Below are 72,089 nucleotides of genomic sequence, written 5' to 3'. Positions count from 1 at the left end.
CCACCGCCACCGGAAGGGCCTGGTGGAGAGATAAGGGCCCCAGCGAGCAGACAGACTCATCAACACTGCCTCCCAATTAACTATAACATAACACTGTGTGTGTGTGTGTGTGTGTGTGTGTGTGTGTGTGTGTGTGTGTGTGTGTGTGTGTGTGTGTGTGTGTGTGTGTGTGTGTGTGTGTGTGTGTGTGTGTGTGTGTGTGTGTGTGTGTGTGTGTGTGTGTGTGTGGGCGCGGAAGGTATGTGTGCCCCCCCATCCCTAAACCCATCACCGTTCACCAAAGACCCCAGTCAAAACAAATCCAACTTTCGGCCTGCTAAAAAAACAAAAACCACAGCACTGATTTAAGCCCTGACAAACAACAGCAGGATATATCAGGACCACTTCAGATGGATAGATACAAGGCAGAAAGGAAATGAAAGAAGAGAGGGGATGGTGTTTTTGTTTTGTTTACAACAGTGGCTGACGTTTATTAAGAAGTGAAGGCAGGGCTATTGATTCATGAAGACAGAGATAATGTTTGGCACAAAATAACCCTGATATAGCATTACAACTTTATTGACATTAGAATCGATCAATATAAATCAATGTTTTCTTTTCAAACTGCTAATTAAATAGTATATATGCATAACACAGCCTAGCTCAAGGCATTCAGTGAATGTATAAGCTGAAAAACAGCTGACTGTGAAACATGTATGTTTTGCAGATTTTGCCTGAGGTAGCTGAAACTGTGAAACATGGGGAGAATGGAAAAGCATTAACTGCTAGGCAACAGTGGAACAGACTGATTTAAATCTCAGGCCCACTAATCAACTATATGTCATGGATTTTACTCCATAAGCTTTAATTAACATTTCCCTCATCTGTGGGTTACCTCCCAGATGCCGGTACATTTCCCTAGAGGCCCAGAGAGGTGCTACTGTTATTTGTTCAGTCTGTTTGGTCCTGGACTTCTCTCTCTGGTGGTTGATTATTATCTACACCACAGCTGTCCATCCCTTGGGTGTCCCCTCCATAAACCCTAACCAACAAACGCAGCACTCCCACACTCATTCAACAATGATTACGTGTGTGCGTGGGTGTACTTCGGCTAAAACACATACCAAAAAAATATACAGTGTGCAGCCATCTCCATCGTAAGGAAGATCACTTCTGCCATTGCCTTCTACATGGAACAAAAATATAAGTGCAACATGTCAAGTCTTGGTCCCATGTTTCATGAGCTGAAATAAAAGATCCCAGAAATGTTAATTTTTCTATCAAGTTGTGTGCACAAATTTGTTTACATCCCTGTTAGTGAGCGTTTCTCCTTTGCCAAGATAATCCGTACACCTGATAGGTGTGGCATATCAAGAAGCTGATTAAACAGCATGATCAATACACAGGTGCACCTTGTCCTGGGGACATTAAAAGGCCACTTTTAAATGTGCAGTTTTGTCACACAACGCAATGCTACAGATGTCTCAAGTTTTGAGGGAGTGTGCAATTGGCATGTTGACTGCAGCAATATCCACCAGAGCTGTTGCCAGAGAATTGAATGTTTATTTCTCGTTTTAGATCATTTGGCAGTACGTCCAACCGGCCTCACAACCGCAGACCACGTGTAACCACGCCAGCCCAGGACCCAGTGGGTGGGCCTGGCTGCCAAGTGTGTGAGCCTATACCCTCCAAGGCCCACCCATGGCTGCACCCCTGCCCAGTCATGGGAAATCCATAGATTAGGGGCTAATTAATTCATTTCAATTGACTGATTTCCTTATATGAACTGTAACTCAGTAAAATCTTTGAAATTGTTGCATGTTGCGTTTATGTTTTTGATCAGTATAGAAATACTGTAGGGGTTTGGGGATCTCCAGAGGTATCCTATTAAGGTCGCCATTAACTCTTCCTGCAAGATCTTTGTAGTTGCATGAGTCCTAAAAAAAAAAATCACAATTTATTTGTCACATACACCTGGTTAGCAGATGTTAATGCTAGTGTAGCGAAATTCTTGTGCTTCTAGTTCCGACCATGCAGTAATATCTAACAAGTAATATAGCCTAACAATTTCACAACTACCTTATACACACAAGTGTAAAGGAATGAATACGAATATGTACATAAAAATATATAAATGAGTGATGGCCGAACGGCATAGGCAAGATGCAGTAGATGTTATAGTGTACAGCATCTACATATGAGATGAGTAATGTAGGGTATGAAAACATATAAAGCGGCATTGTTTAAAGTGGCTAGTGATACATTACATCAAGATGGCAAGATGCAGCAGATGGTATAGAGTACAGTATATACATATGAGATGAGTAATGTAGGGTATGAAAACATTATATGAAGTGGCATTGTTTAAAGTGGCTAGTGATACATTACATCAAGAGGCAAGATGCAGTAGATGGTATAGCGTACAGTATATACATATGAGATGAGTAATATAGGGTATGAGAACATTATATAAAGTGGCATTGTTTAAAGTGGCTAGTGATACATTTAATTACATCAAGATGGCAAGATGCAGTAGATGGTATAGCGTACAGTATATACATATGAGATGAGTAATGTAGGGTATGTAAACATTATATAAAGTAGCTAGTGATAAATTGATTACATCCATTTTTCCATTATTAAAGTGGCTGGAGTTGAGTCAGTGTGTGGGCAGCAGCCACTCAATGTTAGTGATGGCTGTTTAACAGTCTGACGGCCTTGAGATAGAAGCTGTTTTTCAGTCTCTCGGTCCCCGCTTTGATGCACCTGTACTGACCTCGCCTTCTGGATGATAGCTGGGTGAACAGGCAGTGGCTCGGGTGGTTGTTGTCCTTGATGATCTTTTTGGCCTTCCTGTGACATCGGGTGGTGTAGGTGTCCTGGAGGGCAGGTAGTTTGCACCCGGTGATGGGTTGTGCAGACCTCACTGCCCTCTGGAGAGCCTTCCGGTTATGGGCGGAGCAGCTGCCGTACCAGGCAGTGATACAGCCCGACAGGACGCTCTCGATTGTGCATCTGTAAAAGTTAGTGAGTGCTTTTGGTGACAAGACGAATTTCTTCAGCCTCCTGAAGTTGAAGAGGCACTGCTGCGCCTTCTTCACCACGCTGTCTGTGTGGGTGGACCATTTCAGTTTATCTGTGATGTGTACGCCGAGGAACTTAAAACTCTCCATCCTCTCCACTACTGTCCCGTCAATGTAGATAGGGGGCTGCACCCTCTGCTGTTTCCTGAAGTCCACGATCATCTCCTTTGTTTTGTTGACATTGAGTGTAAGGTTATTTTCCTGACACCACACTCCGAGGGCCCTTACCTCCCCCCTGTAGGCCATCTCATCGTTGTTGGTAATCAAGCCTACCACTGTAGTGTCGTCTGCAAAGTTGATGATTGAGTTGGAGGCGTGCATGTGTAACCGATGTGAAATGGCTAGTTAGTTACCGGTGGTGCGCGCTAATAGCGTTTCAATTAGTGACGTCACTCGCTCTGCGACCTTAAGTAGTTGTTCCCCTTGCACTGCAAGGGCCGCGGCTTTTGTGGCGTGATGGGTAACGATGCTTCGTGGGGTGTCAGTTTTTGATGTGCACAGAGGGTCCCTGGTTCGAGCCCAGGTTGGGGCGAGGAGAGGGACGGAAGCTATACTGTTACATTGATGCTGTTGACCCGGATCATTGGTTGCTGTGGAAAAAGGAGGAGGTCAAAAGGGGGGTGAGTGTAACCGATTTGAAATGGCTAGTTAGTTAGCGGTGGTGCGCGCTAATAGCGTTTCAATTGGTGACGTCACTCGCTCTGCGACCTTAAGTATCAAATCAAATCAAATCAAATTTATTTATATAGCCCTTCGTACATCAGCTGATATCTCAAAGTGCTGTACAGAAACCCAGCCTAAAACCCCAAACAGCAAGCAATGCATGTGAAAGAAGCACGGTGGCTAGGAAAAACTCCCTAGGAAAAACTCCCTAGAAAGGCCAAAAACCTAGGAAGAAACCTAGAGAGGAACCAGGCTATGAGGGGTGGCCAGTCCTCTTCTGGCTGTGCAGGGTGGATATTATAACAGAACATAGTCAAGATGTTAAAATGTTCATAAATGACCAGCATGGTCAAATAATAATAATCATAGTAGTTGTCGAGGGTGCAACAAGCACGTCCGGTGAACAGGTCAGGGTTCCATAGCCGCAGGCAGAACAGTTGAAACTGGAGCAGCAGCACGGCCAGGTGGACTGGGGACAGCAAGGAGTCATCATACCAGGTAGTCCTGAGGCATGGTCCTAGGGCTCAGGTCCTCCGAGAGAAAGACAGAAAGAGAGAATTAGAGAGAGCATATTTAAATTCACACAGGACACCGGATAAGACAAGAGAAATACTCCAGATGTAACAGACTGACCCTAGCCCCCCGACACATAAACTACTGCAGCATAAATACTGGAGGCTGAGACAGGAGGGATCAGAAGACACTGTGGCCCCATCCGATGATACCCCCGGACAGGGCCAAACAGGCAGGATATAACCCCACCCACTTTGCCAAAGCACAGCCCCCACACCACTAGAGGATGTCTCCAACCACCAACTTACCGTCCTAAGACAAGGCCAAGTATAGCCCACAACGATCTCTGCCATGGCACAACCCAAGGGGGGGCTCCAACCCAGACAGGAAGACCATGTCAGTGACTCAACCCACTCAAGTGACGCACCCCTCCCATGGACGGCATGGAAGAACACCAGTAAGCCAGTGACTCAGCACCTGTAATAGGGTTAGAGGCAGAGAATCCCAGTGGAAAGAGGGGAACCGGCAAGGCAGAGACAACAAGGGCGGTTCGTTGCTCCAGCCTTTCCGTTCACCTTCACACTCCTGGGCCAGACTATACTTAATCATAGGACCTACTGAAGAGATAAGTCTTCAGTAAAGACTTAAAGGTTGAGACTGAGTCTGCGTCTTTCACATTGGTAGGCAGACCATTCCATAAAAATGGAGCTCTATAGGAGAAAGCCCTACCTCCAGCCGTTTGCTTAGAAATTCTAGGGACAATTAGGAGGCCTGTGTCTTGTGACCGTAGCGTACGTGTAGGTATGTACGGCAGGACCAAATCGGAAAGATAGGTAGGAGCAAGCCCATGTAATGTTTTGTAGGTTAGCAGTAAAACCTTGAAATCAGCCCTTGCCTTAACAGGAAGCCAGTGTAGGGAGGCTAGCACTGGAGTAATATGATCACATTTTTTGGTTCTAGTCAGGATTCTAGCAGCCGTATTTAGCACTAACTGAAGTTTGTTTAGTGCTTTATCCGGGTAGCCGGAAAGTAGAGCATTGCAGTAGTCCAGCCTAGAAGTAACAAAAGCATGGATGAATTTTTCTGCGTCATTTTTGGACAGAAAGTTTCTGATTTTTGCAATGTTACGTAGATGGAAAAAAGCTGTCCTTGAAACAGTCTTGATATGTTCTTCAAAAGAGAGATCAGGGTCCAGAGTAACGCCGAGGTCCTTCACAGTTTTATTTGAGACGACTGTACAACCATCCAGATTAATTGTCAGATTCAACAGAAGATCTCTTTGTTTCTTGGGACCTAGAACAAGCATCTCTGTTTTGTCCGAGTTTAAAAGTAGAAAGTTTGCAGCCATCCACTTCTTTATGTCTGAAACACAGGCTTCTAGCGAGGGCAATTTTGGGGCTTCACCATGTTTCATTGAAATGTACAGCTGTGTGTCGTCCGCATAGCAGTGAAATTTAACATTATGTTTTCGAATGACATCCCCAAGAGGTAAAATATATAGTGAAAACAATAGTGGTCCTAAAACGGAACCTTGAGGAACACCGAAATTTACAATTGATTTGTCAGAGGACAAACCATTCACAGACACAAACTGATATCTTTCCGACAGATAAGATCTAAACCAGGCCAGAACTTGTCCATGTAGACCAATTTGGGTTTCCAATCTCTCCAAAAGAATGTGGTGATCGATGGTATCAAAAGCGGCACTAAGATCTAGGAGCACGAGGACAGATGCAGAGCCTCGGTCTGACGTCATTAAAAGGTCATTTACCACCTTCACAAGTGCAGTCTCAGTGCTATGATGGGGTCTAAAACCAGACTGAAGCGTTTCGTATACATTGTTTGTCTTCAGGAAGGCAGTGAGTTGCTGTGCAACAGCTTTTTCTAAAATTTTTGAGAGGAATGGAAGATTCGATATAGGCCGATAGTTTTTTATAATTTCTGGATCAAGATTCGGCTTTTTCAAGAGAGGCTTTATTACTGCCACTTTTAGTGAGCTTGGTACACATCCGGTGGATAGAGAGCCGTTTATTATGTTCAACATAGGAGGGCCAAGCACAGGAAGCAGCTCTTTCAGTAGTTTAGTTGGAATAGGGTCCAGTATGCAGCTTGAGGGTTTGGAGGCCATGATTATTTTCATCATTGTGTCAAGAGATATAGCACTAAAACACTTTAGTATCTCCCTTGATCCTAGGTCCTGGCAGAGTTGTGTAGACTCAGGACAATGGAGCTTTGGAGGAATACCCAGATTTAAAGAGGAGTCTGTAATTTGCTTTCTAATGATCATGATCTTTTCCTCAAAGAAGTTCATAAATGTATTACTGCTGAAGTGAAAGCCATCCTCCATTTGCGAAGGCTGCTTTTTAGTTAGCTTTGCGACAGTATCAAAAAGAAATTTCGGATTGTTCTTATTTTCCTCAATTAAGTTGGAAAAATAGGATGATCGAGCAGCAGTGAGGGCTCTTCGATACTGCACGGTACTGTCTTTCCAAGCTAGTCGGAAGACTTCCAGTTTGGTGTGGCGCCATTTCCGTTCCAATTTTCTGGAAGCTTGCTTCAGAGCTCGTGTATTTTCTGTATACCAGGGAGCTAGTTTCTTATGACAGATGTTTTTAGTTTTTAGGGGTGTAACTGCATCAAGGGTATTGCGCAAGGTTAAATTGAGTTCCTCGGTTAGGTGGTTAACTGATTTTTGTCCTCTGACGTCCTTGGGTAGGCAGAGGCAGTCTGGAAGGGCATCAAGGAATCTTTGGGTTGTCTGAGAATTTATAGCACGACTTTTAATGCTCCTTGGTTGGGGTCTGAGCAGATTATTTGTTGCGATTGCAAACGTAATAAAATGGTGGTCCGATAGTCCAGGATTATGGGGAAAAACATTAAGATCCACAACATTTATTCCATGGGACAAAACTAGGTCCAGAGTATGACTGTGGCAGTGAGTAGGTCCAGAGACATGTTGGACAAAACCCACTGAGTCGATGATGGCTCCGAAAGCCTTTTGGAGTGGGTCTGTGGACTTTTCCATGTGAATGTTAAAGTCACCAAAAATTTGAATATTATCTGCTATGACTACAAGATCCGATAGGAATTCAGGGAACTCAGTGAGGAACACTGCATATGGCCCAGGAGGCCTGTAAACAGTAGCTATAAAAAGTGAGTGAGTAGGCTGCATAGATTTCATGACTAGAAGCTCAAAAGACGAAAACGTCATTTTTTTTTTTTTTTTATGTGCACAGAGGGTCCCTGGTTCGAACCCAGGTTGGGGCGAGGAGAGGGACGGAAGCTATACTGTTACACATGGCCACGCAGTCGTGGGTGAACAGGGAGTACAGGAGAGGGCTGAGAATGCACCCTTGTGGGGACCCAGTGTTGAGGATCAGCGGGGTGGAGATGTTGTTACCTACCCTCACCACCTGGGGGCGGCCCGTCAGGAAGTCCAGGACCCAGTTGCACAGGGCGGGGTTGAGACCCAGGGTCTCGAGCTTAATAACGAGTTTGGAGGGTACTATGGTGTTAAATGCTGAGCTGTAATCGATGAACAGCATTCTTACATAGGTATTCCTCTTGTCCAGATGGGTTAGGGCAGTGTGCAGTGTGCAGTGTGATGGTGATTGCGTCGTCTGTGGACCTATTGGGGCGGTAAGCAAATTGGAGTGGGTCTAGGGTGTCAGGTAAGGTGGAGGTGATATGGTCCTTGACTAGTCTCTCAAAGCACTTCATGATGACGGAAGTGAGTGCTACAGAGCGGTAGTCATTTAGCTCAGTTACCTTAGCTTTCTAAGTGTCCTGTAAGTCTACAGGCTAAGTGGACTATGCAATGAGCTGTGGCCATGGTGGTGTCCCTCCAGCCTCAGCAATCTGAACCTGCCCAGAAGAATGCTCCTCCCATTAACTCAACTTCCTGGACCTTTATATTCCATATATTCCATCCAGATCCCCACTACAGTACTAATGTTTTCATCCATACAGCAGCTCACAAAGAGAAACCAGAAACCGCCCATGCTTTGTGCAGCAATTCGAATCCTTCATTCATCTACTAAACGCATAATATGTGTTTTCAAGGGGAGGATGGGTCATCACCGACTATCAGTGGCAGAATTATGACAAAGGAGGCCTGGCTCACTGCCTTGCCTTACTGATTTAGGGGCCAAGATGTATTCCGAAACTCCCTAAGGAGTGTATGTCACCACGGCAGCTGAGAGTTCGCCCAGGCATTAATGGGTTTCCTCGAGCAAACAGGATTGGCCACAGCGTCAACGGCCATGGGCACAGCTCCTGGGAGATTATGGGATGGTCACAACAGGATAACAGGCAGGCAAAGCAGCTTAAAGCTCTGGGGCGCCCCTCTCTGGGGCGCCCCTCACTGACCTATCGTAGGGATGTGGAGATGGGGTGTGTGTGTGTGGGGGGGGGGGGGAGTAGGCCAGGGATAGCGGGGGAGTTGGCCATGTCTTCTTGACTGTGCAACTCCCATTCCCCTCTGTGCAAGTGCATCACAGCATCACAGGAAACCTTGCCTATACGGGTTAGTGTTTACACCTCATCACACAAACAGATATTCCCCCGCTACTCTCTCTCTCGCTCTGCCTCTCAAACACACACGCACACACACACACACACACACACACACACACACACACACACACACACACACACACACACACACACACACACACACACACACACACCAGTGTTTGTGAGGACTCATCTCCTTCAGTGTCTGTGAGGACTCAGTGGAGACGCAGAGACACCTTAACAGCTCCTGTTAACAATGATCCTTTATTCCTAACTCTTTTGTTTGGCCGGCTGTGCTTCATTAAGTCTTTGTGGCTGCCTCGTGTAGCAGGATCACAGTGTGTCAGAGCGCAGCTTTAGAAAACCTATCAATGGGCCTTGAAGGGTTCTCTCTCTTTTCCCCCCCTCAACACTCAATGGTTCATCTCTATAATCTATAACACATCACGTAATCATTTCATTTTAGCTGACTGTCATCGGATTCCACAATGCTGTGCAGTATTATATTTATTTATATTTATTATATTATAGGTATCATCTACATTTCTGTCCTTATTCAACCTTTCCAAAACTGTCATTAATTAACTATTGACTTGCAATTCTGGGTGTATACTGTAAAGCTCACTATATTTAACAAGGACAGATGGGGGAGTAATTAGCTAGGTTTCCATCCAATTGGCGAACAGATTCTCATGCGAATATTCTCAAATCTGCTTAAAAACAAGATGCGCATTTTCCCACCAGAGGTGTGTTTCCATCAAATTGACTTGTTGCGCATGGTGACGCAGCGCACATAAAAATAACTTTAGGTTTTACTGCTCTGGGGTTTGATCACTTACGTCTTGTGGTCTTGACTCTCAGATGTGCAGAATTGAAAAGCTTATAGCTAGCTAGCTTATAAACCAAAAATATAGACTTTTCATCCCAAGTCCAGGTAGCAGATAATGGACTTATCACAAATCACATATTTATGTAGTTGCTGCTGCAACTGCCGGAAAGGACCGAACCCAAGATCATAATTTTGATGACAGACACAGTGAGCCTACTGTAACCTACTTTACATAAACTGGTGCGCACCAAGTTGTGCTTTACGTTATAGTATGGAAAACGGCTCGTGAGGATTTTTCTACAATGTTCACAGCATATTGACACAATTACAATCTTTATAGAATAAAAATTGAATTGAATCAATTACATGCGGAAAAACGTATTTGAGTGAACATTATCAAGCCAGCAGCAGATTAAACAAAGTGAATTCTCTCCTCGCTCTCTCCCCGGTTTTAGCTTGCAGCTATAACTGTCTAGCTGGCTAGCTTTTGGATATTTACTAGCCCACACTAGTGACAAACTATGTTATTGATATATGGCAGTACATAAACAAAATCTACCTCCTCTCCAAAGAAAGCCTGTCTCCGGGACTTCTCCAAAATGACCCTAGATCCCCGATCAGATCCATGACCAAAGCTTCGCATTTCAATTTTGCCTGCAGGCAGGCGCTATAGAAAACTCCCCCAGCGCCACAGACGCCATCCAACGAGCCATCCACACACACAGAGAACCCAAGTGCAGACAGCCAGCGGCTTCCAAAACACAACTCATGAGGCAAGCTCCAGGAATAAAACTTACCAATTGAGCAAAATCCACAATCCACCCCTCTAAATAAAACCTGTCTCCTTTCTCTGAAATGCCACCAGATCCACGATCTGACGACCAGCCATCAACACACATAGACACACACACACACAGTTTCGGCCCCAGCCACAGGGCTCTATACAGAAACATTGACCTCCATCACGACCAAAACTACTCTTTTCCTATAGGCTTATACTATCTATAGTATGACAGCACCAGCAGTTAGCTACCAACAGCTGGCAGACATGTTAATATGGTTACTTTAGCGTTCGTCAATCAGTGTTATTTAGATGGAAGACGTGAGCTAAATGCAGTAGCTCTACAGCTAGCTAACATTAGCATAGAGGTAGCAAACTAGCTCTTTCACTTAAATGGTGAAGCCCTGATAATGGTGTCTCTGCTGATGCTTCTGGCTGTTTGTGATATCAGCCACGTTGTTGGTAGGGACAGAATCCACTTTGAAAAGAGGCATTTTGATGAAGCCCTCCTTCCATTGTTGATACATATGGAAGTTCTCTAGGATGAAATGTGCCCCGCATATTGACGAGTAGATGTCCAATTCGGCCGCCTCATTCTCACAAATGGAAAGGGGAAAGGGGGATACCTAGTCAATTATACAGCTGAATGCATTCAATTGTACAAAACAACGTAATCAGCGATTGGATCATCCCTAACCAGTCAGAGTAGCAAAGCCAATGACAATCACCCGCTTTACCCACGTGTGTTCTGGCTCTGGACTAATCAGAATGGTTAGAATGTTTTTCCATTCTAGAATTCATCATGGAGGTAAGTTGATCCAGACTAATTGCGGAGAAGAAACTAATGTCCGTGGGTGTGTTGTAGCGTTTGGCTGGAGCAAGGAGTTTGGGTAGCCAGGCAACTGATGAAGAGCTCCAGCCTGTTTGTCAGACTGTCATTGTTTCTTCTTGGCTTTACAACCAATGCCCCTGCCACTGAAGCTACACTGCGCTTCCAATCCAAACTATCTCAACTCCTAACCTTTCCAGCGTCTGAAACCCTTACTGACATTCAACTCACTGGGCACACACTGGTTGAATCAATGTTGTTTCCACGTACATCATTTCAATTAAATTACATTGAACCAACCTGGAATAGACATTGAATTGATGTCTGTGCCCAGTGGGAATCTTCATCATCTAAATTTACATGTGTTGTTTGTTTGCGTTTTATGCGCTTTGAGATTATTTTCTGTAATGAAAATGCAAATTAAATGAAGTATTAGAATTTTGTATTTTATGTACCGAATAAAAAAATACAAGTTAAATGGGTTTCCATCGCATTTTCAACTCCACGATGGTTTTGTCACATAACATTTTGTTATAGAAAGAATGAGTCCATTCTGGTCTTGGCATGTGCGCTCTTACCCAACAGCTCACAGATACAGTGCGGGTACAGTAGAGCCTACAATATGAGATTATTATGAACAAAAGAGTGAGATCATTTTTATTTGTCAAACAGCATGCAGCCAAGCATCGATCATCTTGTCACCAGAATAAAACCCTCAATATTTTTATTGGAATGGAGCATCAATCTCATCACTGTCCTCTTTTGGACCATGCAACATATCATCGTGTGACTCAAAGTTTACTTCGACATGATGGTTATTTCTATCAATATTTGCGCAAAAAGGCATTTCCACCGCCATTTCTCTCATAATTAATTTTACAGACACACAAAAAATGTTGGATGAAAACCTGGTTATTGAGCAGTGGTGTAAAAGACTTAAGTAAAAATACTTTAAAGTACTACTTAAGAAGTTTTTTGGGGGTATCTGTACTTTCCTATTTATATTTTTAACAACTTTTACTTTCACATTCCTAAAGAAAATAATGTACTTTTTACTCCATACATTTTCCCTGACGCCCAATAGTACTCGTTATATTTTGAATGCTTAGCAGGACTGGAAAATGGTCCAATTCACACACTTATCAAGAGAACATCCCTGGTCATCCCTACTTCCTCTGATCTGGCAGAATCACTAAACATAAATGATTCGTTTGTAAGTTATGTCTGACTGTTGAGAGTGTGCTCCTGGCTATCCGTAAATTTAAAAAACATGAACATTGTGCGGTCAGGTTTGCTTAATATGAGCAATTTGAAATTATTTATACTTAAGTATATTTCTGCAATTAAATGTACTTTTGATACTTAAGTACATTTAAAACCAAATACTTTTAGACAGAGGTGTGAAGTACTTAATTAAAAATACTTTAAAGTACTACTTAAGTCGTTTTTTGGGGTATCTGTACTTTACTATTTATATTTTGCCCATTCACACACTTATCAAGAGAACATCCCTGGTCATCTGATCTGGCGGACTCACTAAACACAAATGCTTCGTTTGTAAATTATGTGTGAGTGTTGGATTGTTCCCCTGGCTATCCGCCAAAAAATAAAACAAAGAAAATGATGCCGTCTGGTTTGCTTATTATAAGTAATTTTAAATGGTTTATACATTTACTTGTACTTTAGGTACTTAAGTACATTTTAGCAATTTCATTTACTTTGGTACTTAAGTATATTTCAAACAAAATACATTTAGACTTTTACCTTAAATTCCGGACTATAAACCGCAACTTTTTTCCCAGGCTTTGAACCTCGAGGCTTAAACAATGACGCAGCTAATATATGGATTTTTCCCGCTTTCAATTTTTTTGGGGCCAAAAAAACACATTCTGTGACGTGCTCAGTTTTTTGGCGGCATGAAGCTTTCATTAGACCAATGAAATTGCCAAACGGGTTAAGGTCAAACAACTTTTTTGTTTACTGTTTAGATTAAATCGAGCGCTCTCAAACTTCCCATCATTCTGATTACGGTAGTCATTTTGTCACCCTCATCATGGCAAAGACACGGAGAAATGCATATGATGCAGCTTTCAAGTTGAAGGCGATTTATCTGGCTGTTGGAAAAGGAAATAGAGCTGCTGCGCGGGAGCTTGGTCTTAATGAGTTGATGATAAGACGTTGGAAACAGCAGCGTGAGGAATTGACTCAGTGCAAAAAGACAACTAAAGCTTACTGCTAATTTTTTCTTTTTTGTTACAAGCCGTGTTTCGTTAAAGCCTATTTATTTTTGTTACAAGTCGTGTTTCGTTAAAGCATATTTATTTTTGTTACAAGCCGTGTTTCGTTAAAGCCTGTGTAAAGTTAATTTGTTTCAATGTACCGGTAGGCACCTGCGGCTTATAGACATGTGCGGCTTATTTATGTACAAAAAAAAAAATAAAAAAAATAATTAATTCAGTGGGTGCGGCTTATATTCAGGTGCGCTTAATAGTCCGGAAATTACGGTACTCAAGTAGTATTTTACTGGGTGGCTCACTTTTCCTTGAGTCATGTTCTACTAAGGTATCTTTACTTTTACTCAAGTACGAAAATGGGGTACTTTTCCCACCACTGTTATTGAGACAGTGGCTTTATCTGCTATTTATTGAAAGAAATGTAGGAGCTATCACCACGCAGCGTGCTCTCCTTATGACTTACTGTCTAGCTGACTGCTGTGCTACAAACTTAATTCCCCCGGAGACAGGATTCAGAACCTCTCGTAAATTAAATAAATTAGCACAACATAAAATGCTTTCAAGAGTCATAATGAGAATAACATTTGAGATGTGGTAGGGACAGCGTTAAAGAATAAATACCAACAGGTTTGGGGAGTAACTAATCAGTTACATGTAATCTGATGACCAATTATGTTTGAACTGTAATCAGTTACATGTAATCTGATGACCAATTATGTTTGAACTGTAATCAGTTACATGTAATCTGATGACCAATTATGTTTTAACTGTAATCAGTTACGTTACCAGCAAAAATACTGTAATCAGATTACAGAAACTTTTGAAAAACAAGAAGATTACTTCATGAATTACCTTTAAATTCAAAAAGGATGTTTGTGAAAAAAATACATTATGACACCTTTCTGTTTTCTCGATGACCTTCAATTCAGCTTTGAAAAAAGGCGCAAGTTTAATTTTGCACCACCTGAGTGAGTCTGACCGCAAGTCAGAGACCACAAGGATGACACAGTAAATGCGTTTGATTTATCGTTTTTGTCTTCTTATAATGCCTCTTAAGGGGAAAGTAACTGAAAGGAATGAGATTACGTTACTGAGTTTGGGTAATTCAAAAGTTATATTACTGATTACATTTTTTGGCAGGTAACTACTAACTGCAATGGATTACATTTAGAAAGTAACCTACCCAACCCTGAATACCAAGAAAAAAGGTCAAGAACACATTCACTCTTCATAAAAGAAGTCCTAAAGACATGGAGTTCAGCTTCTTGCAAGAATAGCCCTCATTACCTAGTCATGGCAGAGAGGATCACACCACTCATACCGAACACTGCTTGCTGAACCTAGAGTTATAAGTGAACACTTATGTGAAAATTAGATCATTAACTGAAAATGTTACAGCATTTGTCTTTTCAACTAAGCATCCTTGGTATCTTTTGACCAAATACGTCTAAAAAATCCCATTATATAGCTCTGAAGATTGCATACATATTTCAGTCTGGTATTGACTACATTAGCTACAATATATACAATGTTTATTGGTTTAGATGGTGCACGCTTATTTTAAAAGCAAATAGGCTGGCAGAGACCGTGGTGAATGGACACGGTGAATGATGGCTGACATTACTGGCAGACTTTTCAATGACTTTCCAACCTTGTTCTGAAAAAGAAGGGAACATGCTTTCATTCCTAGACACGACCTCACAAAGGTATAACCACATCATGATTGTACCTATTGACTGATATCATCAGTCTGATCTCTTTGCTCATAATGCCACCGAATAAAGAAAGATCTGGGAGAGAAATAGCTCTGGATGAGATGCTAGACACAGTACAAGTCAAGAGAAACTTTGACCAACTCCAGCCCAGCTCCAAGATCCATTTGCAGCCCTTGAGCAGAGCTGCCAACCATCAAACACTTCAAGCCGTCACGGCTGGGGGAAAGTCAGTGGCCATAAGAACAGAACTGTGGACAAAGTGGAATAAGAAGGCCAAATCTCTATGGGCACATAAAACAAGAAGGCCAGTAACCTAGTGTCCTTTTCACACACTCGGCCCACTAAAGGAATCAGGGAGGTAATAAGAGCGGTGCCCTGACATTTTAAAACAGACACTTCACTGACCGGGAGTCCATTTCAAAGGCCATTTGGCTTTGCAAAAAAAGGAATGGTTTGTTGACTGAAGTTACAGAGGTTTTCTAGAGAAGCTATTTGGGAAATGTGTGTTTAATTGATCTACGGACTGGCTTTGTTCCATTCTGCTTTATTGGTATCTTTATCAATTTTGACGGACCGATATGCTCGGGGTATTATGCAGCCCCAATGTCATCCATTTGTTCCTTTAAGTACTTGATTGGTTCACTGCTCTTATTTTTACATGTTTCATATAGCAGGCACTCTTATTCAGAGCAACTTACAGGAGCAATTAAGGTGAAGTGCCTGGCTCAAGGGCACCGACCTTTCGGTTACTGGCCCAACGCTCTCAACCACTAGGCTACCACTGCACAGCACAATAAGTTGCGGAAAACTGCACCCGCGAATTTCGCCTAATTCTTTGACTTGCTTCTTAAGAAATACTGGCGGCCATGACAGAAGCCAAATGTGAGTTGGCTTAGGTGTATCCTTGCCAGACCTATCTGTTAGAACCTTGCCCGCAGCTGTTTCCCCCCAGTCAATAACAACAAGCAAACCCCCTGCAGGTTTGCAGAGTCATGAGAAGAATGCAATTGATACATTTATGTAGATATTCTAAACTAAATGTTTCGATACATTTCAAATGTGGTAACAGGTCCATGTAGAACAAACAACCCTTTACATAATACCATAGAAGCAGTGTCCTGCTAATATAACACTTTTTTTTGTCATTCTCAGCCGATACAGATACTATGATTATCTGCATTTTGTCTGGTGGTAATGGGGCTACATGTACCTTGGCAAACATATCAGAGTGGTCATTCCTTCCTGTGTGGTGTCCCATACAGTGAGCATCATAATTCATTGGACAGAGACAATTTTTTTGTTATTTTGGTTCTGTACTCTAGCACTTTGAGTTTGAAAGAGTACAATGACAATGAGGGTGAAGTGCAGACTGTCAGCTTTAATTTGAGGGTATTTTCATACCTATCGGATGAACCGTTTAGAAATGACAGCACCTTTTGTACATGGTCCCCACACTAAGGTACTACAAGTATTTGTTTTACATTTTTTGTCATTTAGCAGACGCTCTTATCCAGAGCGACTAACAGTAGTGAATGCATATATTTCATACATTTTTTTCTCCGTACTGGTGTGTGTCGTTAGGCAGGTGTACTCATTTGTGTCGTTAGTGAATGCAGGAGAGCTGTTGATGAATAGTATTGATTCTAGACTTTGCTATTGCCTTTGGAGGTTGTTGTTGGGGTGTGACAACATGAGGAAGACAGCAGTGTCGATGCAAATGAAGCTGGCTGTCATAAGGGTCAGAAATGAAAATCAATCAATCAGGAACATTGCAAAAACCCTGGGCATGGTTCATCATTAACAAGAAAAAAACAACCGGTGAACTCAATTACGTCAAAAGACCCGGTAGACTGAGGAAGACCACTGTAGTGGATGACTGGAGAATACTCTCTATGGTGAAGAACCCCCCCCCTGACAACAGCCCAACAGATCAAAAACACTCTCCTGGATGCAGGTGTAGATGTGTCAAAGTCCTCCATACGTAGAAGACTACACCAGCAGGACTACAGAGGGTACACTAAAAGATGCAAACCACTAATAAGCCTGAAGAACAGAAAGGCGAGATTACAGTTTACTAAAAAGCCCCTAAAAGAGACCCAAGATTTCTGGAAAAAATTATTGTGGACAGATGAGACAAAAATTAACATGTACCAGAGAGATGGAAAGAGGAAAGTGTGGAGAAAAAAAAGACATGCCCATGATCCAAAGCATACCACCTCATCCGTGAAACATGGTGGAGGGGGTGTTATGGCTTGGGCCTGTATGGCTGCCAGTGGAACAGGCTCACTTGTCTTCATCGATGATGTGACTGCAGACAGAAGTAGAACAATGAATTCTGAAGTCTACAGAAATATTTTATCTGCTCAGATAAAACCAAATGCCTCCAAACTCATTGGACAGCACTTCATCATGCAACAAGACAATGACCCTAAACATACTGCTAGAGCAACGAAGGGGTTTTTGATGACAAAAAAGTGGAAAATCCTTGACTGGCCGTGTCACTGGATCGGAATACAATTGAACATTAATTTTACATGCTGAAGAGGAGACTGAAGGCAATAAGTCCCCGAAACAAGCAGGAACTGAAGATGGCTGCAGTACAGGCCTGGCAGAGCATCACCGGTAAGATACCCAGCGTCTGGTGATGTCGATGCATCGCAGACTTCAAGCAGTCATTGCATGCAAAGGATATGCAACCAAATATTAACAATGATTACTTTATTCTACATTACGTTAAACTCTCCAATGTTTTTTGATGCCCGAAAATGGGGGGACCACGTACAAAAGGTGCTGTCATTTCTAAACGGTTCATCCGATATGTATGAACATACCCTCAAATTAAAGCTGACAGTCTGCACTTCATCCTCATTGTCATTGTATCCTTTCAAACTCAAAGTGCTAGAGTACAGAACCAAAATAACAAAAATATAGTCACTGTCCAATTAATTATGGTGCTCACTGTATAAGACAGAAGTTCCCTGATCCTCGTGAATACACAGGGCTTCTCCCTCCCCATATTGACTTATACTTCAATAATAATAAAAAAGACAATACAAGTAAACGTTGTCTAGTAAAAATGTTATGCAGAGTTCCAGGTCCCTCTCCATTTAGAGACTTTAGTATCAAGCCTGTCACTCCGGACTCCATCTTGCAAGTCTCCAAGTGTTGGCTCCATAAATGCATCTGTGAACACATACACAGTCACTGTTCTATTACCAATGGCAGTTAAGATAGTACATGTTTGTTTGTCAAATATCACCTATGTTGAAGTTTGAACAGGTCAGACTAAACCTGCCCAATTCTGGTCTCCCCATCAATGACCGTTGGTGAGCAGGCAAGAGGTGAGGCAAGGTCTTTGCTAATGCCCCATTGATGGAAGTGGCAGAGTAGGTCATCAAAGAACCTGGTCGGTCGGTCGGTCGGTCACACACACACACACACACACACACACACACACACACACACACACACACACACACACACACACACACACAAACAGAGCACTGATTACATTATCAATGGTGGTGATGATTAACATGGTGGAACCAACCTGATCGCTGCATTCAGCTTTATATTTCACTTCAGATATCATGATACGTGAAATAGAATGGTTCCACCAGGCTAGGTTATGAAGGTGACGGTGAATTGGGACAACACTCTAAACTGTTTTGACCTTTGACCAGGTCAAATGCCACCAACCTGATTCAAGTGTCCTCCCTGTACTATTTATAGGAATGCTCAAAGCAAAGTCATGTATGCGTGATGCTGAGAGTTCCCCTTGCTGGTCTTCTCTATGTTGCATGTTCGGTTTGCAAACTGGACATCTCTCGAACAACTGCAGCAGGCAATCCTCATAAAAAATGTAATTCCTCATCTTACGAAGTGGTTTTAACTGGAAGGGCCTATGACACTGTGATACAAGCCAGTGGTAAATTGCATTTTGTTAATAAGGACAAAGCTTTTTGATAATGCACTTCACAACCAAAATGATTAGTATTTGCATCTGCCTGGCTGGGTAATTAACCTACTAGTTTATCATACCGGGTATTTAAAAAAAAATACTTTTCACATAACACACATTACCGTTGTTGATGAAGCCGTCTGTTACATCAGGGCAGTAACTCGGTCAAGCTGATTCTACAGTACCCGTCAAAAGTTTGGACACACCTAGTCATTCAGGGTTTGATTTTTACTGTTTTCTACATTGTAGAATAATAGTTGAAGACATCTCACATAAAATATATTTTGATTCATTTAACACTTTTTTGGTTACTACATGATTCCCTGTTTGTTATTTCATAGTTTTAAGTTATTCGCTATTATTTTACAATGTAGAAAATAGTAAAAATAAAGAAAAACCCTTGAATGAGTAGGTTTTCCAAACTTTTGACTGGTACTGTAGGGCGTCACTAGTTACCACAGTCACAAAGCCCGCCTATTTATACAATTTCTCTTTTTAAAATGTGATTTTAAACCTAACCTTAACCACACTGATAACCTTATGCCTAACCTTAAGGTTAAATTGCAATATAGCCTTTTACAATAAACCCATAATTCTATGCTTTACAGATGTACTGCAGACTGACTGTAGCTCCAGATTGGATTACATTCTGTTCCGGTTTGTTGCTCCTAGTTCACTATATTAGTCAGATTTAAATTAGCTACCACGATAGCTGCATCCATTATTTAGTTTTTCCCTAGACAATACAGAATACACTTGTATGAGCGACGAACTGCGCTAACGTTAGCTAACCTGCATCACTATCAAAAGAGATCTACCTACATAAACAGCAATAACGTTATCTAACATTGTCGTTAGCTAAGATATACCAGAGGTCATTATATCCCAGTTTCTCTGGTCATACTCCCCACAACCGGTTGTTGCACACCAAACGGTAGCATTACTGGTGCAGACTTGGAGACCGACCAACTCCAAGCATCTATTCTGCATACTAGCTAGGGTCCTTCTTCGGCAGGGCATGCAAACCATAGAACTTTGGCTGTGGAGTCATGATCAATCCGTATAGGGTCCGTTGTCCTTTGAATGCATTGCGGACGATGAAACAACAGAGCCCCATTCAATAAAGGGAAGCGAAATGGGAGGAGGGGAGATTTGCACGTGGATCTTTGCAAAAGGGGGCATGATTTGTTCGACTGACTTTCTGACCAATATTATCCTATTTATACTTTGTAGACAATTTTGACACTAGAATAAAAGTTTGACTCATATCGATGCCACATCTGGCGTTTTCAAATGGATTAGTTGCTTTTTAGGGGTAGTTGCTCTTTAATGAAAAACAACAGTATAGATTGGAGCAAACTAGTGCTATTATTTAGGCAAGAGATTGAAATTAACCAGATCAGAAATGAATAATGACCTATCAAATTGAGAAAAATGTGAGCCTAAACTAATGCCTTAATTTGGTCATCAACTCCAGGGCTTTGGAAATTATTACTTAAAATGGGTAAAGCCTTAGTTTTAAAACACCTTCTGAGGAAAGGGGGCTAATGTAATTGGATAGAGAAACTGTCTGGATGAACACCTCTCATTGATTAATGCAGCAATACTATCTAATCATATACCCACATCACTAAAAGACAACCCTGTGCTGTTTTCCAGTTTAACAGTTCTCACAAAAAATGTAATAGCTCAGAAATGATAGATTAAACACTTCAACATACAGAGCCACAACCAATCACTCTATATTCCTTCCTTTGTGGGGATTGAATTGGCCGTTTTCTGGTAAAAAAAAAAAAAAAGTGTCATACTAAGTGTGTCACGTAAACATACAGTGCCGTAAATCATTAACAGATCTGTGAATTCTCAGCAGTCAAGGTTTATTTGAGGACATTAATCCACTTGACATTCTCCAGTCCCGTTCATCTTCCCTGGATAAAGAAGTAATCTTCAGCAGTGCCCTCTGAGGTGAGCTGGGGAACCAATGGAACAAAGACAGTGTGGTTTTCGTGAGGCAATAAATGAGAGAAAGCTGTAAAAGGAACTGTGAAAATCTAATTTGGGATAAAATATTAAAATGGTCCAACTCATGAAATGAAAATAAAGCAAGCGAATGGTTTGGAAATTCTGATGTTCATATGCATTTTATGTAATATTATTTTTATGGATTTAGATCACAATAATCAATCTATATTTCCTTGAGTATAATCAGTCTCAAGGTGCCTTTTCAGTATCTTGGCAATTAAAACAGAAAGACATTGATTACAAAAAAATACTGATAATCAATAAAATCCTATTAACCCAGTAAAATGTATTGTTGAGTGGAAACTCCTTCAATCTCTAGGCCTATATGATGTACAACTCCCAGCCTAAAACCTCCCAAGTGACAGATTGCATGGGGGTGTAGACATAGTGTGTGGGCTTGTATTACCATCCTCGTGGGTACCAGAAATTCTCCCTCGTGGGGACATTTCCCAGGTCCCCAGGAGGACAAAGGCTATTTTAGGGCTTAGGGGTTAGAATTAGGGTTAAGGTTAGGGTAAGGGTTAACGGTTTGGGAAAATAGGATTTTGAATGGAAATCAATTGTAGGTCCCCACAGGGATAGTAAAACATGGTGCTTTCAATACACCGATTCAGAAAAAAAGAAGAAAAAAAAGGGGTGGACAGAAACAAAAGGGGTGGAATTGCATACTCCCTGTTCACTTTGTGACTGGGCCCCATTGCAATGAGTGTCCTAAAAATTGGAAATCTATTGGGTATAATGACCAATGACTTACACACACACCCTTAGACACAGGCTGTGCTGTAACCATTGTGGGCTAGGCCTGGAGTGGTGAGAGAACCCATGGCCAGACAATGTCAACCAAAGAAAAACAAGCATTATACACAGAAGAAAAATATAAATGCAACAATTTCAAAGATTTTGCTGAGTTACAGTTCATATGAGGAAATCAGTCAATTGAAATAAATTCATTTGGATCTAATCTATGGATTTCGCAAGACTGGGAATACCGATAGGCATTTGTTGGTCACAGATACCTTAAAAAAAAGGTAGGGGCGTGGATCAGAAAATCAGACACTATCTGGTGTGACCACCATTTGCCTCATGCAGCACGACACATCTCCTTCGAATAGAGTTGATCAGGCAGTTGATTGTGGAATGTTGTCCCACTCCTCTTCAATGGCTGTGCGAAGTTGCTGGATATTGTCAGGAACTGGAACGTGCTGTCGTACACATTGATCCAGAGCATCCCAAACATGCTCATGGGTGACATGTCTTATGAGCTATTGAAGAACTGGGACATTTTCAGCTTCCAGGAACTGTGTACATATCCTTGCGACATCAAATCAAATGTTATTTGTCACATGCGCCGAATAAAACAGGTGGAGACCTTACAGTGAAATGCTTACTTACAAGCCCTAACCATCAATGCAGTTAAAAATATATATATAAAAAACATTTTAAAAAACAAGAATAAGAAATAAAAGTAACAAATAATTAAAGAGCAGCAGTAAAATAAAAATAGCAAGGCTATATACAGGGGGTACCGGTACAGAGTCAATGTGCGGGGGCACTGGTTAGTCGAGGTAATTTTTTATTTAACCTTTATTTAACTAGGCAAGTCAGTTAAGAACAAATTCTTATTTACAGTAACGGCCTAGGAACAGTGCCTGCCTTGTACAGGGGCAGAACAACAGATTTTACCTTGTCAGCTTGGGGATTTGATCTAGCAACCTTTCGGTTACTGGCCCAAAGCTCTAACCACTAGGCTACCTGCCGTAATATGTAGGCAGTTTTAAAGTGACTATGCATAGATAATAACAGAGAGTAGCAGCAGTGTAAAAGGGGGGGGGGGGGCAATGCAAATAGTCTGGGTAGCCATTTGATTAGATGTTCAGGAGTCTTATGGCTTAGGGGTAGAAGCATAGGGACGTGCATTATCATGCTAAGACATGAGGTGATGACGGTGGATAAATGGCACGACAATGGGCCTCAGAATCCCGTCACGGTATCAGTAAAATGCAATTGTGTTTTTTATCCGTAGCTTATGCCTGCCCACAGCATAATCCCACTGCCACCATGGGGAACTTTGTTCATAACATTGACATCAGCAAACCGCTGTCCCAAATGTCACCATCTTCCCAGTTGAAATGATTCATCCCTGAAGAGTACACTTCTCCAGCGTGCCAGTGGCAAGATGAGCACTTACCCACTGAAGTCAGATATGACGCCGAACTGCAGTCAGGTCAAGACCCTATTGAGGATGACGAGCACACAAATGAGCTTCCCTGAGACGGTTTCTGACAGTTTCTTCAGAAATTCTTCAGTTGTGCAAACCCACAGTTTCATCAGCTGTACTGGTGGCTGGTCGCAGACGATCCTGCAGGTGAATAAGGCAGACGTGGAGGTTCTGGGCTGGCGTGGTTACATGTGGTCTGTGGTTGTGAGGCCAGTTGAACATACTGCCAAATTCTCTAAAACAACATTGGCAGAGAAATTAATATTAAATTCTCTGGCAACAACTTAAAATTTGAGAGAAATAAACTTTTTGTGGATCTAAATGTTTTTACTCATAATCCTGGACTATCGGACCACCATTTTATTACGTTTTAAACCGCAACAAATAATCTGCTCAGACCCCAACCAAGGATCATCAAAAGCTGTGCTATAAATTCTCAGACAACCCAAAGATTCCTAGATTCCTATTTTTGATACTGCCGCAAAGCTAACTAAAAGCAGCATTCCCCAAGAGAGGATGGCTTTCACTTCAGCAGTGATGAATTCATGAACTTCATTAGAAAGCAAATTACGGACTCCTCTTTGAATCTACGTATTTCTCCAAACTCAGTTGTCCTGAGTCTGAACAGAATTGCCAGGACCTAGGATCAATGCAGAAACTCCATTTTTTTTTTTTTTTTTTATCTTGACACGTTCATGAAAATAGCAATGGCCTCTAAACCGGCAAGCTGCATACTGCACCCTATTCCAACTACTGAAAGAGCTACTTCCTGTAGTTGGCCCTCCTATGTTGAAAATAATAAATGGCTCCCTATCCACCGAATGTGTACCAAACTCACTAAAAGTGGCTATAATAAAGCCTCTATTGAAAAAGATAAACCTCCCATTCCTCTCCCAAAAAATTCAAAGCAGTTGCGCAGCAACTTACTGCCATCCTGAAGACAAATAATGTATACGAAACACTTCAGTCTGGTTTTAGACCTCATCACAGCACTGAGACTGCACTCATTAAGGTGGTAAATTACCTTTTAATGGCGTCAGACCAAGGCTCATCTGTCCTCGTGCTCCTAGACCTTAGTGCTGCTTTTGACACCATCGATCACCACATTAATTTGGAGAGATTGGAAACCCTAATTGGTCTACACAGAAAAGTTCTTGCCTCGTTAAGATCTTATCTGTTGGAAAGATATCAGTTTGTTTCTGTGGATAGTTTGTCCTCAGACAAATCAATTGAACGTTTCGGCGTTCCTCAAGGCTCCGTTTTAGGACCACTATTGTTTTCACTATACATTCTGCCTCTTGGTGATGTCAAAGATATCTGCTGTTGGATCTGACAAGTAATCTTGATGATTGTACAGTTGTCTCAAATAAAACTTTGAAGGACCTCAGCGTTACTCTGGACCCTGATCTCTCTTTTGACGAACATATCAAGAATATGTCAAGGACAGCTTTTTTCCATCTTTGTAACATTGCAAAAATCATAAACCTTTTGTCAAAAATTATGCAGAAAAAGCTTATCCATGCTTTTGTCACTTCTAGATTAGACAACTGCAATGCTCTATTCTCCGGCTACCCGGATAAAGCACTAAATAAACTTCAGTTAGTGCTAAACACGGTTGCTAGAATCTTGACTAGAACCAAAAAAATTATCATATTGCTCCAGTGCTAACCTCTCTACACTGGCTTCCTGTTAAGGCTAGGCCTGATTTTAAGGTTTTACTGCTAACCTACAAACCATTACATGGGCTTGCTCCTACCTATCTCTCCGATTTGGTCCTGCCATACATACCTACATGTACGCTACAGTCACAAGACGCAGGCCTCCTTATTGTCTAAGAAAACAGCTGGAGGCAGGGGCTTTCTCCTATAGAGCTACATTTTTATGGAATGGTCTGCCTAGCCATGTGAAAAATGCAGACTCGATCTTGACCTTTAAGTCTTTACTGAATACTTATCTCTTCAGTAGGTCCTATGATTGAGTGTAGTCTGGCCCAGGGGTGCCAAGGTGAACGGGAAGGCACTGGAGCGATGAACCACCCTTGCCAGCTCCCCTCTCTCCACTGGGATTCTCTGCCTCTGACCCCATTACAGGGGCTGAGTCACTGGCTTACTAGTTCTCTTCCATGGGTGCATCACTTGAGCGGGTTGAGTCACAGACGTGATCTTCCGGTCTGGTTTTGCGCACCCTCGGGCTTGTGTGGTGGAGGAGATCTTTGTGGGCTATACTCAGCCTTGTTTCAGGGTAGTAAGTTGGTGGTCTGTTGATATCCCTCTAGTGGTGTGGGGGCTCTGCTTTGGCAAAGTGGGTGGGGTCATATCCTGCCTGGTTGGCCCTGTACGGGGGTATCGTCCCCCGACCTCCATCTCAGCCTCCAGTATCTATGCTGCAATAGCCTATGTGCCGGGGGGCTAGGGTCAGTCTTTTATATTTGATGTAATTCTCCTGTCTTCAAATCAAATTTTATTTGTCACATGCGCTGAATACAACAGGTGTAGACCTTACAGTGAAATGCTTGCAAGCCCTTAACCAACAATGCAGTTAAGAAAAATACACTAATAATTAAAGAGCAGCAGTAAAATAACAATAGAGAGGCTTAAAGGAGTAGCAGTGACTTAAGAGTAGCAGCAGCGTAAAAGAGGGGGAGGGCAATGCAAGTAGTCTGGGTAACCATTTGATTAGATGTTCAGTAGTCTTATGGCTTGGGGGTAGAAACTGTTTTGAAGCCTCTTGGACCTAGACTTGGCACGCCAGTACCGCTTGCCATGCGGTAGCAGAGAGAACAGTCTATGACTGGGGTGGCTGGGGTCTTTGAAAATGTTTATGGCCTTCCTCTGACACCGCCTGGCATAGAGGTCCTGGACAGCAGGAAGCTTGGCCCCAGTGATGTACTGGGCTGCACACAGTACCCTCTGTAGTGCCTTGAGGTCAGAGGCCGAAGTAGTTGCCATACCAGGCAGTGATGCAACGAGTCAGGATGCTCTCCATGGTGCAGATGTAGAACCTTTTGAGGATCTGTGGACCCATGCCAAAAAATGTTAGTCTCCTGAGGGGGAAAAGTTTTTGTTGTGCCATCGTCACGACTGTCTTGGTATGTTTGAACCGGTCAGGGTGCGGTTGAATATGTCAGTGAAGACACTTGACAGTTGGTCCACGCAGGCTTTGAGTACACGTCCTTGTACACGTCCGTCAGGCCCAGCGTTTTTTTTAGGTTTGGTTCTCATCGGCTGCCGAGAGCGTTATCACAGTCATCCAGAACAGCGGAGCTCTCGTGCATGCCTCAGTGTTGCTTGCCTCGAATCGAGCATAAAAAGCATTTAGCTCGTCTGGTAGTGTTGCGTCACTTGGCAGCTCGCGTCTGGGTTTCCCTTTGTAGTCCGTAATAGTTTTCAAGCCCTGCCACATCCGACGAGCGTCAGAGCTAGTGTAGTGGGATTCAATCTTAATCCTTTATTGACACTTTGCTTGTTTGATGGTTCGTCTGAGGGCATAGCGGGATTTGTTATAAGCGTCCGGATTTGTCTCCCGCTCCTTGAAAGCGAAAGCTCTAGCCTTTAGCTTGATGCGAATGTTGCCTGTAATCCATGGCTTCTGGTTGGGATATGTACGTACAGTCACTGTGGGGATGACGTCATCGATGCACTTATTGATGAAGCCAATGACTGAGGTGGTGTATTCCTCAATTCCATTGGATGAATCCTGGAACATATTCCAGTCTGTGCTAGCAAAACAATCCTGTGGTGTAGCATCTGACCACTTCCATATTGAGCGAGTCACTGGTACTTCCTGCTTTAGTTTTTGCTTGTAAGCAGGAATCAGGAGGATATAATTATGGTTAGATTTGCCAAATGGAGGGAGAGCTTTGTATGCGTCTCTGTTTGTGGAGTAAAGGTGGTCTAGCGTTTTTTTCCCCCTCTGGTTGCACATTTAACATTCTGATAGAAATTAGGTAAAATGGATTTAAGTTTCCCTGCATTAAAGTCCCCGGCCACTAGGAGCGCCGCCTCTGGATGAGTGTTTTCCTGTTTGCTTAAGGCAGTATACAGCAAATTGAGTGCGGTCTTAGTGCCAGCATCGGTCTGTGCTGGTATGTAGACAGCTACAAAAAATACAGATAAACTCTCTAGGTAGATAGTGTGGTCTACAGCTTATCATGAGATACTCTTCCTCCAGCGAGCAAAACCTTGAGACGTCCTTAGATATTGTGCACCAGCTGTTTACAAATATACATAGACCCCCACCCCTTGTCTTACCAGAGGCTGCTGTTCTATCCTTCCGATACAGTTTATAACCCACCACCTGTATGTTATTCATGTCGTCGTTCAGCCATGACGTAAGATATTACAGTTTTTAATGTCCCATTGGTAGGATATACATGCTTTTAGTTTGTCCCATTTATTTTCCAGCGATTGTACGTTGGCCAGTAGTACGGATGGTAAGGCACCCCGATCTCTTCCCGCAATATCTTTTCTGTCTCTTTCTGGGAGGAGGGCCTGTTTGGGTGTCTGAAGTAAATCCCTCTCGTCCGACTCATTAAAGTAAAATTCTTCCAGTTCAAGGTGAGTAATCGCTGTTCTGATTTCCAGAAGCTCTTTTCGGTCATAAGAGACAGTAGTAGCAACATTATGTACAATATAAACTGTGAAAAAAACAAAACAAAATAGCATGGTTGGTTAAAAGCCCATGAAAACAGCAGCCATCTTCTCCGGCGCCATTTTACACTTATCTGGTGTCCTGTGTGAATTTAAGAATGCTCCCTATAATTCTCTCTCTCTCTCCCTCCCGGTGGATCTGAGCCCCAGGACCATGCCTCAGGACTACCTGGTCTAATGACTCCTGGCTGTCCCCAGTACACCTGGTTGTGCTGTTGCTAGTTTCAACTGTTCTGCCCACAGCTATGGAACCCTAACCTGTTCACCGGACTTGCCATCTTGTCCGGACCTACTGTTTTTGATTCTATCACAGCTGCTGTCTCTACCTCTGAATGACCCTGCTGGTCATCTATGAACGTTTGAACATCTTGAAGAACAATCTAGCCTTAATGGCCATGTATTATCTCCACCCGGCACAGTCGGAAGAGGACTGGCCACCCCTCAGAGCCTGGTTCCTCTCTAGGGAGTTTTTCCCAAGCCACCGTGCTTCTACATCTGCATTGCTTGCTGTTTGGGGTTTTAGGCTGGGTTTCTGTAAAGCACTTTGACATCTGCTGATTTAAAAAAGGGCTTTATGAATACATTTGATTGATTATAAATACATTTTATTGATTGTGTGTATGGACAATTTCAGCTCATGAAAGAAACATGGAGCCACTTTACATGTTGCACTTGTTCAGTGTAGTAGTACATTGATGAAAGATCTGAAGTTGCATAAGTCATGAATAAGTACTGGTAGTGAGGTCCAGTGGCTTGTGATTGAGTTTTTGCGGATTGTTTTATTTATTTAACTAGGCAAGTCAGTTAAGAACAAATTCTTATTTACAATGACGGCCTAGGAAAAGTGAGTTAACTGCCTTGTTCAAGGGCAGAACGGCAGATTTTGACCTTGTCAGCTTGGGGTTGTTCGATCTAGCATTCTTTCAGCCCAACACTCTAACCACTAGGCTACCTGCCAGCAAACAGCTGAAGCTGTTGTTTCCCGTATAATGACAATAAATGCAAGTGCGGGAATGTTTTGTTCAATAAAATGCTTTTAAAAAGCTACGTAGCAAACAATAACACTTGCCTAAACTCATATTTAAAGAAAGTATATCTTTAAAATGTGGAATTAAGCCATACCCACTGATGCACTGTAGATAAGTGTTAACTCGGTTTTGTTCGGCATTTTCCGTCTCTCGGCACACTTCATGACAGCATTTGCGACCATTTTGCTGACGTGCTTGTGTGTCTGAGTGGAGCTGAGGTTTAAAGAATAAATAGATACACGAAAATAAACCTCATTCGGCAATGGACGGGTATGTGTTCATGTTTGCATGTTGCTCTTAATTAGATTCGTTTAAGGTTTTAATGTTGCATTGAAATAGCTATTCAATAACGTTAGCAAGCTAGCTAACTCACTGGGCCACGTTTGCCTTCGTTCTGGACATGGTGCCCGTCTGCCACCCATCTTGTTAGAATTACATTAGCTAGCTAATGCGAGTACAGTAGAACTTGACATCGTGTATTGATTGGTATACCTAGCTACCCAGGAGGTGTGATGAATACGCAAAAAAATTAGTAGCGTCAATATTTCTACAAGTTCGTTTGGCTAACCATTCACAATGTCGTGTTGTTATTCACGATATGTTCGCTACTACCTAGCTAGGCGTGCAGGCTCCCCTGCGCTTTGTTATGGTAGTATGGCAGGTTTCCTTTGTCTCTTCCGATGAGTTAGGTGGGCACTGTAGCTAGCTATCATGTACTGCTAGCTGGCAAGGTCTGATACTCGAATATACTAAAGTAGAATTTGCAATGCGCTTTTATATCCAACCTGTAAATACGATGAATACACATTTAGCTAAATATAATTGAAAGCCAACACTCACACGCTCTGGAAGCTGGTTTTAGCCTGGATGGATAACGTTAGCAAACCGGTAGGATAGTAGGCGTAGCTAACTTGATTATTAATTGCAGACACCCTAGCAATATTTTTGGTTCCGTTAATTTTCATGTTTCTTATTCAGCATTGCCACTGATGTTGCAGTTGGCGTGAAGGTGAGTTTGCACTTTAGCACCTGACTTTTCAGGACACTTTCATCAATTGGGAAATGATGTACCAAATATATTAATGTATGCATTCTTATTTTACAGAGAGGCTCAGATGAATTAAATCTCTACAGCACCAGCCCTAACTCTGTGACTGGTGAGCACTTTTTCTGTCCCATCCAGGCATATTGGAAAGTACAGCTAAAGCCATTCACATTCTAACATATTATCCAGTCAATTGTCATTGACATGTTTTAATGGCCCAGTGCAGACAAAAATGTGATTCCTTCCCCTGTGTTTTACATATATATTTCCACATTGAGGTTGGAATGATACTGTGAAAATTATGATCATGCCCTTTTTGTGTAAGAGCTGTTTGAAAAGACCGCCTGAAATTTCAGCCTGTTGTGGTGTGATGGAGTGGCGCAGCGGTCTAAGGCACTCCCTGGTTCAAATCCAGGCTGTATCACATCCGGCTGTAATTGGGAGTCCCATAGGCAGGCACACAATTGGCCCAGTGTCGTCCGGGGTAGGCCGTCATTGTAAATAAAAATGTGTTCGTAACTGACTTGCCTGGTTAAATAAAAAAATAAGAGTTTTGGTCTGCCTGAGGCGGTAAATTAGTTAAACTAATAAGAAAGCGTTCCAAACTGCTCTGCCAAAACCAGCTAGTTTTCCCCTCCCCATTTGTTACCCAGAAATGATTTGATGTTATTTATGTTATGTTTAGTATTATATTGATTACTGCATTGTTGGGTTCAGGCCTTGTAAGAAAGGCATTTCACTGTACATACTTTAGTAGAAGTAAAGATACCTTAATAGAAAATGACTCGAGTAAAAGTGGAAGTCACCCAGTAACATACTACTTGAGTAAAAGTCTAAAAGTATTTGTTTTTACATATACTTAAGTATCAAAAGTAAATGTAATTGCTAAAATATACTTAAGTATCAAAAGTATAAATCATTTCAAATTCCTTATTAAGCAAACCACACGGTACTATTTTCTTGTTTTTGATTTAATTTACAGATAGCCAGGGGCACACTCCCAACACTCAGACATCATTTACAAGTGAAGCATTTGTGATTAGTGAGTCCGCCAGATCAGAGGCAGTAGGGATGACCAGGAATGTTCTCTTTTTTAAGTGTGTGAATTGCACAATTTTCCTGTCCTGCTAAGCATTCAATATGTAACTAGTACTTTTGGGTGTCTGGAAAATGTACAGGGTAAAAAGTACATTATTTTCTTTAGTAATGTAGTGAAGTAAAAGTTGTCCAAAATATAAATAGTAAAGTACAGATACTCAAAAAAAGAGCGTTGGGCCAGTAACTAAAAGGTTGTTGGATCGAATCCCCGAGCTGACAAGGTACAAATCTGTCGTTAACTGCCCCTGAACAAGGCAGTTAATCCACTGTTCCCCGGTAGGCCGCCATTGTAAATAAGAATTTGTTCTAAACTGATTTGCAAGTTAAATAAACTAAAAAATCAGTTTAAGGGCTGAGGACAGCTGATGCGATATATTCATGCATGATGCTTGATTTCACAGCTAACGGCAATGACAGCAGTAAAAAACTGAGAGTAGAGGACAGGATGGAGAGTCCCCCATCCCGGGTGCTCCACATCCGGAAGCTGCCCAGTGAGGTGTCTGAGACAGAGGTCATCGCCCTGGGCCTACCGTTCGGCAAGGTCACTAATATCCTCATGCTGAAGGGCAAAAATCAGGTGAGTTTTGTGGCGGAAATTGTATTGGATATAAAAAATGTTATGCTGTTATTGTAGTGCCTTGATAAGGGCCAGGAGTTTATCCTGACCATAAAAAGCAGGGGTATGCAACTATGGAGCAGATGGTCGGGGGGCGGAACAATATAAGTTGTACACTGCAAATTGACCATAACTATGCACAAAAATGATTTTTTTTAAATATGCAGAACAAAAATAAGAACGCAACATGTAAAAAGATCCCAGAAATGTTCCAACTTATTTTTCTCAAATTTGGTGCAAAAATTTGATTACATCCCTGTTTAGTGAGCATTAATCTTTTGCAAAGATTATCCATCCACCTGACAGGTGTAGCATATCAAGAAGCTGATTAAACAGCATAATCATTGTACAGGTGCACCTTGTGCTGGGGACAGTAAAAGGCCACTCTAAAATGTGCAGTTTTGTCACACAATACAATGCCACAGATGTCTATAGTTTTGAAGGAGCATGCAATTGGCCTGCTAACTGCAGGAATGTCTACCAGAGTTGTAGCCAGAGAATTGAATGTTCATTTCTCTACCATAAGCTGCCTCCAACATTGTTTTAAAGAATTTGGCAGTACTTCCAACCGGCCTCACAACCGCAGACCATGTGTAACGATGCCAGCCCAGGACCTCCACATCCTGCTTCTTCACCTGCAATATCATCTAAGACCAGACAGCTGGTGAAACTTCTGTCTGTAATAAAGCTCTTTTGTGGGGAAAAACAAATTGTGATTGGCTGGGCCTGGCTTCCAAGTGGGTGGGCCTATGCCCACCCATGTCTGCACCCCTGCCCAGTCATGTGAAATCCATAGATTAGGGCCTAATGTATTTATTTAAATTAACTGATTTCCTTAAATGATCTGTAATTCTGTGAAATCGTTTACAATGTAGCATGTTGCGTTCATATTTTTACATTGAGACACGATCACATCTTTTTTTCAAAACATTTTTATGGGAATACTTGGTGAACAGATATCCTAAATGAAACCCATTTTTTGCTGAATTCCTGGTGATTTTAGTCTTTATTTTTTTAAACCAAAACCAACTTTAGGGCTGGTTTGCCGACCCCAAATGAAAAGGGATTTTTGCATTGATTTTGGCCCTTTGCCTACTTCCCCAGAGTTAGAAACTTGTGTATATACCATTTGTATATGTATGTGTCTGCGTCCAGTATGAAGAGAGTTGCGAGGTAGTTTCTCGTACCAATAACTAACTGATGTTAGCGCAATGACTGGAAGTCAACAGCAACAGCTAGCATGACTTTTGCGCTACTGCTAGTTAGCAATTGTGCTAACCCTAGTTAGCATCTTCCTTCAAACTGAAGCAGAGAGGGAACATGGTATATGAGTTTATCTGACTCATATAGATGAAGGGCTTCATTGACAATTTTGAAGTATCCCTTTAACCGTATCAGTCCCGAGGTCCCAGCAAGAATCGTCTTTTCATTTGACTTTCATTTATCTGCATGTCTAGCTCTTATATTTAGCCTCACAATTAAGTGTTTTACTATTTTCTTTTCAAGACAACCAGGGCTACAAGTAGAACACAAAACAATATGACAAACCGTTGCATTCATGAATTTTATTTACAAATAACGTCCACCAAATCAAAAACTGATAGAACTGGATTCATATGAATGCTATAAGAACAGAAATTGTTTGCTCACCGGAAAGTGAATATCCAACTACTCAGTAACAACTGTGTGGAGTTTGTGACTGCAACTATGTGAGCTTATTACATTATAGACACTATGTCCTAAGATTTCCTATGATCTATGTCGAAGAACCCCTTACCTTCTCTCAAACCCGACTCTAGCTCAGCCCTCGTTCATCACAGAGGCTAATAGTTGGTATCTACGGATGCAGTAGAGATGGACAAATCCAATTAAATCTGAGGCTCAAACACACAGTTTGAAAGGGGTTAAAGACTAAAATGTGCCCGCGTTACGGTGGGACTCTTGCGTTAAACCTCGCCCGAGCTTTCCCTGTTCAGGACAAATGGTCAGGTTATTTGTATTTTTATAATTTGTTTTTACCATGCATTTTAATACTACAACGTAGTACTGGGCATAGAACAAATGTTTCCTCTTTTGTCTTTCTTAAAATTGTCTTCTGTCCATGTGCAAGGCGTTCCTCGAGCTGGGTACAGAGGAGGCGGCCGTTACAATGGTGAACTACTATACGGCAGTGACGCCTCAGGTTCGCAACGTCCCCGTGTTCATCCAGTTCTCTAACCACAAGGAGCTCAAGACAGACAGTGCTCTCAACCAGGTGAGATTCTGTCCTTTCCCAGAAAATACACCTGTGCATGACTAGTATTGAGTCTCTAGTGTAGACAGAAATGTTGTACTAGGCAGCCTTGCGACTAAATCTATAAAAGTGCAGACTGCCATCTTATTTTCTCTCTTCCTCGCTCTTCCTCTCTTTCATACATACCCGCCCAGCGTGCACAGGCTGTCCTCCAGGCAGTGTCGGCGGTTCAGGAGGGTGGCTCTCCCAACTCTGACACCAGTGCGCTGGATAGTGTTCTAGCGCAGGCCCCGAGCCCCGTGCTCAGGATAATCATCGACAACATGTTCTACCCCGTCACTCTGGACGTCCTCCAGCAGATCTTCTCCAAGTTTGGAACAGTCATGAAGATCATCACGTTCACCAAGAACAATCAGTTCCAGGCCCTGCTCCAGTTCAGCGAACCAGTCAACGCCCAGCAAGCCAGACTGGTGAGCAGACGTTCAAACCAGTAGTATATTCAGTTCCTCAGTTCTCAGTCAATTTACCTGTTAAAATTAAGGTTGATAACAATTCCGTTTATCTCCTGGTCTCTCTCTCTCTCCAGAATATCACAATGTTGAAAACAAAATATATAAAAACAAAAAGCTTACTAATGAAGTTATATTTCTTTCATCACTTTCTCCAGTCCCTGGACGGCCAGAACATCTACAACTCATGTTGCACACTGCGGATCGACTTCTCCAAACTGGTCAACCTCAATGTCAAGTACAACAACGACAAGAGCCGCGACTACACCCGGCCCGAGCTGCCCGCTGGCGACGGCCAGCCCTCCCTAGATCCTGCCATGGCTGCTGCCCTCAACAAGGACTCCTCCCTGCTTGGTAAGATCTGCCTCCACCTGTCCAACAGCTTCTCTCTCCCTCTGATCTCTCTTCTTTTTTTCCCAGACCTGTCCAGTCAGCTCTCTCTCCTCTGTATTAAAGTCAATACCACTAAGTGCTTTCTCTCAATGGGAGGCTGGGTATACACAGTTGAAGTCGGAAGTTTACATTCACTTAGGTTGGAGTCATTAACTAATTTTTCAACCACTCCACAAATGTCTTGTTAACAAACTATAGTTTTGGCAAGTCGGTTAGGACTTACACTTTGTGCATGACACAAGTAATTTTTCCAACAATTGTTTACAGACAGAGTGAATTATAAGTGAAATAATCCATCACAATTCCAGTGGGTCAGATGTTTACATACACTAAGTTGACTGTACCTTTAAACAGCTTGGAAAATTCTTTCCCCATGGCTTTAGAAGCTTCTGATAGGCTAATTGACATAATTTGAGTCAATTGGAGGTGTACCTGTGGATGTATTTCAAGGCCTACCTTCAAACTGAGTGCCTTTTTGTTTGACATCATGGGAAAATGAAAAGATCAGCCAAGACCTCAGGAAAAAAATGGTAGACCTCCACAAGTCTGGTTCATCCTTGGGAGCAATTTCCAAACGCCTGAAGGCAACCACTTTCATCTGTACAAACAAAAATATGCATAAACACCATGGGACCATGCAGCCGTCATACCGCTCAAGAAGGAGACGCGTTCTGTCTCCTAGAGATGAACGTACTTTGTTTGGAAAAGTGCAAATCAATCCCAGAACAACAGCAAAGGACCTTGTGAAGATGCTGGAGGAAACGGGTACAAAAGTATCTATATCCACAGTAAAACGAGTCCTATATCGACATAACCTGAAAGGCTGCTCAGCAAGGAAGAAGCCAGTGCTCCAAAACCGCCATACAAAAGCCAGACTATGGTTTGCAACTGCACATGGGGACAAAGATCGTACTTTTTGGAGAAATGTCCTCTGGTCTGATGAAACAAAAATAGAACTGTTTGGCCATAATGACCATCGTTATGTTTGGAGGAAATAGGGGGAGGCTTGCAAGCCGAAGAACACCATCCCAACCGTGAAGCACAGGGGTGGCAGCATCATGTTGTGGGGGTGCTTTGCTGCAGGAGGGACTGGTGCACTTCACAAAATAGATGGCATCATGAGGAAGAAAAATGATGTGGATATATTGAAGCAACATCTCAAGACATCAGTCAGGAAGTTGAAGCTTGGTTGCAAATGGACAATGACCCCAAGCATACTTCCAAAGTTGTGGCAAAATGGCTTAAGGAAAACAAAGTCAAGGTATTGGACCGGCCATCACAAAGCCCTGACCTCAATCCTATAGAAAATTTGTGGGCAGAACTGAAAAAGCGTGTGTGAGCAAGGAGGCCTACAAACCTGACAGTTACACCAGCTCTGTCAGGAGGAATGGGCCAAAATTCACCCATCTTATTGTGGGAAGCTTGTGGAAGGCTACCTCACACGTTTGACCCAAGTTAAACAATTTGAAGGCAATGCTACCAAATACTAATTGAGTGTATGTAAACTTCTGACCCACTGGGAATGTGATGAAAGAAATAAAAGCTGAAATAAATCATTCTCTCTACTATTATTCTGACATTTCACCTTCTTAAAATAAAGTGGTTATCCTAACTGACCTAAAACCAGGGAATCTTTACTGGGATTAAATGTCAGGAATTGTGAAAAACTGAGTTTAAATGTATTTGGCTAAGGTGTATGTAAACTTCCAACTTCAACTGTACTACATATCTAATGCTTTGTAGAGGTAGTAGGTGGACAACAGAAATCCATACCAGCCCAGTAACACACCACGAAGTGACAAACAAAAGAAGGAACAAGATCAAAATGGGTCACTGTATATTATCGACAGTCTGTTCCAAGCCATAAAGGGGCCTTGTCGATTTGATCAAACTTTTCTACATTATAACTACTCTCATCCCGCCCTACCCAATGTGTATATTTTAGCCTTTTTGTGTACACTCTCTGTAGGTACCCCCTCAGGAATGGTAGCTCCCTACTCTAGCGGTGGAGGGTTTCAGTCTTCTCTCTCCTACTCGCAGGGTGGAGGTAACTATGCTTTACGTTATCTTTTCTTTCTTTCACTCTCAAGCCTTACCTGGTGTGTCTGTTGTCTAGGGGCGAACGAGACAGAAATAGTTGGTGATATAGCAACCACTCTTGTCAGACCAAGGAAGAAGAAAACATGTCTACTAGAATGTTTGACTTGTTTGAAATGCACTGAACAAAAATATAACCGCAACAATTTTAATGATTTTACTGAGTTACAGTTTATATAAGGAAATTGAGAAATTCATTAGGTCCTAATCTATGGATTTCATGTGTCTGGGAATACAGATATGCATCTGTTGGTCACAGATACCTTTAAAAACAAAAAGAAGAAGTAGGGAGGTGGATCAGAAAACCAGTCAGTATCTGGTGTGACCACCATTTGCCTCATGCAGCGCGGCACATCTCCTTCGAGTTGATCAGGCTGTTGATTGTGGATATTGGCAGGAACTGGAACACGCTGTCGTACACGTCAATCCAGAGCATCCCAAACATGCTCAATGGGTGACATGTCTGCGTATGCAGGCCATGGAAGAACTGGGGCATTTTCAGCTTCCAGGAATTCTGTACAGATCCTTGCGACATGGGGCTGTGCATTATCATGCTGAAACATGAGGTGATGGTGGAGGATGAATGGCACGACGATGGGTCTCAGGATCTCGTCACGGCATCTCTGTGCATTTAAATTGCCATCGATAAAATGCAATTGTGTTGGTTGTCCGTAGCTTATGCCTGCCCAAACCATAACCCCACCGCCACCATGGGGCACTCTGTTCACAACGCTGACATCAGCAAGCAAGCATTTCGCTACACCTGCAATAACAGCTGCTAAATATGTGTGTGATTTGAAACCACTCGCCCACACGACGCCATACACGGTACGCTGTCTGCCATCTGCCAGGTACAGTTGAAACCAGGATTCGTCTGTGAAGAGCACATTTCTCCAGCGTGCCAGTGGCTATCGAAGGTGAGCATTTGCCCGCTGAAGTTTGTTATGATACCGAACTGCAGTCAGGTCAGGACTCTGAGGACGACGAATACGTAGATGAGCTTCCCTGAGATGGTTTGTGCAGATATTCTTAGATTGTGCAAACCCACAGTATCATCAGCTGTCCGAGTGGCTAGTCTCAGACAATTCCGCAGGTGAAGAAGCCAGATGTCTAGGTCCTAGGCTGGCGTGGTTACACGTGGTCTGCGGTTATGAAACCGGTTGGACGTACTGCCAAATTCTCTTAAACTATGTTGGAGGCGGCTTATGGTCGAGAAATTAATATAAAATTATCTGGCAACAGCTCTGGTGGACGTGTCTGCATGACAATTGCACGCTCCCTCAATTTGCATCATCTGTGGCATTGTATTGTGTGACAAAACTGCACATTTTAGTGTTTTTTATTTTTTTATTGTCCCCAGCACAATTTGCACCTGTATAATGATCATGTTTAATCAGCTTCTTGATATGCCACACCTGTCAGGTGGATAGATTATCTTGGCAAAGGAGAAAAGCTCACTAACAGGGATGTAAATAAATTTGAGAATTTTTTTTTTGTGCGTATGGACATTTTCTGGGTCATTTCATTTCAGCTCATGAAACATGGGACCAACACTTTTACATGTTGCGTTTTCATGTTTTTGTTCAGTGTATGATAGTTGCTTGAATAACCAAGGATGTCGTTATGAAAGGACTTAGAACATGTGGAATAATGAAAGGTTAGCTTTAGAGTTGACTAACCTTTCGTGTGTCTTGAATAGCTTTTGACAGAGGTTGTGTGTGTGTGTGCGTGAGCATGTGTCCCCATGTGAGTGCACGTGCTCCTGTGTGCGTGTCCGGCCCATTATGTAAATGTTTGCGGGCATAGCATGCACACTAGCGCATCGATTCCCAAACTAGGGGTTGCAACCCCACGTGGGGTCGCCTGGTTTGAAAATGGAGTCGAGAGAGAAACTCGACAAAAAGAAAGTGCTCGGTTCATAGAACCTCGGTACGTCAGTTACCTCTGGTGCTAGATGGGGTTGTAATAAACAGTGGTGCCTGTTTTCCTCCTACCAATGTGTGTATCTTTTTGAACGGTTTAATACTATGACCCTATCACTGAAAGATAAGACTCTCGGGAACACGTACATGTCTTCTGTTGTGCTTTACAATGCCCACAAGCCGCGCAGAACTCATTAAAACAAAGTGGGCAACACCAGGCACTAAATCAGACTGGGTGGGATCTTCCCTATTGCCTGATGATCTTCTAAACTTCCCAATACCTTTCTGGTGCATTTGTCATTTCAAACCATACTTCCTTCAGATTGAGAGAAAAAAAAAAAGAAGCCCCAATTAAAAAAGATAACATTGGCTGTTTACATTAGTTTTTTTATTTTTTACATTGTGGGGTTGTGCTGTAGCACATGGCTGTGTGGTGTGCTTTGCCTGGACTTGCTCTCTGTGTCCCCATTACCATGTTAACATGCCTGGCTCTCTGGCCATTCCTCCAGGAGCCATCAGTCCTCTGAGTGCTGCGGCTGCAGCGGCGGCAGCTGCAGGGAGGGTGGCGCTCTCCGGACACTCTGGCTGCAGCGGCGTGCTCCTGGTCAGCAACCTCAACGAAGAGGTCAGTAACATCCCCCAGACCTCCCCCTTTCTCTCGCTCTCCTCCTACAGGAGGATCTCATGCTTCGCTGACGTTACATACTTGTACATTGTTTCTGACATGGACTTAGAGCAGACATTTATTATGGTTGGTATGACTGCTGATATTTTATGAGTGGAAAGGCTCAGAAGTTGAGGGAAATATCCCCATCTGTACAATTTGGCTATTTAGTTGCACAAGTACTCGCATGGAATTATCGATTATACCCCTTAATCAGTACAAAGATCTGAAAATATATTTTATAAGATAGCTACAACTTAAATGACTAATATATTCAGTGTTGCTCAGTATTCCTTGACTGTTATTCTATAAAGCTCTGCTGCACACACACCATCTAGTTTAGCCCTTAGAAATGCAGACCCAGTTTTCCTTGCGTAACATTTTAAGTGATTAAGACTGCCAAAGGAGACCCCTAATAACCTATTTCTGGAGAAAAGTCTAATTGACCTGATTTGTATCACTTAATACCCTGCATAAAGACTGTGACATAGACGGGTTAGCTGACAACAAATGATGGGCGCGATTATGTTATGTGCGCGATTATGTTGTGTTATGATTCTGGAAGAACAGATAGTTAGCAACAGTGAAAATAAGTGGCTCGTTTTATCTTCTTTGATAGCATATATTGTTTTGACATCACTTCTATGCAAAAATTCGCTAGCTAACCAACAACTTTATCAATGTGTTTGAGACAAGTGCTCATTGGCAAATGTATTTGTTTTCAATAGACATTGGCGACAAATATAGTTTACATGTTGTCAACAATCGAACAGGCTGACTACACCGTGCGTTGCAAAATAAATTTAGAAATCTGTTATTCAATTAATGCACTAACAATGCTTGCGCACGCCAACGAGCGTCTGCATTGCCATGGGCTAAAATAGAAGTCAGTTCTATTTCTGATGCAGATCGCGCTGCAAGTCCTGCCTCTCCCAGCTCCTCATTGGTTTATAGAAGCAGGTACCCACGTGCCATCTCCTCATTGGTTATACCCACGTGGGTGACAGAAAGATGAATGAGGTCAGTGGCGGTAATGCACCTAATTTATGAAAGTTGCCAATCGCAATATAAAGTCAAGAGAAGAAAAAGCCTGGAAGGAAGAGAGATGACTAGAAACGATTCGGTTGACCATTTTATGTGTGGATTAATTGTCGGAGTAGAGGACCTTGTGCATTTCAGGTAAAATAACAACTCAATGTTTATGTCCCAGGACAAATTAGCTAGCAACAGCAAGCTAGCTAAATAGGCCAAATTAGTTAGCAAGCTAACTAGCTATATTGCCATAAATGTTTAATGCTTTTTAACCTGTCCCCAAATTAATATAGTTGGTTCAGAGTTTGTTTTGATATTTTAACCTGCGTGTCGTGATCGCGTTTGGTGTGGGGGGACAAAATATATTTATGCACGATGGCGCACGCACCCAGCCGGTTTGGGTTCCGTGTAAGCCAACCCAGTCTGTTTTGCCCCATAGTTGCGCACACTGTTTTGTTGCTAAGCAACCAATCCGTCTATATAGACAGGTTAACTGACAACGTCACGAAAATTATGCGTGCGAATCAGTGGCCACAAGCTGCGTGTTATGATTCTGAATGGTCAGACAGCTAGAAACAATGACAAGAAGCAGCCATGTGGGGAATCGTAGGTGTCTCGTTTCAGTTCCTAGTATCTTGTTAATGATCTTGTTTTTGACTGATTTCATGTCAACGGTAATATGGCTAAAATTTGCTAGCTAACCAACAAATGTAACGATGTATGAGACATTTGCCTATTGTGCTAATGTATTTATGCTTTCAATAAACATTTGGAGGCAACAGTTAACATGTCAACAGTCGATAAGCCAACCCTGTCTGTTTTGCCCCATAGTTGCGCTGCTAAACAACCAACCCGTCTATAGGACATCAGGTTTTAATTAAAGGGTTAGTCTGAGGGTTTAAGTACCAAGATGAGTGGATTGTGTTTCTCTGTCAAGCGTCATTCACCATGAGGAAAGATGGAAGGGTGGGAATGAACGAGGTTGCACATCCAGTCAAGAGATGTAATAAGAGGGATGATGATGATGCATTCTCACATCGGTGCTCATTTATATGAATTTTATGTTAGCCTCAGTGCTTGCATATGTTTTTTGTCTCCATAGCCTAAGTCAACTGAACTGCAGTTACTTCTCAGGCTCTGTCTTAGTGAATGGAGGGGCTCCGTTCACTCTCTCTCTTTCTCTATCTGCTATGCATTCTGTGCAAATTTTAACCGCTGTCTCCTAAACTCTTTCTCTCTTTCTTTCTCTCCCTCCCTCCCTTTCTCCCTCTTTCATGTCAAGTGATAGTCCTTCCTAACTGTCGTTCTTTTCTTTCAAGCCCCCCCCTCCTTCACTCCTCTCTCCCAATGCCTTTCTCTAAGCTATGTCAAGTTGGTATAAACTGTGGGGGCTATACCAACCACTCCCACCCCAAATTTTCTCAGCCACTGTCTCTCTATCTATGCTATATCTATAAATTCTCGCCAGAAGTAATATTCTCTGATCATTTCTCTCTCCAAACACTGGGTTTGTGGACTTGAACATGATAAGTTCTGTTTATGCCATAACTTTGTAAGGTGGTTTTCATGTCTTTACCTGCATGCCCCAAACGCTCTTTCTTTGGAAATTGATAGAGGGTAGCGCCCCTGCCACCCGCTTTAACCAATATTCCTGCATTTCATATGCTACCAAGCTTACTTATGTTACTAAAACCTTAACTTGAGACTCTTTTGCATGCCCAATCCATGCCCCCCCTCATCACTATTGGCCACAAACTAGGCTTGTAAATGTACTCTGCTCCCCCTTTGGTCTCAGGTGTTGACATTTGGCACTATTATTTCCTTGTATGTTTGGGATTAAAGCCCCCCACAGCAAAACCAAATCCAGCCATTTTCTGACCTGCATTTCCAATGTACTGACCTGTTTTTATTTTTGTCCCCCACCCCAACTCTTTGTTTTTGATTTACTCCGCATTGCCCCCCCCTCCCACCCCCTCCCCCTCGTTCATTCCCACCCTTCCGTGTTTCCCCCTTTGTGTCCTGTCCGCACCCTCCTCCTTTCCTCCCCCCTCCTTCCACACGTTCATGCTTTGTGCCTGAACAAAAATGTTCCTCCTCGGACCAACTTCCCCAATTAACTGCCTTGAACCCATGCTCCATGACCACCTCACCATTCTACGGGAAACCACCCTCCGTTATGGATGATCTGTCCATCTCCGCTCTACCTCCGACTCTTCTCTCTACCTGTCTTACGCTGCTTGCTCTTCTCTCCTTCTAAAGATGGTTACGCCCCAAAGTCTGTTTACCCTCTTCGGTATGTTATCGTTAGCACTCTACCTTTTCCGTTTTTAGTTTTTACTCCATGTTTTTTGTTTTCTCTCTCATTTTGATTTATGGTTAGTATTTCCATAGTTGAGTAACTGTTTCATGTTTTTCTTTCACGTTTTGTTTAATCGCACATATTGATTCAGTTGAGTACAGATTTTGGCCTTCAAGGCCTCTAGTCTCATCTCTCTCCATCTCACTCCATGAATAAATTACGCTAATGCATGGTTGATTATTTGGCATGTATTTATTTTTATTTTTCATTTCACAAAGCTTGTTTTTTGGAGGGATTTTATCAGCATATTCTCTATTCTCTATTCTCTCTCTCTCTCTGTTATAAGGCTATTGTTCGAAGACTCTCTTTGATTGGTTTAAATCATATGGATGATTGCTCCATCCTTTTTCACGTCTCATATTTAAACTCCCTAAAGCACTAACTTTGTCCTTCATGGTTCACTCCTCCCTCTCCTCTGCCTGCCTTTTGCTCTCTCCTCCTCTCTCTTCCTCCCGCCGTCTGCCTATCATTATAATGAAGGGGTGTACGGTGATGCTCAGCGCGTGAAGATCCTCTACAATAAGAAGGACAGTGCTCTCATCCAGATGTCGGACGGGAACCAGGCCCAGCTCGGTGAGTGGGTGCCCATTTGCCGTTCACATGCGTCGGCAACGGTTGGCAGGCTTCAGCGCGTCAGGCAGCATGCGACTTGAAAACACACGTCATTTAAAAAAAAAAAATGATTTCATATTATGAGGCGTCTTACCTTGCTTGAAAGTAGCATAAAGTCAAAATCCGACCACATCGTGGAGGCAATTATTTCATAAAGACTTCCATATGCATTGTAACCAGTAGCGCCTCTTATGTTCTATTGGTTTTCAAATCACCTTTCTTTCATTGTCCGGTAGTCATATTAGTAACCCGTGCTAGTTGTTGAATCTTTAGTTGTCCTTTTTTTAATCTGTCAGATTAAACCCCTCCCATGTGCGGTGTGCTGTTGACAAGTGTTTTCCTGCTAACTGCGTTATGGAATGAACATTTGCGCGGCGTAACCTACTGCTTTGCGCGCATTGCCGTCGCTTATAATGTGAAGACATTAAGCTAAATGTTCTGATCTGTTGCATCAGCCTCAAAGCTTTTTAAAGTTGTTTTGTATGTATCCTAGGCCTGCCTACTGGTTGTATGAATTTGGATCTATCATCCAACTACTGTCCCAGAGTCTGTTTGGAATAGGCATTCTTTCTCGCGCAGAATGACAAGCTTAATAGAATAGATCAACTTTTCTACAATGTAGGATAGTAGTTAGACATTGGCTAGAGATTTTGCTGTTTGCTTTACTCGTCTTGTCTGAGGAAGAACAACTGTCCACATTTACTTTATCATCAAAGTGCGCATCGGAATTTCGTAAGAAGGACGCACACCGTTGCATCCCGTGCATCTTCGAGTTGCATGTTCTGTTAAAATGAATTGCCACAATCTAAATGTAATTCATTTCTGTCATTCTGAGCAGCACCCCTAATCAGGTTAAGTACCCAATGCATATCGATCTGATACATTTCTCAAATTTCCAGTGAATTAAAATCCTGCTGGTCAAATGTCTGGGGCCACATTTTCCTGACGGAAACCCTGTTCCTAACTAATCAGTTAATGAATCAATCAAGTACAAGGGAGGAGCGAAAACCTGCAAACACTCGGCCCTCCGTGGAATGAGCTCGGCACGTGTCCTCCTAGCTGGATCCTAAAGCAACTCTTAACATTTCTAATACGTGGTAGATATAAAGGATATAGACACCTGTATACTGTTGAAATGTTTTTTCTTTTCTTTTTTTGGACAATGTGCAGGCATCTATGCTTTCTATTAGGCTGTTTCTGAAACCTACGCACTTGTGGCTGACATTATTTTGAAATGAGTACTATAAAAGAGCAGACGCAGCCTGTCGTTGTTTCTAATTAATGGCAGAGAAACATCTACACATTAACCACATGAGAAACATGTCACTGTAACCATGTTTCCTATTTGCCTTTCCTCAGCGATGAGCCACCTGAACGGCCAGAAGATGTATGGGAAGATCATCCGTGTGACGCTCTCCAAGCACCAGACGGTGCAGCTGCCCAGAGAAGGGCTGGATGACCAGGGCCTAACCAAGGACTTCACCAACTCCCCCCTGCACCGCTTCAAAAAGCCAGGCTCCAAGAACTTTCAGAACATCTTTCCTCCGTCTGCCACGCTCCACCTCTCCAACGTCCCGTGAGTTTGTCTTGTGGTTTGGCTTGATTCTGTCTAACATTTCATGTTTGTTGTGTGCGAGCTAGTGCATTAGCATGGTCTATGGAGTTCCTCAAGGCTCTGTTCTTGTACCACAACTGTTTTCATTATATGCTGCCTCTCTGTTACGCTACATGACCAAAAGTATGTGGACATCTGCTCCTCAAACATCTCATTCCAAAATCATGGGCATTAATATGGAGTTGGTCCCCCTTTGCTGCTATAACAGCCTCTACTCTTCTGGGAAGGCGTTCCACTAGATGTTGAAACATTGCTGCGGGGACTTGATTACATTCAGCCACGAGCATTTGAGGTTGGGCACTGATTTTGGGCAATTAGACCTGGCTCGCAGTCGGAGTTCTAATTCATCCCAAAGGTGTTCGATGTGGTTGAGGTCAATCCAGTCAAGTTCTTCCACATCAATCTCGACACAACATTTCTGTATGGACCTCTTTGTGCACGGGGGAATTATCATACTGAAACAGGAAAGAGCCTTCCCAAACTGTTGCCACAAAGTTGGAAGCACAGAATCGTCTAGAATGTTCTTGTAAGCTGTAGCGTTAATATTTCCCTTCACTGGATCTAATGGGCCTAGCCCGAACCATGATAAACAGCCTCAGACCATTATTTCTCCCCCACCAAACTTTACAGTTGGCACTATGCATTGGGACAGGTAGCGTTCTACTGGCATTCGCCAAACCCAGATTCGTCCGTCGGACTGCCAGATGGTGAAGCGTGATTCATCACTCCAGAGAAAGCGTTTCCAATGCTCCAGAGTCCAATGGTGGCAAGCATTACACCACTCCAGCCAACGCTTGGCATTGCACATGGTGATCTTAGGCTTGTGTGCAGCTATCTGCCAAGGAAACCCATTTAATGAAGCTCCCGACAAAGTTATTGTGCTGGCGTTGCTTCCAGAGGCAGTTTGGAACTCGGTTATGAGTGTTGCAACTGAGGACAGACTATTTTAACGTGCTACGTGCTTTAGCACTCGGCGGTCCCATTTTGAGAGCTTGTATGGCCTACCACTTTGCAGCTGAGCCGTTGTTGCTCCTAGACGTTTCCACTTCCCAATAGCAGCACATACAGTTGCCCGGGGCAGCTCTAACAGGGCAGAAATTTGACTAACTGACTTGTTGGAAAGGTGGAATCCTATGAAAGTGCCACGTTGAAAGTCACTGAGCTCTTCATTAAGGCCATTCTGCTGCCAATGTTTGTCTATTGAGATTGCATGGCCTTGTGCTCAATTTTTATGCACCTGTCTGCAACGGGTGTGGTTGAATTAGCAGAATCCACGAATTTGAAGGGGTGTCCACATACTTTTGTGTATATATAGTATATGTTATTTGGTTGCGAGAGTGATAGAACATTAGCATTGTTTATTTTTGCACTAGACTATATTATTTTGTAGTTTTGCTACTGTATTTAAAGGGATACGTTGAGGTTTTGGCAATGAAGACCTTTACTTCCAGAGTCTGACAAACTTGTGGATACCATTTGTATGTCTCTGCGTGCAGTTTGAAGGATGTTGCTAACTAGCGTTAGCGCAATGACTGGAAGTCTATGGGAACAGCTACCATGCTAGCTGTTCCTGTAGACTTCGTCATTGAGCTAACCAATAACGCTAGTTAGCATTGGCTTGCGAAACTACCTTGAACTTCCTTCATACTGGATGCAGAGACCTAAAAATGGTTTCCACAAGTTCATCTGACTCTGGGGAAGTAGATAAAGGGCCTCTTGCAAAAATCCCGAAGTATCGTCTTTAAGGGTTGGCTGTAGTGCTGGTTAGAAGGTCTTGCAATACAAGTAAATTGAAGTTGTTTAAAGTGTACCATTGCATTGACATGGCTGAATGTGCTTGCGTTGCGTTTCGCTCACTGTTGATTTCGGATTCGACAGGGAGGACGTGACTGAGGAGGATCTGAGACAGCTGTTCTCTAACGCAGGTGGCACTGTGAAGGCATTCAAGTTTTTCCAGTAAGACACCATCTTTAACTGCCTTTAACTTCTGATCAAATTTAGTCCCAAGCCTGGACCTTGGAACACCATTTGGAATGTGCCGCCATCATCATCATAATTTTATGTGTGTTTGACTAGATCGTGGTTATCTGATCACGTTCTTCTCCTCCCCAATATAGAGGCCACAAAATGGCGCTACTCCAGATGTCTACAGTCGAGGAGGCTATCCAGGCCTTGATGGACCTCCACAACTATGACATGGGCAGCAACCACCACCTGAAGGTCTCCTTCTCCAAGTCAACCATCTAGATGAACCACGCCATCACAACCCACCCCAACCCCTTCTCTGACAAATCTCAATGTGTGGTGCTCACGTCTTCAGTCCCCTCGGGGAGACCACAATGATACTCACCTCCTAGGGAAAACATTTGAACCAGTCATTCCTTTTTAGACAATATTGATTATCAAAAGCCCCACACTAGATGTGACGGTAGTTTCTACGATGCCATTGTCGTAAAACATCACCCGTCTAGGTCCCTTTATCCCTCTCCGCCTTAGTTTGTGTGGTTGGCAAGCTCCCTCCCTTTGTTCATCACGAGAATGAATTGGATTCCCTCTTTTTCTTAGAATGAATCAGCGAAAATGTGCCTTACTCAGCAAAATATTCTCATCGTTTTGCCTCCTTACGTTTCTAAAAGTGATAGAGGTCTAGGCACATTCTGTTTGGTTGTGGTTTCTGTTTTGTTTTCCCCTCCCCTTTTACATTACTTGATGTTCACCCATTTGAAATGTAGATTTAATAGTTTTTGCTTTTGCGCTTTGTTGATGATTAACCTGATTTAGCGGACTTAGATAAGGAATCCCATCTCTATTCAGTTGTTTAATCCCAAACAACTCAAGGCAAGGCCATTTTGCCCAGGTTGAGAATGATTACTGTAAAGGCTGTTGACGTCATTGTACACTTCACCTGCTAAGGATGACTGCTTAGATGTTCCCTTACTGACTGTAAATGCTGTCTAGATGTTTTTCAAACCTTACTTGCATATGCCAATGTTCCCCTTTTTTGGTAATTTTTTTTTCTTTGATTGAAAATGGCAGTGAATCTTTTTGAGCATGTAGTAATGGGTCATGGTAGTAGTGAAGACATGTTGCTGTTGCATGCGTCCAACACCCAGATGGGCAATGTGTTCACTGGTCAAAGTGAAGTATGATTGTACATGAGGACGGACTACCTGTTGGGACCAAAGTAAATGTGCCTATAGTCCTACTTTACGATTTAATTTAAAAGAAAAATATTTCACAAAAGCAAATGTGGATTATGTGTTTGAGAAGGGGGAACAATACAAATCAAAGTCGAACCCTCGCAGAATGTTTCTCCTTGATTTCAACAATCTTCTGTTGTGTGTTTTTTGGTCAAGAATTACCCTTAAACTACACAGCTTCAGTTGAAGCAACAACAACAACAAAAAGATTGGAATGTGTGGGGAAAAGTTATCAATATTTTCTACATGGATTGAGTTTTTACATCTCAATTGTAGTAATCAATATAGTTTGGAAAAGGCACGATTAAAAAGCTCATTTTCTACCGAGTGAGTCCATGTTTGATGGTTCCTGCTGTGTGTACCTACTCTGATTTACATCTGTAGCATGCTCAATAAACTTTCCTGTAGCTCTATTCACCCTCTTCTGTCTCTATGCTCTCGCTTTCTTTCTCCTCTACACCTCACTCTTACTGTTCTGATTTTCTCTGCCCAGGGTGGGAAATCAACATTTCTTTGTGGCACAAAACTGCAAACCAGAAGATGACTACATTTTAAAACATATTTACTAAATTTGATTTTCCCACCCTGCTTTCCACTCTTGCTTTACTGAGATCTCTCTGACTCAACTGTCACTGTATGTTCTCTAACCTCTACATTTTCAGCATGAACTCCTGTCTTTTGCTCACTCTTTTATCTAAATCTCTGAAATTAATATTGTGTTACTATATTCACCAATTTTAATTGAACTGTACAGTCCTGGAACATGAGTGTCATACTGGACCTTACTCAACTGTACGGGCTGGATATCCATTCTCCAACATTGTAATCTAAAGATGTGCAAAAAAATTACCTAGACCTGGGGTCTTCAACCTTTTCTTGCCCAGGGACCCCCTTCATGCGTTAGTAAAATGTATCGTCGTATCAGGTCAATGATAATGGGAAGGAGAAGTAATCAACATTTTTAAAATGAATAGATGTGGTAAATAGTTTATCATTATTTTGACCTCCACGTACGAGGAAGTGTAAACTATTAGCTAGAAAGGTAATTCCAAACCATAGAGCTAAAGGGACTCATTAGACAGTGTCTGTGACGGCATGGGCAGCGTCATTGAGGCAATTTTGAAGTCCATTTTCTTCATGATTGGCTGATCCTTCCTGGTGACCAGATTTAAAGTCCCACCCAGTTGACTACATTAAAATGATGGAAGACCTCAGTGGCACTGCTCTGCTTGTACAGCCTTTCATTCTCTATGCTCAACACATTTTCTCTCACAGGAGCTGTTTAGCTCATTAATCCTTAAGTCTATTCTAAGTAACATTAAAAAAAATCCCCATCAAAATCTGTCAGTTTAAACGAGATATGTTTTTTGTTGTTGCATAGGCTGTGTCTTAATCCACCGCATCCGCCTGTGTCTGCCTTCCACATCTGCGGTGGAAAGTGGCTGAGCTACAGCGGTGTTTGTCAGACCAGGAGACATCCCGAAAATCAGTCTTCTCACAAAAACGTCTGTAGCATCTGAACGGTTTGGCTAAACTAATATGAGCACTCTATGGAAAGATGAGACTCTCGCGAATACGACGGTGTTCTCCATTTTGCACTATGACTCCCACAAGCCTCGGGACTTGTCAGAAGATAACCCATACAAATGAAAGGAAGAATGGTGGTAGTTTTGTGCCGAGACAAATATGTCTCCAAAAAAACATAAATATTTCCTGGGCTTTCTTATATCTCCTTCAAAATCTTATTCCTTATGATTTGTTGACTGTCTTTTTTGCCATTTATGAATGTGTTAGTCAATTTGTTTCTATGGCTATAGTAGTAAAGCCTATAACCCTATTTGGATAGGATTCATTTTACTCGGAGAGGTAAGGTAACGTGTACGAGAACAAAACACCACATCCTTCATTTTTGTCACTTGCGAATCTGCCATGTCAGTAATTTTCACATGGGAGAGTAACAATTCCAGCCAGAATAGCCTACTGTTTTTAGGCAAACTTAGGTCTTCGGATAGTACTTATTGCATGTAAATCTACATTCCTGTGTTTTGAGGGGTATTACATTGTTCAACACCAATTCAGTGGCCTTTTGGTTAAAGTGTCAGCCCTGAGATTGGAAGGTTGGGGGAGTACGATCCCCGGCCGAGTCATACCAAAGACAAAAAATGGGACCCAACCCGTCTCTGCTTGGCACTCAGTGTTAAGGAGATACTGTAGATTGAGGGTAAGGAGTTAGATTAGGGGTACGGTCCTTCGATAGATTAGCATCCTGCCCAGGAGTGTACTTGTACATCAAGGTGCCGCATGCTACAGAAATAAGTTATACTGTTGTACCATTGAGAGCATCGTGACTTGCTGCATCACTGCTTGGTATGGCAACTGCTTGGCATCCGATCACAAGGCGCTACAGAAGGTAGTGTGTATGGTCCAGTACATCATTTGGGTTGAGCTCCCTGCCATCCAGGACCTCTATACCAGGTGGTGTCAGAGGAAGGCCTTCACATTTTTTCAAGACTCTAGCCACCCTGGTCATAGACTGTCCTCTGCTACCGAGTGGTACCAATTCACCAAGTCTGGAACCAACAGGACCCTGAATAGCTTCTTCCCCCAAGCCATAAGACTGCTAAATATTTAACCAAATTGCTACCTGAACTATTTGCATTGACCTCCTCTTTGCACTAACTCTTTTGACTCATAAAATGCGCTGCTGCTACTGTTTTATCTATCCTGTTTCCTAGTCACTTTACCCCCTACCCATATGTACATATCTACTCAATTACCTCGTACCCCTGCACATCGAATCGGTACTGGTAACCCGTGTATATAGCCAAGTTATCGTTGCTCATTATGTATTTATTCCTCAAGTTATCTTTCTATTATTTTTCTATTTTTCTCTCAGCATTGTTGGGAAGGGCCCGTAGGTAAGCACGGTTAGTCTACACCTGTTGTTTACAAGGCATGTGACAAATACATCTGATTTGATTTGAGATAGGCTCCTGCTACTATAAGCCGTTTTGGCTCGAACAAGCCAAGGCTCGTGGAAGGCTACTTAGAGCATTTAACAGGTGCTGCTCACAGTTTGGGTAAGAACATGGGAACACATTGATCACTCAAAAATATGTTGCAAAAAAACCCCAGTGATATGCATGCAACCTACAGATGACTGATCTGTTCTGTCATATATCAGGTTTACAGTGCCCATTTCTCTTTTTTTCTCTTTTAAAAGCTGATGACATTGTTGCAATGATTTGATAAATTGTCAATACATCAGTTAATTAAATGTCTGCATACAGTTCATGGTTCTTTTTGATATTATTTGGACTTTCTCCAAATATTCACGTCTAGAACAGCCTCCAGGCTTCCGTCGTAACTGTCAATTTTGAATGAGACATTTTTATTTGGACAGGTGTCAGTTTGGTAAAACTAATCCCGTCCGAATTGCCCTCTGGAAAAACAAATGAGCTGGGGTAATAATTACATAACCGACGTTCTATAGTAATACAAGTTCAACATACTCCAGTGAGTGTAATTTGCTCAATATTAGGAGTTGAGAATTAAAGTTGATATCATTACAAAGAAGATATTCTCATATTTTCTACTGTAGGTATGTAATTCAAAATGTGATTATTCTGTTGTTGCTAGCAATATTCATATACATTTTGGGGGGGAAATTCACTTTTGGGCCCTCTGCAATACCTCAGAACCCCGGTTGAATACCCTTGATGTAGACACACTCCCAATGGACCTCCAGAATTGTAAACTGGCGGTCCAAGAAACAATTCTAGAAACATCCAATGGACCTCTAAAAAGGTAATCTCGAACAATGACTAGGGGCTCTTTTCAATCTGTAAAACTGAAGCGATACAAATTCTGCGATACAAATGTAAATGTAATTTCCGATTGAGCCGATATAAGAAGCGATTGCCATGAATACAACCCCCGCTAAAGAGGGAACATTGCCTCTTTAGCGATGCGGATTGAATAGAGACGTAAGTATCAACTGTTAAGCAACCTCCAAGAGATTTATCCAAGTCCAAGAAGTGTGTCCTAAATCTAGCTATTGACACTGTAAGTGATAGCATGTGGACGTTTATGACTCGTCCTGGAGGCAGAAATGATCGATTTCCCCTTAGATAGGCCAGCTGTAAAGTCAAAATTGTCTACATTTGCTTTTTGGTCTTAATTTTATGTTAGGGTTAGGCATTACGGTTAGCAGTGTGGTTAAAGTTAAGTTAGAAATCAGATTTTGTGACTTTGTAAAACGTTAACCTTCTAAGTGATACTGCAATAATTTGGAACCGTGATTTTTCAAGATTATGCAAATTAATAATATTTCTTGATCGGTTTTAAACATCGCTTAAAAATCGAATCCACATTTGTGGAAACAGCGCCACTGTTCGCTCGAGTGCCTTTGTTATTGTTTTGTTGATTAAAATGGAGAGGAGTGTCAGGCAGCATGGTAAAAAAAAATGGAGGAGCACTAAAGCGCTTTAGATAAATGTGCTCAGAGGTGGATTAAAGTAAACTGCCCTCTAATGTCCACTTTTATGGAAAACAAGCGAAGGGTTTTACGCATGCTCTGTTCTTGGGTCTCCAGTGCTGCGTGAGTGGAAATTTGAAATGGAAGTCATGGACTCCCTTCGCTTGCTTCTTTTATGGGAAAAAGTCCACAATGAAACTGACATTAAATGTGGAGAATTATATTTTTGCATTTGTTGGCCAGCAAGTAGGCTCTTAATTTTGATGCCTATAACTTCAGTTTGTTGTTGTAGCCTTGTGTTATTATGCGATTATTAAGGGCCATGTTTAATAAATTAAATTGGAAGTTAAATTGTGATCATTGTCACAGTTCTATCTCAAATGTATCATTCTCCACATTTAATGTCAGTTTCATTGTGGATTTATCCCTGAAATGAGATGTTGGTTTATCAGGTGCTATAGGCTACCTGCATCTAGCTCAGCATCTAGCTCAGCAAACCATGGCAAAATTGAATTGAAATTACAATCCCAGATGAGCCTCAGCCTATTGAAATAACAAGTCAATCTCGCAAATAGGCCATTTATAATGGTTTGTAGTCTTAACATCTGGCACACAATAACAGCACAATTGCCAGAAAATAGCCAAACTTTAGTTTTTTGAAGTTCATTCAAGTGTTTCTTGCACAAAAATGTCGAGATCCTCTGTCCAGCTTTCATCACTCAAATTCATCTGTCGGATTTATCTATAGTTATGCACAAACATTATTTATTTACAATTATAAACTGGGTGGTTTGAGCCCTGATTTAGACCATGTACCACATGGTCTACCACGTTGGTAACCAGTTTATATATATTTATACAACAGGTGGGACTAATCCTGAATGCTGATTGGTTAAAAGTGCATTCCATCCGGTGTCTATTCCACAAGTTTCCACCGGCTAAATCTATGACAGTAAAATGCCTATTTACTCATTTCCATCTGACTGTGCAATTCATTGTCTCATCACCCCAACCAAGCAATTTATAAGCTTGATCTCCAGTACAAAAAGCATCTAGACATTATCTCACATTTCTTTTAGACTAACATTTAGTTTTCAACAGCAGAAATTTGTATAAAGTCTGTCTCTCCGACATTTGCAACATTGTTTTAATATTCAAATTCGATCTCCTGCTGTCTCATAGTAAAGAACGTTTCGGGAGTAGCGTTTCTCAGCCAGTCAAAATCATGAATCAGCTGGCAACATTTTTATGCATATATACAACAAAAATATCAATTGAAAAAAGGTAAAATGAAACGCAGCTAATTTGCAGTCTTTCCAGCTTCAGTTTGAAGTGATTGTGTTGGCTAGCTCCGCTGAACAACAGGCCCTGACGAGTGAGCACATTTTCTATGCCAGGCGAAATCGCGCCTCATTAGCTTCTTGTTATGGATGCATCCAAATAAATGTCACTAGAAAACAAATGCAAATGCAGCAACTTTGCTGTTATTCTGGCTGCACTTTTTTACGTGACTGTAAGTTAGGCGTAGTTGGCTTGCTAGCAAGCAAGGGATAAGAACGTTGCCAGCCAGTTTGGCAATGGAAGATTGAGAACGAACAACTGTGTCGCTCGCGTCCATAGATACAGAACAAAAAGACTGAACGACTGGGTTGCGTCTCTAGCAACCAAAGATGTGTGTCTGGACTAAATCTTGTGGAAGGATGAAATAGTATGAATAAATTCATCAAAATATGTCAGTTATTATCTGAATATGTTGGAAATCCATTGTATAAAAGTGATAATGCCCTCGAAGCCGGTGTTTGGAGAATATATTGGAGGATATATTGACAGGGGTGTGGTTAGGCCCAAACACCGGCTTCGAGGGCATTTCCACTTAAATATATACTGTACTCATATATATACATATATATACACACACACAGTTGAAGTTGGAAGTTTACATACAACTTAGCCAAATACATTTAAACTCAGTTTTTCACAATTCCTGACATTTAATCCTAGTAGAAATTCCCTGTTTTAGGTCAGTTAGGACCACCAGTTTATTTTAAGAATGTGAAATGTCAGAATAATAGTAGCGAGAGTGATTTATTTCAGCTTCTATTTCTTTTATCACATTCCCAGGGGGTCAGAAGTTTACATACACTCAATTAGTATTCGGTAGCATTGCCTTTAAATTGTTGAACTTGGGTCAAACGTTTCTGGGTAGCCTTCCACAAGCTTCCCACAATAAATTGGGTGAATTTTGGCCCATTCCACCTGACAGAACTGGTGTAACTGAGTCAGGTTTGTAGGCCTCCTTGCTCGCACATGCTTTTTCAGTTCTGCCCACAAATTTTCTATGGGATTGAGGTCAGGGCTTTGTGATGGCCACTCCAATACCTTGACTTTGGTTTTCCTTAAGCCATTTTGCCACAACTTTGGAAGTATGCTTGGTGTCATTGTCCATTTGGAAGACCCATTAGCGACCAAGCTTTAACTTCCTGACTGATGTCTTGAGATGTTGCTTCAATATATCCACATAATTTTTCTCCCTCATGATGTCATCTATTTTGTGAAGTGCACTAGTCCTTCCTGCAGCAAAGCACCCCCACAACATGATGCTGCCTCTCCACGGTTGGGATGGTGTTCTTCGGCTTGCAAGCCTCCCCCTTTTTCCTCCAAACATAACAATGGTCATTATTGCCGGCTGCGTTGTCCCATGGTGTTTATACTTGCGTACTATTGTTTGTACAGATGAACGTGGTACCTTCAGGCGTTTGGAAATTGCTCCCAAAGATGAACCAATTTTTTTCTTCACTCGGGAGGCCTCTAGTAACCAGTTTATAATAGCAATAAGGCACCTCAGGGGTTTGTGTTATATGGCCAGTATACCATGGCTAACGGGTGTGTCCGAAGTATTGTCCTTAGCCGTGGAATATTGGCCATATACCACAACTCCTCGGACCTTACTGCATAATCATAGCAGTCAAAACCAGTTAAATCAACATGCATTGATGGAAAATTATCAGGCGAGTTTAATAAGGGCAAATTATATTTTCTTTAGCAACATATTCTTAAACTCACAATAATTATTATTTTGATGGAAAACCGTATTTTGCTTCTTAGCCTACGTCTTTACAAATTACGTCGATAAACTCTTCTCTTGCTGCAGGAAAAAACATTTGGGCTAGTTTTCCGACCTGGGCTGGTTTTGAAGGGTCATTGGCCTAGAAACTTTAGCTAGACCTGGCAACCCTGCAGACTGGCATTATTCCAACTATAGGGCAAAACAGATGTGGTTGGTTTAGATTGTTGACATGTAAACTATATTTAGTCTCCAATGTTTATTGAAAACATAATTAAAGTTGCACAATGAGCACTTGTTGTTGGTTAGCTAGCTAGCGAATTTTAGCCATATTAGCATAGACGTGACATCAGTCAAAACATCTCAAAACAAGACATGGTATCAAGTACAAGACAAAACTAACTGAAATGAGCCACCTACGATTCCCCACTTGGCAGTTTCTTGTCATTGTTGCTAGCTATCTGGCCATCCAGAATCACAACACACAGCCTTCTGTCTCATTGAAGCGTGCGCATCGTTTTCGTGACATTCTCAATCTCAGCCAACCCGTCTTTTCTGCTGTGCTAGCGCGCGTGCCATGATGTCAAAGTGAGAAAAAAATACTGTTGTTTACAGTCATTTATTTGTTGCTGTAATATCCCAAACAGAAGTGACAGTTTCACCAATTAAGTATTCTAGATTTAAAATAGCCTCTGGTGTGGCCTCTTGAAACCGCAAAGAGCTGTTGCTATGTCCTGTGGCAGATCTAATAAATGTAATTTGAGCGCCATGGGGCCAATGTGTACCTTACCAATTTCACAATACCAAGGTGATTTCCAAAAGATTGTAGAACATTTATCTAAGACAAAGATGTTCATGGCACCATCTTGACTTGGGGAAATTGCTGTCTGTCTCAATAGTTGTCAAAGACTGAATAATTCAACATCCCTTTCACTGAGCATATTTCATTAGTGCTGACCTCCATCTCTATCACATAATGTCAACAAGAGTGAAACAGGTGTCATTTCATTACATACAGGTCAAATTCTCCTTATTTTCAATACATTGCATTTGTTAAGGTGCATTGCAGAAGCATTAGAGGAGTTTTTTTTAAAACCTTTTGGAGAAATAGCTGGTGGGCAAGACCGCCCCATGCAGTAGGGCCCATTCACTACTTCTACATTGTTGACAGTTTTAGTAGAAATCCAGCAAACCCTTCCTTCTTCAGCAGACATCTTCATTCCTCTGCTCTGACAAGCATTGGTGCTGGTGGGACACACTGCATACATTTATTCACAGATTAAAGCCGAAACGTGGTGAATGCCCCTTTTAAAACAAAATCGAATGGACTTTTATCTATATGCAAATGACTCCCCTCTCATACGTGTTTTCAATAATTAACGTGGATGACGGTTGACACTGGGGCCAGGATGTCTTTTGTCCCACTAGATAACCTGCTCAAGCTGCCTCTCATCTCTGATCGGAAACAATTAGCTTTGTTTGGAGACACAAGCTGGGCTCCCATGTTGCTGGTGTGCTTCTGTATACCTGAGCTATGAAGAGAGGACTGTATCACTCTGCAATGCTTTTTGGGCTTCGTAATTCCCCATCAATACTGTATCAAGAGATAATATTTTCTTGAGCAGGTTTTTTTTAATTTTTATTGCCTTGACAGGACAAAATAAAATCACATGAACATCATATATACACTGTTATTTGAAAAGGATCCAACGGCATGAATTTGACATAGTGAACTCCCGCATCTCATTAAACTGAGCTCTTCCAGCTGTGTCTGAATAGATCAATGAAAAGACAAAGCAAAGCAGCAGCAGAGCTCTCTAATTCAGAAGCTCATGAGTTCCTTTGTGTTCGCCTGCAGATGTTCATGTAAAACATTAGTGACTATCAAAGCAGAGGGGCGTGGTTTGAGGCTGCAGGCTTTAAACATCACGAGACAAAGACAGCTACATTGAATTTGGATCTCTTGCTGCGTACAACCATGTCTTCCCCTCAGTACCTCCTTAGTAGGAATTGGGAGTTGCTGTGTTTCTTTGGAGTATGGAAATAGGGAGATTGTGGTGATGAATTCTCCTACTTTTCCTTTCTCTTTTTCTCTCTCGCTTCTCTTTCTCACTCTCTCGCCCCCCCCCCCGACCTGTTTCTCTATCTATCTATCTCTCTCACTCACTTGACCTGTTTCCCTCCCTCTCTTCTCTCCCACTCTCCCTGAGCTGCTGACAGTGTGTAGCTGAGAGAGCCTTTTTCCACAGTAAAAGTAATCACCTCCATTACCATCTATCAGGGGACCACCATTTAACAGCTGTTTCAGGCAGGCCTCTAAAAGGGAAAATATCTCCTGTTTCACACAGCAGAGTCTTGGACTTAAAACAGCAGGGCAAATGCCTGAGATTGGAACTGGTACATATCGTTTTTTGGAGCTGAAGCTTAGAAAATCCTATTCACTCTACTTCCACAGGACTATTAGAGAAGAATTGTGTTCACCCCTGGAAATGTGGCAGAACAATTAACACACTGATGAAAACGCTTATTTTGCCAATATCATTAATTGGTAATTAATTAGTGTAAGGAAATGGGTTTGCTTCGGGAGAGGTACTCATGCCAAACCCTCTTCATGTTTGGCTGGCACACTGATGCCCTCCTGTTTGGTTTTGCCAATCCCCTGGCACCCAGCGCTGCCTGCCATTCCCGCTCCATAGATCCTCAGTGGGCATAAGCCCAGGCCTGGCATTGCTACAGACCCAGAGCCAGGACCACATCATGCTTACGAGCTGGTTGTTGTTGGATGCCCCTACCATGCACGTCTTGGATGCCCTGCCATGGATGCTCTAGCTCACTCCAACAGATTGATTCAATTAAGGGCTCTATTCAATCAGATCAGCTTTAGCTGACATCCGCATAGCGGTTGTTTTGATGGTGTCGGAGGTGGAACTGTGTTAGAGCTGTCAAATCCACAACTGGCTCCCGGCATTATACCTAAAACAGATATTGCCATTGGCTGCACGGAGTCGCATTAACAGAAATCCCATGGAGCCTTGTTTACAAGTTCCAACACTGGAATGTGAAATGTAATTTGAGTGCAATTATTTCTACATAGCCTACACTTTCTCGTTCTGAACTTCTAATGCAACATCCGCTATGCAGGTGTCTGCTATTGCCGGTTAACACTTGATCTGATTGAATCTTGGCCTAAGGGAACGGACATCCCGGTTCTACTTGGGAGGAAGCCATTTCTTAAAGCACACGGATTAGATCAATTATTGCTGGGCTTAATGTGAGGAAATATGAAATAGCATTATTGGATAACATTGTAAAACTACTTTGATAATACAGTTCAAACTAAACAGGGAGAGGTTTGTTTTAAAGTCTATCTTCTCTTGATGGGAAGCACAAACCATGAGTAAGATGGATCAGTCAGCATTAGATACTTTTAACTCACACCAATGAGTATTCAGGTGTACTGTGGCTAAAACAATACAAATAGTCACTGTTATGCATGTGTGCTCCGCCTAACAGTCACTCTTAACTCCATTACCCATCCAATCACCATTCCAGTGGACACGCCTAGATAGCTATTCAGTTGAGTCGAAGCCATCAAGCATTTACAATATATGATCAGTCATGATGGCTCTCTCCTGTTGTCCTTCTAATTTGCCACACGCCACCATGGAGGAGCATAAACACCTCTCTTTGAGCTTCCTGGTAGTACCAATTACCTGAGGTCAAAGGTCAAGATGCTATACACAGCTCACCGGCAGCTCCAATTTAACACTGTGTCAATATGCTAATTCACTGTCATGGTGATTGTCAGACTGCAACTTGCAAATTAGTTAACAGGAGCAGTGGTACAATTCCTATTTCCTACTGGTGTTACTGGGAATTATTAGGGAAAGTTTTGATGAAGTATGCATGTCGCCCTGTCAAACATCAATGCAAGTACAGCAAATACAATGACTATGTATTACACAATTACTGTACCCTTTTTACAATGCTTTCGGTAAGTATTCAGACCCCTTTACTTTTTCCACATTTTGTTACATTACGTCCACATTTTGTTACGTTACAGCCTTATTCTAAAATTGATTAAATGATTTTTTCCCCTCATCGATCTACTCACAATACCCCATAATGACAAAGCAAAATGTTTTTGTTTTGATTGTGCAAAGTTATTACAAATAAAAAACAAAATACTTTATTTACATATGTATTCAGACCCTTTGCTATGAGACTCAAAATTGAGCTCAGGTGAATCATGTTTCTATTAATCATCCTTCAGATGTTTCTACAAGTTGATTAGAGTCCACCTGTAGTACCTTCAATTGATTGGGCATGATTTGGAAAGGCACACACCTGTCTATTTAAGGTCCTACAGTTGAGAGTGCATGCCAGAGCAAAAACCAAGCCATGAGGTTGAAGGAATTGTCCGTAGATCTCCGAGACAGGATTGTGTCGAGGCATAGATCTGTGGAAGGGTACTCTAAATGTCTGCAGCATTGAAGGTCTCCAAGAACACAGTGGCCTCCATCATTCTAAAATAGAAGAAGTTTGGAACCCCCAAGAATCTTCCTAGAGCTGGCCGTCCGGCCAAACTGAGCAATTGGTGGAGAAGCCATTAAAAAGCACCTTAAGGACTTAAACCATGAGAAACAAGATTCTCTGGTCTGATGAACCAAGATTGAACTCTGGCCTGAATGCCAAGCGTCACGCCTGGAGGAAACCTGGCACGGTGAAGCATGGTGGAGGCAGCATCATGCTGTGGGGATGTTTTTCAGCAGACTCCAAGCGGGCTGTCATGTGCCGTTTTACTGAGGAGTGGCTTCCATCTGGCCACTCTACCATAAAGGCCTGATTGGTGGAGTGCTGCAGAGATGATTTTCCTTCTGGAAGGTTCTCCCATCTCCACAGAGGATTTCTGAAGCTCTGTCAGAGTGACCATTGGGTTCTTGGTTACCTCCCAGACCAAGGCCCTTCTCCCCCAATTGCTCAGTTTGGCCGGGCGGCCAGCTCTAGGAAGAGTCTTGCTGGTTCTACACTTCTTCCATGATGGAGTGATGGAGGCCACTGTGTTCTTGGGGACCTTCAACGCTGCAGGCATTTTTTGGTATCTTTCCCCAGATCTGTGCCTTGACACAATCCCGTCTTGGAGCTCCAGAGACAATTCCTTCGATCTCATGGCTTGATTTTTGCACTGACATGCACTGTCAACTGTGGGACCTTATATAGACAGGTGTGTGCCTTTCCAAATCATGTCCAATCAATTGAATTTACCACAGGTGGACTCCAATCAAGTTGTAGAACCATCTCAAGGATGATAAATGGAAACAGGATGCACCTGAGCTCAATTTCGAGTCTCATAGCAAAGAGTCTGAATACTGTAAATATTTGTAATACATTTGCAAAAATTTGCAAAAAGCTTTTTTCATTTTGGTATTATGGGGTATTGTGTGTAGATTGATGAGGAAATGTGGAAAAAGTCAAAGGGTTTGAATACTTTCCCAAAGGCACTGTATTTTTTCAAAATATGAATATCATAAAGTGGATGCCAATAGGACTATGTATGCAATGCCCTGATGCATTTAGTGCTCTAATCTCTGACAGCTGAAACTTGAGGTGGAAAATGATTGTTTTAGGAAAGTAAAAAACAATAGCCTAAAACAATAGCTTTTGCATATGCTACACATTGAAACACAAGGAATAGTGTTTTTGTCATTTGTTATAGTTTCTAAGGACATTTAAATTAGGCTGATTTCGTCAATATCTATGATAAACCCTGATATACAGTATAGACTAGAGCATGTAACAAAATAAACTTTCCGGTGATACTGACTCACCCAATGATGGTGAAGCAAAGGCTACTCATCGTTGTGCTCGTGACAATATCTCAAGATAAACTACTTTGAAAAACAGTGACGTTAGCTCAGACAGATTAGTCTGTTTTTCTCGTGATTGTACTTTTAAATATGTGAAAGGCAAACTGACAGCCGCAACCAACCATAGAAATATAATCCATAGATTGCAGTTCCCATTCAAGTCAGGAGTAGCAGCTATTGCTAATGTACCCATGAGTGTACCCACTTTTTAACCTTTTACTGGAGTGGTCTTTTAACCTTTTACTGCAGTGGTCTAAATAAGGGTTACACAGAGTGTTTCTTGGTAGCATTAAACAAATCTACTAGGAAAACAAAAGTATACACCCCACACACATGGTTATGGTCTAAAAAAAGAAGACACCTGTACCATGTCAGATATAGAGTCGAAATGAATTCATTTTGAGTTTGCATCCCAATGTTTAACCTTATATACAGTTGAAGTCGGAAGTTTACATACACCTTAGCCAAATACATTTAACTCAGTTTTTCACAATTCCTGACATTTAATCATAGTAAAAGTTCCCTGTCTTAGGTCAGTTAGGATCACTACTTTATTTTAAATGTGAAATGTCAGAATAATAGTAGAGAGAATGATTTATTTCAGCTTTTATTTCTTTCATCACATTCCCGGTGGGTCAGTGTCACGACTTCCACTGAAGTCGGCTCCTCTCCTTGTTCGGGCGGCGTTCGGCGATCGACGTCACCGGCTTTCTAGCCATCGCCGCTCTATTTTTCATATTCCCATTTCTTTTGTCTTGTTCCATACACACCTGGTTTTCATTCCCTAATCACACTGAATGTATTTAGTCCTCTGTTCCCCTCCAAGTATTTGTGTGAAATTGTTTTGATGACATGTTGGTATTGTTACGCGCTAGACTTTTGTTTATGTTCCTTGTTTTGGGCACGTTATATGTACTTATGTGCTTTCGTTTGGACCGGAATAAAAAGTGCGCCTGTTAACTCCACTCTGCTCTCCTGCACCTGACTTCGCCTCCAGTACACACCCTTAACAGAATTTCACACCTACCATGGAGTCAGCAGGAGCAGGTACCCCGGTTAGAGGAGTTGAGGAGCGCTTCCAGGAACACTCTGCAATGTTACATCATCTTGGTGCCATGATGGATCGCGTTGTCCAGACCATGGAAGTCAGACAGGAAGTCTCTCCAGTGCCTTGACCAGCGCAACCGGGGTTACCTCTACCCGTCCCAGCCGGAGTCAGTCCCAGTGGGATGCGTCTCTCCCTTCCCAGGGAGTACGATGGGACGGCAGCACAGTGCCAGGGGTTCCTGTTACAACTGGACCTCTACCTGGCCACCGTTCACCCAGCTCCCTCAGGAAGGGAGAGAGTGTCCGCCCTTGTCTCATGCCTCTCGGGGAGAGCTCTGGAGTGGGCAAACGCTGTGTGGGGAGAAGGAGATGTGGCGTTGGACCACTTCGAGGAGTTCACCCGCCGCTTCCGGGCCGTCTTCGACCATTCGCCCGAAGGTAGAGTGGTGGGGAACGGCTCTTCCATTTGAGGCAGGGGACGAGGAGCGCCGAGGAGTTCGCCCTGGAATTCCAGACCTTGGCCGCCGGAGCAGGCTGGAACGACAGGGCCCTCATCGACCATTATCGATGCAGCCTGCGTGAGGACGTCCGACATGAGCTGGCCTGCAGGGATGCCACCATCACCATTGACCAACTGCTGGTCACCCGCGGACGTCCAGAGGGGGCTCTGTCGGTTCCATCTTCCAGCACCGCCGCTCTGGTGCCCATGGAGTTGGGAGGGGCTGCGCGTAGGGAGGCTGGAGGAGGGGCCATCACGTGCACCATCTGTGGCCGCAGAGGGCACACTGCCGGTCGGTGCCGTGTCGGTCCCAGCAAACAAAACCCAACAAAACAAACAAAACCCAACAAAACAACCCCAAACACAAAGGGAGGGTAGGGAGGGTGACAAAAGTCTATGGCGGCTCTAGTACTACACCCAGAACCCTCCTCTCCCTCAGATCCTCCAGCAACAGAGGTGGCTCCGGCTCAGGGCGTAACCTCCGTTCCGCCCGCAAATCCCTCCGCTTCCGTAACACCGACCTGTGGATCATTATCGGAGAAATCGGACTGTAGATCATTACCGGAAGCTCTGTGCTGTAAACCGCCGCTGGAGGATCTGGGCTGCAGGCCGCCGCTGAAGGTTCTGGGCTGCAGGCCGCCGCTGAAGGTTCTGGGCTGCAGGCCGCCGCTGAAGGTTCTGGGCTGCAGGCCGCCGCTGAAGGTTCTGGGCTGCAGGCCGCCGCTGAAGGTTCTGGGCTGCAGGCCGCCGCTGAAGGTTCTGGGCTGCAGACCGCCTCTGAAGGCTCTGGGCTGCAGACCGCCTCTGAAGGCTCTGGGCTGCAGACCGCCTCTGAAGGCTCTGGGCTGCAGACCGCCTCTGAAGGCTCTGGGCTGCAGACCGCCTCTGAAGGCTCTGGGCTGCAGACCGCCTCTGAAGGCTCTGGGCTGCAGACCGCCTCTGAAGGCTCTGGGCTGCAGACCGCCTCTGAAAGCCCCGGGCTGGGGAGCGTCGCTGGAGGTTCCGGACTGGGAAGCGTCGCTGGAGGCTCCGGACTGGGAAGCATCGCTGGAGGCGCCGGACTGGGGAGCGTCGCTGGAGGCTCCGGACTTGGGAGCGTCGCTGGAGGTCTGGTGCGTAGAACTGGCCTAGGTGGCACCAGACTGGTGACGCGCACCTCAGGACCAGTGCAGGGAGCAGGAACAGGACACTCCGGACTGGGCATGCGCACTGGAGGTCTGATGCGTGGAACTGGCCTAGGTGGCGCCAGACTGGTAGCACGCACCTCAGGGCGAGTGCGGGAAGGAGGCACAGGACATACCGGACGATGGAGGCGAACTGGAGACCGGGCATGCTGAGCAGGCCTACTCCTTCCTGGCTCAATGACTATCTTCGCCCTACACCGGTGAGGAGCTTGCACCAACCGCACCGGGCTGTGAGTGCATATGGGCGATATAGTGCGTATCACATCATAACCCATTGCTCGCCCCTCACCACGCCCGCTCCGCAGTGCCCTTTCCGCCAGTACCTCTCTCCGGAATCTTGCGTGGAGCTCTGCGCTTGACTCCCTGACTGGCTCCAGTTTACTCCACGGCTCTCTCCGATAAGCCCGGGAAGTTAGATCAGGGCTCCCCCCTGACATCGCCAACCTCCCCGTATGCCCCCCCCCCCCCCAAAAAAAATGTTGGGGGCTGCCTCTCCACCTTGCCTCTTGGAGGATATAGCGCCTCATAGTACCGTCGCTCCCTCTTGGCTTCTTCTATTTCCTCCCTCAGGCGACGATACTCCCCAGCCTGGCTCCAGGGTGCTTTCCCATCCAAGATTTCCTCCCAAGTCCATGACTCCAGACACTTTTTCCCACGCTGCTTGGTCCTTTTTTGGTGGGTTGTTCTGTCACAGCTGTCAAAAGGATCGGATCAAAACGCAGCGTGTTCGTAGTTCCACATCTTTTTATTTATCGTGAAACTAAATGCAAGACACCAACACTTTAAATAACGAAACAACAAAAGCCGTAACGCAGAGCAGGCAAACACTACTCAAAAATTAACAACCCACACCCACACATGGAAAACAGGCTACCTAAGTATGGCTTCCAATCAGAGACAATGATAGACAGCTGCCTCTGATTGGAAACCATACCTGGCCAACGCATAGAAAAGGAAAACATAGAAATAGAAATTTAGAAACCCCACAATGAAACAGAAACCCCAAAACACACCCAAAACACCCCCCTGTCACATCCTGACCACTCTACTATGGAAAAATGACCTCTTACAAGGGTCAGGATGTGACACTTAGTGTATGTAAACTTATGATGCACTGGAATTGTGATACAGTGAGTTATAAGTGAAATAATCTGTCTGTAAACAATTGTTGGAAAAATTACTTGTGTCATGCACAAAGTAGATGTCCTAACCGACTTGCCAAAACTATAGTTTATTAAGAAGAAATTTGTGGAGTGGTTGAAAAACAAGTTTTAATGACTCCAACCTAAGTGTATGTAAACTTCCGACTTCAGCTGCACATCACAGATGGCTGAAATATAACAAAACCGTTTGACAGAAACACTGGATTTTCTGCCTTAAAAAGAAAATAATGTTTATTAATTTTTAAACATGCGGCCACTAAAGGGCAATTTGGTCATTTGACTGCAGGAAAGGGGGTACCAGTCCAAGTGCCAGGGTCAGAGGTTACAAAATCCTTCTATGAGTTAGAACTATGGCCACAATGCAACAAGCTGTTCTCTATTTGGTGCGTGCGCTGCCCAAATTGTGGCCTTCCTGACTGTAAATGCTTGTGAGTAAATGCTTGTGAGAAATCCACAGCTATTTTTTAGAAGCTATTGTTCCTCTGTAGCTAAATTATGCTCTTTGGTGTAATATTTATAATTATTTTATTTTTGTCTGTTCAGACAGGAGTAATATCATTTTTGGGGATTTCTTTTGATAGCCTAGTTTTGCAGCACCCCCAGCACCTGTACTTCCCATCTATAATATGTTTTGTTTTGTCATTTGTATTGTGTTGTTTTCGTTTTTGTGTATTTACATTGGGTTTGTTTGTTTTCCCCTTATTAAATTGTTCATATTTGTATGTATTGTATCTTGAAATCGTAATTATCTATGACAAGCAAGAAAAAACGAATAAATAATTGTTCACAAAAAAAGAGATATTCTGAGGTTACTGTTATCTTTCTTTCGACTGAGGTGACGTTGTGTACACAGGCGTTGAGCAGTTATCCAACACTGGAAGTCTCTGAGTACTCAGAGAAAAGTTCTGAGGGTGAACCCCTGTGGATCTGTCAGAACGACGTGATGTGGCCATCCGATAGTGTTGCCCAATTAGAGAGACACCTAGATGTTCTATTTGGGCACCAAAAAGCTATTTTTATGGTTACCTTGTAACCTACCTTGATGAGGTGGGTTACAAGGGAAGCTGTTTCTTGCACTGCTTGCTCCTGTGTCAGGGAGCTAATCATCTATGTCTATGATTCTCAGGAGTGCTAGAGCTGCCTCCACACACTTGCTGAACGTCCGGGGAGCTAGTGCTAGCCCGAAGGGAACAGCGAGTTAGACTGTGGCCTGAAAAGCAAACCTGAGAAACCTGTGTGATGGCAGAATACTTGTGAAAATAAGCGTACTGTAGGTCGACTAAAGTGAACCCGTCGCCTCGAATAGAGTGCGACAGCATGTTGAACGTAAGCATACAGAACGTGAACTTTCTCAGATGGGTGTTGAAGACCCATAGGTCCAGAATGGGGTGCATCTCCCCTCCCCTTTTTGGGGACCAGGAAGTTCTGGGGGTAGAAGCCAAAATGGCTGTCTGATGCTGGTATTGCTTTGATTGCCCCTTTACTCAATAGAGAGGACATGTCCTGCTCTAGTATGAGAACTGGGTCGCCACTTGCCACTGAAGCTAGAATCCCGTTGAAAATGGCGGCGACACCCTACCCAAACAGTTCCTTCGGATCAAAACTTAGTGAGTACCACAGTAGTCTACCACAGGAGACTTAGTGAGTACACGGTCAGTTTTTCAACATAAAAAGACGGTTCGCCTGAGAACAGTTAAGCAGGAATACAGGGATCAAGTTGTGCTGAGGAGAGCTTCATAGTGATCTTCGCACGGAAGAGAGCGAGAATAACCAGAGGGAGGGGCTCACCTCATTTGCCACTGGACCGGTCTGCCTCCGGCAGACATTGCTGGAGCTATTCCAAATGTGAGGCGCCAAACGATTATTTGAAGGAGAACTACCCAGTTCTTCTACTTCCGGGGGCTGTCAGGTCACTGTATTGCTTTATGGTATAATTGTGGTATAATTGGCTGACTTCTGCCTCCAAATTAGCTTTAACAGAGAGGAAGAGGCGAAGCGATGTTTGCCCAAAATCTGTCCTTGCGAAAATAAGAGTTTAGGAGACTTAGTGAGGAGTTTTGTATGGGGGGCAGTGAGAAAGTGTTGAATTTGGTCAAGATAAAAGTTAATTGCTATTTTGATAGGTGAGGCTTATTTGATCTAATAGAAATTTCATAACACTTAGATTGTAACGAGTGTACTGATATAAATGTTATGCACTTGACATTCCTGCAACTTTAAGAAAAACAATTTTGGATCAGAGTTGTGGCTTTTGTTCACACGCCTATCTGCCCTCTCAATGGCTAGATTGTTCCCACCTGATCTCCTCTTCTCCCACCTGCCTTTCGCCTTTACGGACATGCATTTCCATTGTTAGAGCAGTCAGTTGACCATCTTGTTAATATAATAGATCATCTTTGGCTTTAACAACATCGACTTCCTGGTGTCATACAGTCTCTTAACAACAAGGTAGATGAAATTCGAGCAAAGGTTGCCTTCCAGAGAGACATCAGAGATTGTAACATTCTCTGTTTCACGGAAACATGGCTTTCTTGGGATATGTTGTCGGAATCGGTTCAGCCACTGGGCTTCTCCATGCATCGCACCGACAGATATAACCTCCTCTCTGGGAAGAGGAAGGGAGGGGGTGTATGCTTCATAATTAACGACTCATGGTGTAATCAGAACAACATACAATAACTCAAGTCCTTCTGCTCACCCGACCTATAATTCCTTACAATCAAATGCCGGCCATATTATCTCCCAAGAGAATTCTCGCCAGTTATCGTCACAGTTGTGTACATTCTCCCTCAAGCAGACACCAAGATGGCCCTCAAGGAACGTCACTGGACTTTATGTAAACTGGAAACCATATATCTTGAGGCTGAATTTATTGTAGCTGGGGATTTTAACAAAGCAAATTTGAGAACAAGGTTACCTAAATTCTATCAGCATATTGATTGCACTATGCGCAGGGTTAATACACCCGATCACTGCTACTCTAACTTCAGCACTGGACGTTATTCCTGTTTTGAACGGGTATTGTGATGCTGCTGCTCACTCAACATAATGTTATATTTATTCAAATAACAATCTGACTCCATGTTAAAGCTTCCACTTTCTTATAAAAAAAGATACGGACTACAAGCATACAAAGCCCTCCCCCGCCCTCCCTTCGGCAAATCCGACCACGACGCCATCTTGCTCCTACCGTCGTATAGGCAGAAACTCAAACATGTACCAGTGACTAGAACCATTCAATGCTGGTCTGACCAATCGGAATCCACGCTTCAAGATTGTTTTGATCATGTGGACTGGGATATGTTCCGGTCAGCCTCAGATAACAACATCGATCTATATGCTGACTCGGTGAGTGAGTTTATAAAGAAGTGCATTGGAGATGTACCCACTGTGACTATTAAAATTTACCGTAACCAGAAACCGTGGATGGATGGCGGCTTTTGTGCAAAACTGAAAGTGCAAACCACCGCATTTAACCATGGAAAGAGGTCTGGGAATATGGCTGAATATAAACACTGTAGTTATTCCCTCCACAAGGCAATCAAACAAGAGAAATGCCGGTACAGGGACAATGTGGAGTTGCAATTCAACGGCTCAGACACGAGACGTATGTGGTAGGGTCTGCAGGAAAACACGGACTACAAAAAGAAAACCAGCCATGTCACGGACACCGACGTCACGCTTCCAGACAAACTTTGAGGATAATACATTGCCACCATGGCGAGCCACTAACAAGGACTGCACGCCCCCCCCCCCCCCCCCCCCCCCCAAGCTCATCATCAAGCTGGAGGCCCTGGGTCTCAACCCCACCCTGTGCAACTGGGTCCTGGACTTTATGTTGGGCCACCCCCAGTTGGTGAAGGTAGGAAACAACATCTCCTCTTCGCTGACCCTCAACACTGGGGCCCCTCAAGGGTGCGTGCTCAGCCACCTCCTGTACTCCCTGTTCACCCACGACTGCGTGGCCATGCACGCCTCCAACTCAATCATCAAGTTTGCAGACGACACAACAGTAGTGGACTTGATTACCAACAACGATGAGACAGCCTACAGGGAGGAGGTGAGGGCACTCAGGAAAACAACCTCTCACTCAACGTCAACAAAACAAAGGAGATGATCGTGGACTTCAGGAAACAGCAGAGGGAGCACGCCCCTATCCACATCAAAGGGACAGCGGTGGAGAAGGTGGAAAGTTTTAAGTTCCTCGGCATACACATCACGGACAAACTGAAATGGTCCACCCACACAGACAGTGTGGTGAAGAAGGCGCAACAGCGCCTCTTCAACCTCAGGAGGCTGAAGAAATTTGGCTTGTCACCCAAAACCCTGACACACTTTCACAGATGCACAATCGAGAGCATCCTGGTACGACAACTGCACCGCCCTCAACCGCAAGGCTCTCCGGAGGGTGGTGCAGTCTGCACAACGCATCACTGGGGGCAAACTACCTGCCCTCCATGACACCTACAGCACCCGATGTCACAGGATGGCCAAAAAGATCATCAAGGGCAACAACCACCCGAGCCACTGCCTGTTCACACCGTTACCATCCAGAAGGCGTGGTCAGTACAAGTGCATCAACGCTGGGACCGAGAGACTGAAAAACAGCTTCTATCTGAAGGCCATGAGACTGTTAAACAGCCATCATTAACACAGAGAGGCTGCTGCCTACATTGAGACCCAATCACTGGTCACCTTAATAAATGGATCACTAGTCACTTTAAACAATGCCACTTTCAATAATGCCACTTTAATAATGTTTACATATCTTACATTACTCATATCATATGTATATACTGTATTTTATACTATCTATTGCACCTTGCCTATGCCGCTCGACCATTGCTCATCCTTATATTTATATGTACATATTGTCATTCACCCCTTTAGATTTGTGTGTATTAGGTAGTTGTTGGGAAATTGTTAGATTACTTGTTAGATATTATTGCACTGTCGGAACTAGAAGCACAAGCATTTCGCTACACTCACATTAGCATCTGCTAACCATGTGTATGTGACCCATACAATTTGATTTGATTTGATTCGACAAGTCAATATATAAGCAAGAAGGGCTCTGTCAAGGAACATTGAACATGAGTGATCAAAGGGCACGTCCAGACACATCATTTCCCAATTCTAATCAGGGAGGGAAGGGGAAGTTATCGGGGATGCTGCATGAAGGCGGGAGGGAGAGAGGATGTATGGCTGGGTTGGGAACGAGTGGCTGCCAGATCTTACCAGATGGAGACAGGAGATTCACTGCCGGAACAGAGAACAGCGCCTTGGGTTTTAGTTTGAACTTTAGGCTGGTGTCTCAGATACCAGTTCATTGAAGAAATAAAAGTAATGTAGATTCATAAAGGTTTTCTGGACACAGCCATTTTCCTGGAGCAGTAATGGATCGGCTATGTAATGTATATGTATTTGAAGGGTGTACACAGTATACTGGGAACAAGCTAAATTGTTTTCTTTTGAATAGTAATGGTAAATGAAACCGTTTTCTCTTAATGTCAATGTTTCCATATGGTTCCCTGATAACCCTCAGTGCAAGGCTGATAGCAATATTCAGTCCTTGGTTCTGAAAGTGTAAGTTGAACGTGGTCATTTTGTGAAATGATTAACATTGGATTAAAACATCTAAATTATAGAGATGCTCCACTCTTATAAAATGGTTTACGTTAAGACATACGAAAATATGAAATACCTCATTTCAGCATGTCTGTCTACTCTTTCAAACGAGCACGCTTAATAGTTTTCAAATAATACCCTTTCATGGAGCGACTACACTTATCCAGAGATGGCAGCGATAGCATTTTAATTAACTCAAATTTAACGCTTACCCAATACACAGAATTGGGTGTTTGTTTGTGAATTCATTTGGAAAAATTAAGAGAGAAAAGAAGGGAGATTGTGGAGAGATTGCATTAGCATAACAGAGAACACTCGTTGCATTATTTTACTTTTTATTCAAATCATAAACAGACAATGTTTTGTTTTTCAATTCTGTTCACGAATTATGAATATGGAATTAGCTTTCAGAATTTTCTCTAAAAGTGCTCACATATAATTGAGTAGGTATCTTGGTAACACTTTATTTAGATAGTCTGTAGAGCATCAACTAACTATTTACTAACCCTAGCTCTAACCCTAACCTTTAACCCTGACCCTTACTCTAAACCTAAACTTAACCCTTACCCTAACCCTAGCACTAACCTTAACCCTTACTCTTATTCTTAACCCTTACCCTTATTCTAAACCTAACCCTAACCTTAACCGTAACCTTAGCAAGCAGTTGCTTATCAACTGATAGTTTGTTGATAGAATGTAGAGCATCTACAGATGAGAAATCCGGACTATTTAAATTAATTGTGACT

At 42.8% G+C, this 72,089-nt stretch overlaps 2 protein-coding genes across 2 annotated transcripts in view; one reads left to right on the top strand and one right to left on the bottom strand.

Annotated features, from left to right (window-relative positions):
* Positions 1-29,170: 29,170 nt before the first annotated feature.
* ptbp2b (polypyrimidine tract binding protein 2b) lies at positions 29,171-48,741 on the top strand. Its single transcript, XM_014139685.2, has 14 exons — positions 29,171-29,289; positions 29,998-30,028; positions 30,125-30,176; positions 31,564-31,739; positions 33,889-34,032; positions 34,206-34,481; positions 34,679-34,874; positions 36,883-36,960; positions 39,442-39,557; positions 42,888-42,921; positions 43,468-43,560; positions 44,959-45,175; positions 47,093-47,170; positions 47,332-48,741. The coding sequence occupies exons 1-14, from the start codon at positions 29,282-29,284 to the stop codon at positions 47,459-47,461; spliced, it is 1,629 nt and encodes a 542-aa protein (XP_013995160.1). The 5' UTR covers positions 29,171-29,281; the 3' UTR covers positions 47,462-48,741.
* Positions 48,742-71,661: 22,920 nt separating this feature from the next.
* LOC106568897 (dihydropyrimidine dehydrogenase [NADP(+)]) overlaps positions 71,662-72,089 on the bottom strand; it is a 130,603-nt gene continuing 130,175 nt past the window's right edge. The window contains exon 23 of the mRNA XM_014139686.3: positions 71,662-72,089. This exon is cut by the window's right edge and continues 1,117 nt beyond it. The gene's annotated coding sequence lies outside the window, so the exon portion shown is untranslated.

Source organism: Salmo salar, chromosome 14 (genome assembly GCF_965601325.2).
Source record: "Salmo salar chromosome 14, fSalSal1, whole genome shotgun sequence".
NCBI lineage: Eukaryota > Metazoa > Chordata > Actinopteri > Salmoniformes > Salmonidae > Salmo > Salmo salar.
The sequence above is the reverse complement of the archived record's forward strand: the minus strand, read 5'-3'. Positions and strand labels throughout refer to the sequence as shown.

What these genes read in the sequence shown, in the direction of transcription:
- ptbp2b (XM_014139685.2), top strand. An exon ending in CTCCTACTCGCAGGGTGGAG is followed by an intron (nt 36,961 to 39,441) that starts GTAACTATGCTT and finishes CCATTCCTCCAG; the next exon opens with GAGCCATCAGTCCTCTGAGT. An exon ending in TCAGCAACCTCAACGAAGAG is followed by an intron (nt 39,558 to 42,887) that starts GTCAGTAACATC and finishes CTCCTTCTAAAG; the next exon opens with ATGGTTACGCCCCAAAGTCT.